Source organism: Castanea sativa, chromosome 11, assembly GCF_040712315.1.
Source record: "Castanea sativa cultivar Marrone di Chiusa Pesio chromosome 11, ASM4071231v1".
Taxonomy (NCBI): Eukaryota; Viridiplantae; Streptophyta; class Magnoliopsida; order Fagales; family Fagaceae; genus Castanea; species Castanea sativa.
Genome location: NC_134023.1, coordinates 35,230,988 through 35,303,076, shown reverse-complemented (window position 1 = coordinate 35,303,076; position 72,089 = coordinate 35,230,988). Strand labels below are relative to the sequence as shown.

Genomic DNA, 72,089 nt, shown 5'->3' with positions numbered 1-72,089 from the left:
TAAAATACTGCCAACAGTTACAATGAACAAACAAAAAAACTAAACTTACTTCATGTAGTTTTGGAAATATAGTTCCTCACGCAATTTCGCAGTCAGTTCCATTACAACCTCTGGGTGTTTAAGCTTCAAATGTTTATGCACAAATTCAGAAGCATGGAAAAGCTTTGTGCAGCCCTTAGCTCCACAGCCATACTTCCATCCATACTTTTCATCTCTTATTTTCCTAACGAATGGATCTAAGACTTCAACAGCTGCTGCATCTATCTTCTCCTTAGCAGTCATTACTTCCAAGCGATCCTGACCCCTCAACCTTTCTTGCCAAAATGAGTCAAGTTTCTTTTCCCAGTCTGCCCCAGATTTAGTAGTTTCTTCATAATTCTTTCCTTCTGGCCTTACATGCCTAAAACCCTTGGCTTCATTAGTTTCAACCACGCCATAGTAATCTAGACCATGGATCCGCCAAAGATACGTGATAAGTGTGTCCAGAAGCTCGACACCCTCTAGACCCTTAACAGATGTTAAGCCTCGTATAATTATAATTGGACCACCAGATCCACCACGAGACTTATTATCACCATCGGTTTTGTCATGATCAACACTGCATAAGATATTGTCTTCAATCCCTTTTTCAGAATCAAGCTTGCGTACAAGGGCCTGAGCTTGTTCAATATCTAGATGAATTCGTCTAGGCTCGCAACTGACAGGGTGGGCCTTTGGAGCAGCTGAAAAATCATTTTCTTTAACAGGTCCCCTACCGTGTCTTCTTCGTTTACCACCAGGCTCTGCCTCATCATCAGAATTTTGATCAACTGCAGGCCCTGATTTGTTTGATGACAAGGCATTAACACCAGGATTTCTGCACCACAAAATACAAAATATGCATCATAGCCAGGAGGGTGCAAACCTTCTGTTTTAAAACATTTTTCTTTTTCCTTTCACACGTACACACACACACACACATAGAGAAAGAGAGAGTACAGGTCAAGTGTTCCACTCTGCAAATCAAGAAAAAAATCCTTTGCTATCTGTCGAGCTTGTTCATTCCTCCTACAAGGCAAAGAAGTTAGGGAAGAGACTTTTAAATAACATTAAACCCACAAAAATCACGGTATGGTCAATCTGCATGTGTCTGCAAGTATGTGCACACAAATGTGACACACATAAACCTTCACATATACACACATACCTTCAACCATACGAAATCAATTGATGCCAAATGCATTTTGTGTTTCTCATTTTTTCAGATATATATTGTAGACTTGTAGTAGGTTTTCTTTATTATTAGGCTATTAGCAGATAAACTCACCTTTCAATGACAGAAATTAAATTCGTTGGATGATACTTGTCTTTCAACCTTTATCAACAGGAAAAAATCTTATTAGTGATAAAAATAAAAGAACTACACCTATATAAACAGTTGACATTAGAAAAATAGTACAGTGATGACCCATAGCATTCAAAAATGAACCAACTATAATCAACAACACAAAAAGAACCTACCATTCCTCATCTTTATGAGCCTCAAAGAAAGCTCGTTTCTGAGTAGAAATGTACTCTGATTTATATTCTTGGTACCTAAATAATCAAATACACATCATTTATAAATAAAAATAGATTCAATTAATTATCAAATTTTCGGACAAAGCTTTGTTTCAAACTTATTTACTTTCCAGAATATACCTACGCTCAGCTTCAGCAGGTAAGATATCATCTTCAAGCTCCTGAATGAATTGCTTATATGACATCAACCCCTCCCTGAAACAATTTGTGAATGGCATCATTTAATACATGAAGCTGAACAAATAACATCTTTGATAAAAGATAACTTTTTTATTTTTTATAAAAGATAACCTATACCATCAATCTTAGTTGTAAGATTTCTATCATCCATAAGAATCTGGTCACAGGAAATTTCTCAAAGATTCAAATTCTACAGCAAGATTTGGTACTCCTGATTTAATTCAATAAAAACAATTAACAATGGTCTCCAAAAGAGAAGCCATGATGCAGGTAACGAGAAGCCAAGCTCATTTTTATTTTAAAGTGTCAAGGAAGATTTTGCAATTTACTAGTTTCTGGACATAGGCTGTATTAATGGTCCATTGGGTCTTATTTTGGGTTGTATTTACATTTAGTTATGTAAATACAACCCAAGGACTCACTAGTCAAAGCCCAAGGACTCCAGCTCTTATTAGGATTTTAAGAAGTCCAATTTCTACTAGGAATAGGTATTAGCCTTCTATTTATAGGGATGTAATATTTTCTATTAAGAGAGAGAGAGAGGAGAAGGAGAAGAAGAAGAAGAAGTTTTCTAAAGATTTTAGAAACTATGAAGCTTCGTTTGAGGTTTGTGTGATAAAACCTTATCCTAAGTGTGATGCCTTAAATTTTATTGTTTTTATTTCCCCTTCTTAAATTCCCATTAATTTAAGAATAATGCCTAAATACATTATCCTAAATGTATTAGGAATAATGTGTGGTTGTACAATACCAATTAAGTTTAAGACAATTTTACAAGACTACTATAAGACCAACTGTGCTATATGGTATTGCCTATTAGGCTATTAAGAAACAACATATTCATAAAATGAGAGTAGTTAAAATGAGAACATTAAGATGAATAAGTGAAAATTTAAGAAAAGACAGGGTATGAAATGAAGAAAGTTGTTTATGTGACTTCTTTGGATTGAAAGGATTGCGGAAAGTCATATGCAAATGAGAGCAATTAATGCACCAATGAGGAAGAGGAATTTGATTCATGTTGAGGGAAAAAAAGAGGTAAAAAAAATTATTATTAAAAAAAAAAAAAAAAAAAACCTACAATAGCACTGGTAGAAGGTTGATATTGGATGTGATAGAATGGTGGAGAAGAATACATGTGGCAGACACTGATTTTTCTATTGAATATTTTTCCTTGACTCCGAAAAGGATTTCATCTATTTGGAGATCCTTGGTGCAAACCTATTGTGATAAATTCTGTAGTTTCCTTTCATTTTTGCTAAATTCTGTAGTTTCTGAATTTAAACTCCTACCATGCACTTGAACTAGTAGTAGGAGCCCATCTATACCCACTGAATTATTTCAATTCATTAAAAACTGGTATAGAGAAACTTTCAGTAGCTATGAACTTTTCTTTACAAATTATGTGAAACTACACATATGCCAAAGTAAATGCTCAAATGAGATATCAATTAGCATAATACTTTTTTTGCTGGTAAGTTAACATGCACACTGTGGGTCTTAAACCCACCACTTCACCTTCCACCTTACTCTTACATGGGAAGGAGGTGCCATTGAGCTAGTGCTCATTGGCCAATTAACAACGTATAATATTCAACTACATTTATACTTCTTTATTATAGTCTGACGCAGGAGCATCTTCTATAAGCTGTTTTAAGCTAATTTGATTGAGTTCAAACTGGCAGCCTTAGCTGTTAAGAACAGTTAGTTACAGCTATCTGTGTCCAAACAAGAACGTTAAGGCAGTTAGCTTATGCGGCAGCCATTCTTGTCTGAATTAGTTCGTCTTGTTAATAAATTAGTTAGGGTGTGTTTGAATACCGCTTATTTTGCTGAAAATTGAAAACACTGTAACAAAATAATTTTTAAATATGTGAATAGTGCCGTGAAACCCATTTTTAATGAGAGTTTTGTTGAAAAAAGAGGTTTGTAGGTCCCGTGAACAGTGCATAGGACCCACTGGAAAAACATAAATGCTCTTCTCAAAAAAAAAAAAAAAAAAGTAGGAAAAAGTGAAACGCAAAAACGCAGAAACATGGCCTCTATCCAAATGCATAGTTACTTGTATTAGATGTAACCAGTATTAGTTTTGACACTTGGCAAGAAACTAATGGTTGTTAGTTGTAGGACAGATTGTGTAAGTACTCTTGTACTCTCATTTAGTGCCCAACCACCTACTAAATGTTCTAAACAACTCTCATTGAGTTGGAAGTAATGCTTTTTTTTAGATTGCAAGGAACACGTGGAATTTTGAGGGGGTGTCATTGATGCCTCCTCTTCCCCTTCCCCCTCCCCCACCCCTCCCTCTCCCTATCCACCCTCCTCCACCTCACCCTCACCCCCTCCCATATCCATCACCTTCTTCTTTTCCTTTTTTGCCACCTTCCCATTTTCCTCATCCCCTTCCTTGCTTCCCTCCACAGTTTGGGATTTTCCCTTATCCCTTTCCCCCTCATCCATCCTTGCCTTCCCCATCCCCACCACCTCAGGGGTCTAACCATGTTTTGCCTAAACTACCTAAACTTGCACCTGCACCCTCAGCCACACCAGTTACCCCCACCAAAGAAAATTCACAAAATATCCCTCCTTTACCTCAATCCTTGAACCACAGAGGTAGTAAGAGGTTGTTTCGCATTGATGCCAAACTTTTCTCTTTTTCTTTTGATGGGGGGCGGTCTGATTCGTATGCTATACATAGACACACCAGGGTTTTAAGAGCTCAATTTGGGTTGGACGTAGGGGTTTGGAGTGGATCCTTACTTGTCTTGCTGATATACGGGATTGGGTGCCTGGTAAAGCTGTTCTATATAAAAGACCAAGGGAAAATGGGAAGCTTATAGAGTTCTGTGGGAGTTCCAATAAATCTGGTCTTTTTGTAGTTGTTACAGTTTATTTTGGAGGGTCTAGGAAAGGCTGTATTATGATACCAGCAAGTTTCAACCGTGCTGGTTGGTCTTTGTTTCAGAGAGAGTTGAGGAGTTTTTCCACTGGTGCAAAACTGGCTTCTATGGTGAAGCTTCCTCCAATACTGGTGGTGGTGGAGGTGGTCAGTCAGTTGGTGGTGACCAGAGTGGGAAATCTTTATCTACTTTTGGTAATCAGCAAAAGTCAAGGATTTTTGAAAAATTTGGAACAAATATGGGGCAGAACGGGATTCCTGGAGATCCTAAAGGAAATGGTTCAGTTAAATATGGCAATGTTTCAGTCATTAATGGCAGACCCACGCAGGCTTTTTATTTTAAACTGACCCCAGCTTCTCTGGCTTTGAGAGTGTGCAAGCCTGAGGGAGGGAAACGTAAGGTGACCTGTATGGATGCTAAGGAGCTCAGATGGCCCACGGTTTCAAGTGATGGGCCAGAAGTTTTAAAACATCGGGTGGGCTTGTTAAAGCCCAACCCGTGGCTACAGCACCTTCACTTTTAGTCAAGCCCATTTTGTCAAACGTTAGTTCTGATGCCAAGTTTTCGTGGGTCAAAGGCGAGAGCTCAAGAGGGAGTTCGTGGGATAACTCTGGGTCGCCGGTGACTGCAATGGTGCTGGAATCAGAGGAAGACCACCCCGATGAAGTGGCGAGGGCGACGGGGGCTCCCAAACCTGGGTTTTCCAGCGAGGTGGTGACTTATCGGAGAAGAGGGATGTGACCCATCCTCCGATAGCTGGTGTTTTGAGGATAGAGTTGACGGCGAGGCCAATGGGATCGGGGTCTCATGAGGACGAGGAAGGGGAGATCCCAAGCGGCACTCCTGTTGCTGATACGTAGTCCGAGGAGGAACCAGGGACTCACAAGGAAGAGGCAGGGGAGGTCCTGCGCTCCAGCGAGAGAATGAGCTGCTCTCTGGTCACTATCACGAAGCCCGATGATTGTGTTTCGGGTCCAGATGATCACGGTACCGTGGTGGAGGCAGTTTCAAGTGCCAATAGAGAACCGACCCACTCCGCTGTTGTCGCTGATCAAACCGTGGACCACGGGGCTGGGTTTTTGGGTGCCGACAGATCTTTTGGAGCTCGTTCGACAACTGCTGAGTATTCTGGGTGTCCAGTTCAGGTTCCGAGCCAATTGGTGGTGGGTTCGGACTTGAATTTTCCTAATTCTGAGGTGGGCTGTAGTTTGATTGAATCTGAGGTGCCTAGACTGGTTTAGGATGACTCTTTGCCTTCGAGTAAGGGTGTGGAGGCCGTTAATCCTGAGGTCATTACACCTTTGGCTCTATGGGACCCAAATGGTTTTACTGATCTCGTCTCTATGGAAGATGGTTCAAATGGGCTTTCAGTTGAAGAGGTTTTGGAACCATCAGAATGGGTGAGAAGGCTGATTAGAGGTTTTAGTACTTTTGTGGGCTTCCCAATTGATTGTTGTGAGAGACAATGTATTGATTTTTTTCAAAAACTTGAGAGGGTTTGGGAGCAGCAAGCGGCTGCTGTTTCTACTCGTCGGGTAAGCAATTCAAACCAAAAGGGGATGAGGGAGTTAAGAAATTTGTTTTCATCTATTAATTATGATGGGCACGCTGGCAGAAATTCTAGAGGCAGTTTGAAATCCTCTAGTTTGGGTTCGTCTGTCGGTCAATGAATTTAAAAATTTTGTCATGGAATGTGAGGGGTTTGAATAATCCTCATAAGAGAGATGTTGTGAAGAATCTCCTATGGGAATGGAAGTGTGATATCGTTTTTCTTCAAGAATCTAAGCTAGACAGCACCAGTTCCAGCTTGATTAAAAGTCTTTGGGGTAGTCCTTTTGTTGACTGGGGGACCTTAGATGCCATACATACAGCTGGGGGTGTCATTCTGATGTGGGATAGAAGGGTTTTTGAGAGAGTAGATTCAGTGGTTGGAAGTTTTTCAATTTCAGTTTTGTTGAAGGGAGTGTCAGATGGCTTTGAATGGATTTGTGGAGGGGTGTATGGACCGACTGACAGCAGTTTTAGGGATGCTTTGTGGGCAGAATTAGATTTAGTAAGATCACGGATGGATGGGGCTTGGTGCCTGTTTGGTGATTTCAATGTTATCCAGTACCCGGCTGAGAGACTTGGCTGTATTTCTTTTAGTCCAGCTATGTTTAAATTCTCGGATTTCATTGCTAAACATTCGTTGATTGATTTGCCTTTGGTAGGAGGCGAATATACTTGGTTTCGAGACTCTGATAGTCCTTCTATGTCCGGAATTGACAGAGTTTTGATGACAGCAGATTGGGAAGAGCATTTCTTTGATGTGACTCAAAGGACTCTCCCTAGGGTAGTGTCGGATCATTGTCCTCTTTTAGTGGAGGCAGGTGGTATGTCGAGGGGGAAGAGCCCTTTTAGATTTGAAAATATGTTGTTAAAGGTGGAGGGTTTTGTGGATAAGGTTCGTCATTGGTGGAATGGTTATCATTTCGTGGGACCTCCAAGTTACGTTCTAGCTTGTAAGTTGAAAGCCCTTAAAAGGGATTTGAAGCATTGGAACAAGCATGTTTTTGGAGATGTAGCTTTTAGAAAAAAGAGTCTATTAACTGAGCTCTTAGATATTGACAAGAGAGAAGAGATGCAGGTTTTGACTCAAGAGGACAAGGATAGAAGATTGGTGGTAAAATCAGATATAGATTTTCTGGCTTCTTTGGAAGAGATCTCTTGGAGGCAGAAGTCCAAGGCTCTTTTTATCAAAGAAGGTGATAACAACACACAATTCTTTCATAGAATTGCCAATTCCCATAGGCGAACCAATCAGATTAGGGGAGTGGAGGTGGATGGCGCCTTCTTTGAGGAGGAATCAGATGTTACGGATCAGGTGATGGATTTTTATAAGAAATTATATCAGGAACCGAAAGCATGGAGACCTACCATTGATGGGTTAAAGTTTGCTTGTTTAGCCGAAACTGAGAGGTCTATGTTGGAGAGAGAGTTTGAGAAGGAGGAGATTATTGAGGCTCTTAAGGAGGCGGAAGGCGATAAGGCTCCTGGGCCAGATGGGTTTACTATGGCTTTCTATTAGAAATGCTGGAGTGTTTTAGAAGGGGATGTATTGGCTTTTTTCAAAGATTTTCATAGTCAGTGTGTTTTTGAGAAATCTCTTAATGCCACGTTTCTATGTTTGATCCCCAAGAAGACTAATGCAGTAAATATTAAAGACTTTCGTCCTATTAATCTTGTGGGTAGCCTTTATAAACTTTTGGCTAAGGTGTTGGCTCATAGGCTCCGAGGGGTTTTGGATAAATTGATTTCTGACTCTCAAAATTCTTTTGTGGGAGGGAGACAAATTCTTGACTCAGTTCTAATTGCCAATGAATGCTTAGACAGCAGGTTAAAAAGTGGTACTCTTGGTGTTATAATTAAGCTAGACATTGAGAAGGCTTATGATCATGTGAATTGGAATGCTCTATTTTACCTTATGGTAAGGATGGGCTTCGGGGCAAGGTGGAGTAGGTGGATTAAGGCGTGCATCTCTACAGTTAAATTCTCAGTTTTGGTTAATGGATCTCCTGCGGGTTTTTTTGGTAGTTCTCGTGGTCTTCGCCAAGGGGATCCTTTGTCTCCGCTTTTATTTCTTATAATTATGGAAGTGCTAAGTAGATTGTTGAAGAGGACAGAAAATGGTGGTTTTCTTTGTGGATTTCAAGCGGGGTCCCATAGACAGGGGGGTATACATATCTCTCACCTTCTTTTTGCTGATGATACTATTTTGTTTTGTAATGCTTCTAGGGATCAGTTATTATACTTGCGGATGGTGCTGATCTTCTTTGAAGCTATTACAGGCTTGAAAGTTAATGTAGGCAAGAGTAAGATTGTTCCTGTTGGTGATGTTGGAAATTTGAATGATTTGGCTCGTATCCTTTGCTGCAAGGTGGGCACACTGCCTATGAGATATTTGGGCATGCCCCTCGGGCCACATTATAAGGATTCATCAATTTGGAATCCTATTATAGAAAAGATGGAGAAACGGCTGGCTGGATGGAAACAACTTTATTTGTCGAAAGGTGGTAGGCTTACTTTGTTAAAGAGTACCCTATCGAGTCTTCCCACCTACTTTTTATCGTTGTTTACTATCCCTCAAGCTGTGGCAGCAAGAATAGAAAGGATTCAAAGGAATTTCCTTTGGGGGGCCTCAGAGGATGTGTTTAAGTATCCTTTAGTTGCTTGGGACAAAGTATGCTTGCCAGTTGAATGTGGTGGTTTGGGAATCCGAAGGGTTGGGCTGTTTAACAAGGCTTTGCTTGGAAAGTGGTTGTGGCGTTTTGGGAAAGAAAAACATAAATTATGGTGTCAGGTTATAGTAGATAAATATGGGGAGGCAAGAGGAGGCTGGTGTACTAGAGGGGTAAGTGGTGCCCACGGGTGTGGGGTGTGGGATGTGGAGGAGTATTAAATTAGGAACAGAGAAGTTCTTTAGCCAGATTCTGTATAATGTGGGGGAGGGTAGCTGTGTTAGTTTTTGGCATGACCCATGGTGTGGGCCTACTCCTTTGAAGGAACTATTTCCTTCTATGTATGATTGCTCTATCTCTAAAGAAGCATGGGTCTCAGACTTGGTTGTATCAAATTCAAAAGGAGAGAGGAGCTGGAATTTATTGTTTCGGCATGGTCCTCAAGATTGGGAGGCAACCACTGTCTATTCATTCTTTAAGTTTATTTATTCCTCTATGCTAAGGGGTGAGGGAGATGATCAGCTGGTCTGGAGATTGACTACATCGGGTGTTTTTGATGTGCGCTCTTTTTATAAGCATCTAGTCCTACCACTGATGCCTTTCCTTGGGAGTGTATATGACATATTAAGGTGCCTAAACGAGTGTCTTTCTTCTTATGGACAGCAACTAATGATGGGATACTCACCATTGACAACCTTATTAAGAAAGGTCAGTTTTTGGTTAATAGGTGTTGCTTATGTTGCTGTGATGGGGAATCAATGAATCACCTTCTTCTTCATTGTAAGTTCTCTCATGCCTTATGGTGTGAAGCTTTTGCAGTGTTTGGGATTCAATGGGTAATGCCAAGGTCAGTGAACTCTTTTTTCTTTATTTGGAGAAACTGGTTTGGAAAGCATCGTTCAACCATTTGGAATATGGTCCCGGCATGTGTAATGTGGTTAGTCTGGCAGGAACGAAATGCCCGGATTTTTGAAGATAAGGCGAGAACGTTGGAACATCTAAAAAGTCTACTTTTTCGTACTTTGTTTCTTTGGGCTCATGTTTGGGGGTGTACGAATTGTACTGCTTTATCTGATTTTTTAGTTTCTATTTCCTTTAGTTCTTGATTTTCTTGTATTTGGTTCATTGTTCAAAGTGTTCACCATTGTGAACATGATGTTCAATTCTTTTCAATAAAAGTCTTATTACTAATCAAAAAACAAAAAAAAAAACTCCCATTGCTAAACAGATCGAAAACAATTCAGTCTACACACATTCCCCGCACCAGTTTATTGAGCTACCTTCCCATATGTCTATCTCCAATATTTTCAATGTGCAACACCTTACTCCTTACCATGATCCGACGGAGGCCAACAGGCCAAGTGCTTTCTAAGAAGGGTAGCCTGATGCAGGAGCATCTTCTTAGCTGTTTCAAGATGTTTTGAATCTTTTGATTGAGTTCAAGCTGGCAGTCTTCGCTGTTAAGAACAGTTAGTTACGGCTATACATGGCAGCCATTCTTATCTGAATTAGTTAGTCTTGTTAATGAATTAGTTAATTGTATTAGATGTAACCAGTGTTAGTTTGACCCTTGGCAAGATACTAATGGTTGTTAGGTGTAGGACAGATTGTATAAGTACTCTTGTACTCACATTTTGTAATCAGTTTTAAGAACTAGTGATTTTATGCCTTTGTGTGCTTTTCATTGGAACTTAGTGTTCTTGCAGAGGTGCCTAACCACGTACTAAATGTTCTAAGCAACTCTCATTGCTAAAAAAAATCCAAAACAGTTCAGTCTAGACACATTCCCTGCACCATATTCCCTAGTACTTAAGCCTTTCTATCTGTTCTGTTGAACAACAAAAATGGTAGAGTAGCATAGTCATACGTCCAATGTTTACAATTAGAATAACATATACAAAAAATACTACTACATACACGGGTATGAATATTTACACATAATATCCTTCCAAAATAATAAAGTTGTTCTAATTTCTTAATATATTCTTCTGTGTCTAATCAAGCAAAACAAAAACATTAGAACTAACATGTACATTCATTTACAATCAAGAGAGTTGACATACTAGAATCTAACCTTTGTGTGCTCCCTGTGTTTGATGAATCTGGAAAACCACCACGGTTTGATGCCATGTCTGTCCAAAAAAATCCCAAAAAGAAATATGCACAGTGAATGTTATGGACAGTAACAACAGTTAAAGAAATAGGGGCATATTGACACACAACACAAGGACAAACCAATTTACAGTTAATGTTAAGAAGCAATAAATATGGACCTTATCAATTACATAAACACAAGGAAACTTTAACATAGCTACATCATATAATTTAACTATGGATTTCTGTTGATTGAATAAAGCATTAAAACGAAGAAAATATTTATAGTATATAAGCATGCTTTCCAAGTTCCAGCAATCCTATTTTAAAGAACTTATATTTTTCTTTGGAACAGTCCCTAGTTTAAAGCACCAGCCAACATAGTCCAACAGTCAAAAGGTGTTTTGGTGGAGCCATTGGCTAGGGACATTTAATTCAGATATTTGAAATCTGGTTCCTAGTTGCTTGATGTGGATTGTTTGGACAAAAATAAATCGGCAATCTTTTGAGGCTACTGAGAAATCGCTGGATCAGTTACAAACTTTATGCCACTGAACTCTCTTTGAGTGGTCTAGGTGCTGGGGTTCTCCAAATTGTTCTTCTATCATAGAGTTTCTTTCTTCGATTAGAATTGTCCCTTAAGTTCTATTTTCTTTGATGTTATTTCTTGTTTTTTCTTGTGTCCACCATCATTAACACCTTGTATTTTCCTTCTATGCTTTTTTTACATCTTGATTAATATTATTCTTATTACCTATCAAAAAACAATAATAAAGTACAAAAGGCATCTAAGGGAGGGGCGAGTTCTTGAGTTTAAATCTCACTCTCAGCCCAAAAAAATCAACAAAACAAATAAAAAATAATAAACTGTCTTCAAACTATTTCGTAGGGGGCATAAACTCTTGCATTAATTTTTTTGGCTTTATTTCTCAGCCATTGAAAGGCTGGAAAGTAACAAAAATAATTCCATGGAATATTTTCACTAACTTTTCTTTCCAGCCCCAAGCATCTAAATATTTTTTGGATCTCCCAGTTTTTTTTTTTTTTCTTAATTTCTAAGTTACACAAGCATCCCGTGGGTCTTGAACCCACAATCTCAACCCCACCCACCTTTTTGCCCTTTGCTACTAATTATTAAAAACACAGTTGGGTTTTCCAATATTTCCTATTTTAGTTTTATCTTTAAACCTTTATTTGTAAAATCTATAAATCCTTTTCTTTTGCATTGTCTCATGCTGAATGGGAAGAAGAAATTCTTGTAGTATTGGTTCAGAATCCAATAATCACCCCCATACTGGTGGTACAAGGTAGGCTAGCTAAATTTCTAACGAAAAATAAAAAATTTACAGCAATGAGGAAAATTCAAATATGTACTGTTTCTACAATGTCACATTTATAACTATTTTTTAAGAAGCAATGAAAATCAAATCAGTGGCAAAGATAACAAATCCATTTTTATAGACATGAACTGTAATTTGTTCCCATTGTGTCCGGTAAACAAATATTATTTACTTCCTTGATTCTCCTTATGCTTTTTTTCCCCATTTACTGATAAGTTACACTCACCCAATGTGTCTTGAACCCACAATCTCCCCCTCCATCCCATTCTTTTAGTTAAGTGCTATTTAAAACAGGACTCATTAGCTTGTTTCTCATAATGTTAAAGGGGAAACGCAAAATGAAGCAGATCAAACAACAGGATAATAGAATTATCCATACACATGTGAACAAGGCAAGTATGAAATGGAATCCAATCATTGAAAAGATTGAGTGGAACTCATCTGGGTAAAAGAACCTACATCGGTGAAAGGGTGGGAGACTTACCCTTATAATGCTCACTATATCTAGCTAGCATAAATACTATTTATCAATCTTTATATTCCATCTTGTGGAGTTCTACTGTGAGCTTTCTTAACTTATCCACACACACACACGCATTGTGCTGTCCTTTCAAAAATAAAGGATTGAGGGTGAGAAGATTAAATTCATTCAATCAAGCATTGTTAAGTAAACAGCTATAGCCTTTTGGAGAGGAAGGTGATCATCTTTGGAGAAACTTTATTTTGTCTTTATTTCCTTTTCCTGCAACTGTGGCTAACCAAATTGAGAAACTTTAGAGGAATTTCTTATGGGGTGGCATTGGAGATGAACCAAAATTCCATTTGGTTAAATGGGCTACTATCTGCAGTCCCATTGATGCAGGTGGCTTGGGGATAAGGAAGGTAAGATTTTTTATTGAAGGTTTGCTTGGGAAGTGGCTATGGAGATTTGGGATGGAGAGGGCTGCCCTTTGGAGGCAAGTAATAGAGGTGAAATATGCCTGTGAATGGGGTGGCTGGTGTACTAGGCCTGTTAATGGTCCATATGGTGTTGGCTTGTGGAAAAATATTAGTCAGGGATGGCCTTCTTTTCTGGCCACATTCTATATGATATTAGGGATGGGTCTAGGGTGAAATTTTGGCAAGACCGTTGGTGTGGTGTGACATCGCTTGCAATTAGCTATCCTGAATTATTTAGATTTTGCCGAGACAAAGGGGTTAGTGTGGCTGAGCTTATGAAGCTTGATAATGGAGTCCTGTTTTGGGATGTAAGTTTCTTTAGGGGTATGCATGCTCAGGAATTAGAGGCATTGGCCGGTTTCATGGATACCATATATGATGCTTTGGTGAAAGGGTTTGGTGAAGATAAGATATGCTGGAAACCTGCTAGAGAGAAGGGCTTCATGGTTAAGGATTATTATAGTCTCTTAGTGGGCTCTAATGACTATTGCTTTCCTTGGAAAAGTATTTGGAAACAGAAGATTCCTTCTTGAGTAGCTTTCATTGTTTGGACTGCTGCTCTAGGGAAGTGCTTAACAATTGACAATTTACAATTTACGAAAAAGGAAGATTTGGATATTGGATTGGTGCTACACGTGCAAGTGTAATGGTGAATCGGTTGATCATCTTTTTCTTCATTGTCCGATTGCAATGGATCTGTGGGCTATCGCGTTCGGATTGTTTAGGGTGAGTTGGGTTATGCCGCAACCTGTAATGGGGCTTCTAGCATGTTGGCAAGGCAGATTTGGTCATCATCAAAATGAATATATATGGTTGATTGTTCCCCGTTGTTTATTGTGGTGTCTTTTGAGAGAGATAAATAGTAGGTGCTTTGAAGATAAGGAGAGCTCCATATCAGACTTAAAGCTATTTTTCCTTAGAACTTTTAATAGATTGGTTGGCTGCTTTGCAGAACCAATCATTTTTATCTTTTCTTGATTTCCTAGATTCTTGTTATTTTTGTTCTTGATTGTTTGCCTTGTACACTCCATGTGTACTAAGGTGTTCCCCCTTTTTGATATCAATAAAGCAATAACATTATTAGCATCAAGTATAGCAATGATCCCTGCAATGGACAATAAAACTAATAACAAGTACACCTAGAAGTAGTTTATGGAGAAGCATAAGGGTGGGCTGGAATAGATTCATGAAGCCACATTGGTTTCTTGGATGGGGAGGGCTAAGTACAGTTTTGGCATGATATATTGGCTGGGAACCTTGTGCTGAAAATGTTGTATTCAGGGCTGTTTTCCATTGCAACGGGTAAACAAGCTTTTTTGATAAATAACTAACTTCATTGAAATTTTTTTTTTTTTTTAAAAAGCACATGGACAGTGTGCTAAAGGAAAACAGGAAAACTCCAAAACTAAGACGCATGGAAGTACATCCATCAATCAAATCAGATAAAAAAAAATAAAAGTGAAAACACCCAATGCATTTTTCCATTCAAATAAAGTCTGGAAAAAGGAGAGCCTGAGGTCATGAATCGATCTTTCACTCCCTTCAAAAGTCTTGAGCATTTCTCTCCCACCAAATAGCCCACATAAGGCTCCAAATCAACACATCTCTATGTCTACTAAACTTGCCCAGCCAACAACACATCTTGGCATGATCCAATAAACCCCAAATAGTGAAACACCATATTCCACAGCTCTGTAGCAACAGCAATGTAAGAGTACATGATTACTAGACTCCCCAGCCCTTTAACACATGCAACACCAATACCTAACAACAATCCAGTGCCTCTGTAAATTATCAATATTTAAGATTCTTTACCATGCCTCTGTCCACAGGAAGAAAAGTGTCAGACCTAATAGTATGATCGAACTTCAAAAACCTCTCAGGAAGAAGGTTTCCAGCAGAGCTTATCTATTCCATCTCCTCTCCACACTCCAGAATAAATAAGATCCATAAAGGCAGCAACAGACTTTAACCACCCACTTTAAAGCTGATAAAACAATTAAAAGTATCCCACCCCTTCCTAATACTCTTCCAAAGGCAGACCCCCATATGGTCCCCATACAACATTAGAACACCATTTCCCCCCGGCATACTGCCATACTTCAAGTCCACTACCATTCTCCATAAAGCATCCCTCTCCATAGCATACTGCCACAAACTACTTACCCAACAAAGACGCTTATGTGAATTATTAATTGGGGTCGCTAAATGCTGGGGGAAATCATTAATTGAATCTTAGGTTTGCAAGAGTTTTCCATATTTGGGAATTAGGTCACTTGATTCTAAGTTTGATATTCTATATTCTAATATCCCTAGAAGAGATGAAGACTATGATAGTTTTAGGTGAAGGCTTAATTACAATGGTAAGTTTGAAGTTCGTTCACTCTATATGAGGTGTCAAGAGGATATAGGTGCCTGTTTGACATCTCGTTTTGAAATAAACTTATTCAAATGGACACTTGATCATAGCCATTTCCCAGGAAAAGTATCGAACAACAAGACTCCTAAGAAAGTTGCTTTCTTTGTATGATAGCAACCAAAACAAGGTATTGACTTGGACTAGTGTTGTACTTGTGAATGTAGTGGTGAGATGTGGATCATTTGCGACTTCCTAAAAAAAGTTGCTTTCACTGTGTGATAGTAGCCAAAAGAGATATTAACTTGGACTGGTGTTGTATTTGTACATGTAGTAGTGACTGTGCAACATTTGTTACTTGTGTGGTGGCTCCCCAGTTGTCGCCTTTTGCTTTCTCTATATTTGGAGTCCAATGGGTCATGCCAAGAGGTGATTGATATGCTTTTCTGGTGGAGGAATCTGTTTGGTAATCATAGGAGTTCTCTTATTAGGGATGCAGCCCCTCTTTGCTTGATGAGGACAATCTTGCATGAGAAAAACGTGTACTTTTAATGATGTGGACCTATCTATTTTCGAGATAAAATCATTGTTTTTGAGGTTGGTGCTTGAGTGGCCCTACACATCTGGTGGCACCAACGCACGTTATATTGTAGAGTTCATTCACTCCCTTTCTTTTCAAATGTGATTGTTGAAAATTGTGATTTCCTAAGCAAGCTTTGTGTACATGAGGTTTCCTCATTTGGATAAAATTTATTATTATGTATCCAAAAAAGAGCATAGGAGTTCTCTTATTAGGAATATGACCCCTCTTTGCCTGATGAGGGCAATCTTGCATGAGAAAAACAATTGTACTTTTAATGTGGAGCTATCTCTTTTTGAGATAAACCATTGTTTTCCTCATTTGGATAAAATTTATTATTATTTATCCAAGATAAAAAAAAAAAAAGGGGGCGGGGGGAACAAAAACATGCATACACATAAAACTTAATACATGGAATTATGGACATGTTATTGTCTTGACAACCTCTCTAATTGATTTTCTTCTCTTATTGAAACTTACAACACAATGTACATACTGCATATCAATATTTTTCTTGGTGAATAACGTAGAGATATTTTTTTTTTCAAAGAAGACACATAAACCCCATTAGCATACAATGACCATATACGAAGCAGTATCTTTAGGAATTCGGCACTAAACTAAGGTTCTTGAATAGGATTTGATGTCTACAGGTTTAACTGTTTAAGCAGATTAAGTAACAAAAAAAATTGGATTTGAAAATGTTTCAATGGTTATTTGATGTTAAAACAGTGAGTAGAACAAGAAACAATGAAATAAACACTCGGCAGTCACACCTAGATTTCCTAAGGAAATACCCTTAGGAGGGAGAAGGCAATAAAAAATGTCGTACCCAATGCACAAAACTCCCACTTTTTTTTAATAAGTAATAAAAGGCACAAAACTCTCAATTTTGGGGGGTCTAGGAGAGGTCATAGTAGGAAGCCTTACCCCCTCCCTCCCCCAACAAAAAATTACATCCTCAAAACTTAATTTAAGCTACTGGAATTTCATTATATTCATTCTCTTTATTTCTATCTTTTATTGAATATAAAGATTCTTTTATTGGCTATTGTCAAGTAAAATTTTCCTAGAAAGACTAGTACTCCTAATAATAAAATGAAAACTGAAAAGTAATTAAGAATTTCTAGTGCCCATTTGGCATACCATTTTGAAACTGCACTTATTCAAAGTAAAACCTTTTTAAACCTCTTTTTTTTTTTCCTATGTACAGTGTTTTCAAAGAGCAGAAAAATAATTTGTGCCAAGAGGGCAGTTAAACCAAATAGGACTCAAAGCGTAAGCTAATACTCATGGTCCTCTAGAATAGCCACTACAGCATACTATAATAGAAAATCTAGAAATAACCAAACTACCCTATTTTAATAAAACCTTTATTAAAACTGAACCACTAACATTCTAGTGCTTGAAGAGATCTAGACACGACATTAGGGGGAAAATAAAAACCAAGTTTCTAACTTAAAGAAACTTATTATTGTATTCAGACTTAATAATAACTACAGTAGCCTATGAAATGTGCCAAGAAGGCCCCACATAAAAACTAGGCAACAATTCAAAGTCCATTTGGTACTTTTTTTTTCTCTTTTTTTTTTAGCTTTTTGAAAATGGATTGTTCAAAAAAGTTGGACTTAAATAAAAAGTGATGTTTTAAAAACCTATACGTTGAACAAGTGCAGTTGCAAACTGCTGAAACAAACGAGCTCTTAATCTTGTTTTTCCTCAAACTTTAAAGTTTATATAACATAACTTATATAAGAGCTTCCATATATGCAAAATTACATGATGAAATAAAAGTATGTCAAGTCAACAACCCAAACCTTACATACCAGAAGGTCCATTTTGATGAGGGCCTGTTGAACGATTCATAAACCGACCATGAGATTTTTCATCAGCATACCCAGGTCTTCCTCCCATCCCACGTTCATATCCACCAAGATAATCATGACCAAACCTGAACCATCATCGACATTATGTGAAAGTAGCCAAAACAATTTTGTAAGACGTTAAACCACTTATAAAAAATGAATTATTAAGATAACATATAAAAACTAATTAAAACAAGAAGTTCTTCAAATCAGCACCAAAGAATAATTTCTTAGCTCCAATAAGAAGAGAGAACGTGTCCATGGAAATAAGAATTCAAATCAAAATATGAAGACAATCAGGTAGAGAGAAGAGGAGGGAAAGCCCTCACATGAAATAAATCCAGCACACAAAACATAGGGGAGAATATCTTTGCTACCCTATAATTTATTTGGATTCACCTGGCCCTCCTAAGTTTGTTCTATAAGCTAATTGGCATGTTTTGTCTATCTAGAAGGTAAAAACTAACAGTCTATCCATAGCTGGCACCATGTATAGTTCAGAGGGTTCAAAAACCCCCTGAGCTAGCAATTTTATATATATATATATATATATATATATATATATATATATATGTACTTTGTTTTTTTATTTGACCCTCTTAAATAAAAAACACTCTAACTCTAAATTTTTTTTAAAACCCACTTGAAATAAGTTTAATTATGATCATCTTAACAATATTTTGATCTTTTTAAATACAAAAAAATGCCTAACAACAATCCAATTTTATCTAAAATCTGGGAGAAAAAGTAAGCTTAACAACAAAGTAAATATTTTTTTCATCTAAAATTGTTTTAAAAAGTCCATTTAGATCTTAATAAATTTGAAATAAACTAATGGAAAATTCATAGTTTACATTGTACTATCATTGTAATATTTACATTGTTTCTAAACAAATGTGTACAATATTGTATAGTTTTTGCAAATGTGTATAGTATAATTATCTATAATATAAATCTTACATTGATAGTACAATGTAAACATATAATCGTCATAAACTAATAAATAAAAGTATTTTAAGCAGTAATAATTAAGATTCACTTAACAGCAACAATTAACATGTTCATTATATTAAGAAAAAAAATGTCAAATGAACCTATAGTCTATTTTTTATTCTATTACCAGTACGTACTATAGACAAATTTGTAGTAAGAAAGCCATTTAGACCATAAGATTCATATTTTACCTAAGATGTATCTTCTTACTGACTCCCCTAGGAAAAAATCCTAGAGCCACCACTGAGTTTATCATGAATATAATACAAGGTGAAACTGGAAAATGAAAACAAGCCATGCCACAAGAAGATGAATAAAATTTACCCCTTCTTTATCTTTATCTTTGAGTAGAGGGGTTGTTTTTGGGTGGGGGGGGAGGACAAAGGATCAGTTTTAGAAAAAGACATGCTCACTTGTCATGTTGACATCTTACTACCAACATAATCTTTTGTAAAAAATAATTCAAGGCTAGTACAGTAAAACCCATCAACTTTCTCAATAGCCTCAAAACAAATCCCTAAAGCTAGGATTGCACACAGTCTGGGTTCGGTCAGGTTGGAAGTAAACCCATCACCTGACCAGATCATGTCATGTTCAGAAAAATTGCACCTGATGCCGACCGGCAATGTTCAGATAATCGAGTTAACTAACATTTTATGTAATTGTTCAGGTTAAGTCAATTTCATCATTTTGAAGTTGCTAATGTAAAATTATAGAGCAGCTGAGTTGGTAGAAGTTTTGTTTGCCAAAATTGAAAACAACCAAAATTCTAACCAAAATAAGAAAGAAAAAACATAATCCAACTTCAAGTACTTTGATTCCCCCTCTTCCCATGACAAATAGAGAGAGAGAGAGAGAGAGAGAGCGCGAAGGAGAAGGAAATCCTACATATGGATCGTAGGTCTGGCAATATAGATTTTATCACAGAATGTCAAAAAAACCCCTCATTAAAATACGAATTAAAGGGTTTTACACAATGTATTTCTGTTTTTGATTTTGTGCAATCTGTTTCTGTTGCTGTTTCTATTTGATTTGTTTGTATTTGTTTCAAGTACAATCTATTCATCAACAAGATGTACTTTTTTTAATGAAAATATCTATTACCTATCCAAAAAAAATATATGAATTAAAATCAAGAAAAACACGAAGAAAAATATGTTGAACATTGCAAACTTAAATGCACAGTAACTTGGAGTATGTAACCATAGTTTGTAGCAATATTTCCATAACTCTCATCACTGCAGCAGGTTATATGCTCACTCTCTTCCTTTTTTCTCTCATTCTCATCTCACTTATTCAGACTTTGAGGGGTCAAGGGGTCTACCAAGGACTCTCACTTAGTTGTTTCCAGCAAAGCTCAATGCTAGGATTGATGCCAGCACATGTATGGCCAACTCAATTTTACAAATTGAGCAAAGGTTTGAGACTGAAAATGTAAATAAAGGATGAGGGATAGGGGATACATGTAAATAAAGGATGAGAAAGAAGTCTCAATGTGTCAAGGCAGAGGAATTCTGAGAGACTAATAAAATAAAACTACATGTATGTTTCTGACAGTTGTTTGTTCAACACCCAAACTGAAACTGTTGGTCTATCATTTTAATAGCTTATTTAGACCAAAACAAGGGATGAAACCAACCAAAATTAGTTTTGTCACTTGGGTTGGGCCTTGCACACCCCTAAAACAAAGGGTATGAAATAAGGGAAGATGCCAAAAAATTACCCATGTTTGCTATTCTGTTCGGAGTCACAACAAATCTATATTAGCAACAGCTCCTTATGCAAGTTTTGATATTCTCACCATGCAAAATAACCTATTTTCCATACCGTTCCATCACACAAGTACTTGTTTACTATAACAAACATAGACGTAGAAATACCCAATGCACAAAGCTCCCATTTTGGAAGATCTGGGAGAGGTAGACGATAGGCAGCCTTACTCCCTTTTTTTTTTTTGTAAGTGCTGATTCTCAGTACAACCAACACAGACATTCCCAAAAAAAATAATAATAATGGAAATTAATGAGTGACCTAGACAACCCAAAATAATCTGTTGAAGATCCATAGCCCGCCCCAAATTTTGGGACTAAGGCTTTGTTGTTGCTACTGTTGTTGTTCTCAAAATCTATGAGCGCATGATGATTGGTCCTAACTTCTTCCCCTTCCCCCACAACCAAAGATAAAGATAGGCACAAACCATAAAACAAGACTGTTCAACTAATGTAAAAATTATCACCATTACTAACCAACTTTTGCACTTAAAATGTCATGATCGTGAACTACAAATTCTAATCACGAACATAATAAAAGCATATTAGGGTAAAATTTAGGTATAATAAATTAGGTTCTCCAATTTAATTCAGACAGTTGTATTTTTTTTTTTTTTTTGAGGAATTAGATGTATTGAATTTAATTGTTCAATGTGACACTGTTTGTACTTTATTGGACGATGCAACCATATGTTTGAATTTAATTGAGGATCTTAATGTGCAGCACCACCTAAGAACTATACCTTAGTTTTCCCTGAATATTACACCAAAAAAATCCTCAATCACAAGCCATAAACATATGCATTCAAATTTCAACAACACAAAGACCTAGGATTGCAGTCTGTTTCTGGGTTCAGTCTGGATGGAAGTAAACCCATCACCTAACCCAATCATGTCATGTTCAGAGAAATTGCACCTGATGCCTACCAAAAATATTCAGATAATCAAGTTAACAAGCATTTAAGGCAATTTTTCAGGTATGGTCAATTTCATTGATTTGAAGTTGCTGCTGAAAAATTGTAGAGCGGCTGAATTGGCAGAATTTGTGTCTGCCAGAATTGGGAACAACTAAAGTTCTAATAAAAAAACACAACCCATCTTCAAGCACTTTGATTCCCTCTTCCCATTACACACACTCACAGAGATGGAAACCCTAAATATGGGTCATAGGTCTCGCAAAATACTTCAATCACAAAAATAAAAATTAAATTCAAGACAAACATTCCCATAAATAAACCAAAATTCAGCTTGTGTTTTTTTTTTTTTTTTTACTTTTTCAATTATACAAATATCTAAGCACCTAAAAACATGAGAAAAATGTTTGAACAGTACATAAAACCACATGTAAAGTTCTGACAGTTGTTTGTTTAACAACCAAACTGGAAAACTGTTGGTTCTGCCATTTTAATAGCTAATTGAGACCGAAAAAAGGAATGAGACCAACTTTTGTTACATGCGTTGGGTATTTGCACACCCAAACCTAAAACCAAGGGGAGGAGACAAGGGAAGATGCCAAGATATACCCATGTTTTCTGTTCTGTTCGGAAGTCTATATCTGCAACAGCCCCTTACGCATGTGCCAATATTCCTACCATACAAAACAACCAAATTTCCATACTATTCAACCCCATGAACACTTCTTCGTTATAACCAACACAGACATACCCACTACACAAAACTCCCATTTTTACATGGTCTGAGAGAGGTGATTGGTCGTCAACCTCACCCACATTTTTTTTTGGGGAGAGGTTGATTCCCTGTGTAACCAACACAGACATTCCCAAACAGTAGTCAAAGTGGAAATTAATGAGTTGTTCTCAAAATCCATTAGCACATCATGATAGGTCCCACTCCCCCCCCCCCCAACAACCAAAGATAAAGAGAGTCACAAGCCATAAAACAAGAAATATTCTACTACTACTACCCTGCACAAGACTGTTCAACAAATGTAAAAATTACCGCCATCAGTGACCAACCTTTTGCACTTCAAACATCATGAAAATGAACTCCAAATATTATAAAACATAGTTACAGTTTCTTAGCTATAGTACATTAGATTCCCCCAATTAAATTCAAACACAGTCGTAGTGAATTTAATTTTCTCTACTTGATCGGGGTTCATTGTGTTTGAATATAATTAAGAAACCCATATCTAAGTTTCTCCCTAAACATTACACCAAAAAACCTCAATCACAAGCCAATAAATTTTGTACCAACTAATAATGATAATGTTCAATATTTTTGCACTGTTTTCACTTTACTATTCAACCCAACAATGTATTTGAATTTAATTGAAGAACCTAATGTACAGTACAAACTAAGAAACAGTACCAAAGTTTTGCCCTAAATATTCCTCAATTTGTAGCAAATAATAATCAAAGCATATGAATTTTAATTGAGAAACCTAATGTTGTACAGCACATAAAAGGAACTGTACCTATCGTCGGGACCATAACCGCCACGAGGGCTCCCACGGCGAGAGCGCTTGAAAGGCGGAGGCGAGCGGCGAGGAGGAGGAGGAGGAGGATGAGGCGAGTAGCGGCGGTCGCGGTCGCGATAAGGGGGAGGAATAGGGCTAGGGCTACGGCGGCGCTTGTAGTCCCTATCCCTATCCCTGGGCGACATGTTCCGGTCATAGTAATCGCGGCGGTGGTTCGGAGGCCGATCGAAGTCCCTGTCGTCTCTCCTATCCCTAGAGTCTCTCTCCCTCCTACCGCGAGTTGGGGGATGAGGGAGAGGCGGAGGAGGCGGCGGCGGTGGTGCCGATGCGTCGTCCTCCGTTGCGGCGCCGGCGGTGACGCCGGCGGAGGTCGAAGGCTTCGAGGATCGGTCAACAGAGTCGTGAGGCATGTTCATGACTTCTGCCATAGATGAAAGAATTTTGGAAGGGGTGAGAATAGCCCTAGAAAAACAAAATTATAAGTAATTTTAATGGATATGAAGGGGTAGAAGTGGAATTAAAAAAAAAAAAAAAGAGTTGGAGAGAGAGAGAATTGAGGACCTGAAGAGAAGAGAAGTGAAGTGTGGAGAGTGAAAGAGGTGAGAGTTGAGATGAGAGGAAGTAATGGAGAGATTTTTTTGGGGTTTTTTTTTTATTTTTTTATTTTATAAAGTTTGTTTAAAAACGAGAGAGCGAGAAAGCGTCCTTTCAAGCTCGCCTTCTTTTCTTCCAATCCGTCTCTGGTGGTGATAAAATGGCGTTTCCGATAGGGGGAACGTGTGCTAAAATAATAATAATAATAATAATAATTTTTCATAATTTTTTGTAAAAATATTATATACTGTTTTTTTTTTACAAAATTTGACAAAAAATAACTTTTCAAATTTCAAAAAATAAAAATAAAAAAATATTATGCAATATGTTTTTTTTTGGGACAAAATTGGACAAAATGTTATAATTTGTTAGGACTAAAAAAATACCTTTTCAAATTTAAAATAAAATAAATGAAAAATTAACTAAATTTTAAGGACCAATCTTTTATTTTCACTACTATAGAAAAAATTATATTATATTTTTCACTTTTTTTCCATACAAATGCTATATGTTATTTCGTTCTTTCTAATTTTAATTTTCTATTAAATATGTTTGAGTAGAAACTAACTTTTAATTATCTTTTTCCAAAAAGTAGTCCAATTAAGGGTTAGAGTTAAGCTTCCTTATAAATCAATGGATTATGTTGTAGGTAGGTACTTCGAAATATGGTAAGATTCTTTGTGCTTGTTGTTGATACCATATTTTATCTACCCTCGATTTTCATGCCAAACATCAGAAATTCCAAAAAAATCACTTTATCATCGGAGGACTGCAGGAACACCTAGATTATCATGATTTAACCCATTTGGGCATCGAAGCACTCAAAGTGCAGTTTCAAGTCAAAATAACCAAAATGCCCCTCGTCAATCGAGAGCTGATTGAAGGTCAAAATTGGTTAAAACTCCAGAAAATGTATTTTTCATGTTTTTACATCAAACCTGAGGTTATTAGAGATTTTTATCAAGTTTGACTAAGAATTGACTTCTAGTGGCAATTGAAAACCAACTTTGGATCCGACCGTCCAATCGGAGTAAAACCAAAGCCATTGCAAAGAATATTGAATTTCCTTTTGTTGATGACCATTTTGAGACCCAATAGTAGAAAAAAGCACAACAATATGGGCAGGGAAGAGTTAGTGGATAGTTAAAAAAACCATTAAGCCTGGATGGCAGGAGTAGTGGTTCGTAAGCCCATAAAATACATAAATAGGCCTTGAGGAAAGCAAATGGGCCTAAAGGAGCCCAAAAAGAGAAGTAGAAAACCCATGAGCATTATGTGACGTAGCAAAGTAAGAATGGGTCACGGCAGGCCCGAAGTAATGAAGTAAGAAAGTAGGGGGCTGATGAGAAGCACATGAGCCCCAAGGATGAGGAATAAGGTAATTGGGCCATAGAGGCCCAAAGGAGTTGCTAAGAGCCCATGGGTATGTAGAATTAGAAGATGGGCCAAGATGCCCAAAGAAAGCAAATGAGTCAAGGATCCTCAAGAAGAGAGAAATGGGACAAGAGAGCCCACAAGCAATGAAACAGGTTAAGAAAAGCCCAAAGTAGCGTGAGTATAAAACCAATAATAGTATTGAGTCATTGGGAGAAGAATAGGTAGCAGGCCTAAAGAGGCCTAGCAAGCACGAGTCAAATAACACCACGGCAAGGACAGCAAAGTGGTATGGTAGAAAATGGTAGCAAGACTACGAAAAGAGCAAAAGAGTAGGCCAAGGGAGGAAAAGCCCACCATCAAGCAAGGCCCAGTCCTTGAGGGGAGCAGGTCATAAAGAATGGGAAGTCAGAAAATAGTTCACGCCATAAGAGGTCAAGGATGAGCAGCAGAATGCATAGATGAGCCTCCAGACCATGGTAAACGCATGAGTAGTAGACAAATTTTGGACAGAAGTAGAGCACACGCAAAGCTCAAACACCACCAGCTTGTACCCAGCCAATACAGGAGTGGTAGGTCATGGGTCAGAGGTAAGAGAGAATATGGTCTGGCGGTGGGGATAGGGGAAAGCCTATTCTAGGGTTCCTGCTCAGGTTTTTTTGGGGGAAATATCCTACTGGGATGACATACCACCCAAAAGAAGCAAGAGTGAGTTGGAACCTCTAGGTGCATGCCAAGAGAGATAGGAAGAGAGAACACCCACGCCGTGGCAGATAAGAATGTCAGGTAAGCAAGCAAACAAAATAATCTTCTTTGTCTGGTGGTGGGGAGTGACGCAGCCAGCACAAGTAAACGGTGGTGGCTAGACAGCTGACAAACCAGTGGTGGTTAGCAAGGACACCCAGACTAGACAAAAGTAGTTAAAGACTAAAATGGTAAACGCTAGTCATGGCAGGTAGTATATAAAGGCCCTTTTCGTGCACAGTAGGCAGGACGGCAATAGCAACCACTAGAAGAGAATCACAACATTGTTAGATGAGTAAACACTGAGAAAAGGAAAAGATGAGAAAAAGAAATTAGAAATAAAGAAAAACAGAGAAAACAGAAAGAACAAAATGGCAGACATGCACCAATAGGCTAATCCCTTCTCTCCCTCTAAAAGCCTACCCTCTGTAAGGAGAAAAGAGAATTCATTTTGAGCACAAGCCATTCAAGTCCATTTCCTCAGAGTGGGTAATTTACACGGCATGATCATCCTATGAAGTTACCCATGTTGAGGAAGTGGTTTCTCTCCTTGACCTCACCCCGGAGCACAATTAAACGTGGCAAATTGATCTTTCATTCTTCAATATTTCTCACTTATTGTCGTTACTCTTCATCTCGTCTCTGTAACCTCACTAAAAAATGTGTTCTTTCTCTGTTTTGACTAAGGATTTTTTTTTTTGCTTGTCTTGCCTTAACAGTAACTCATTTCTTCCCTTATTATTTTATCATATTTGTCTGTCGTGACTCCTCTATAGCAACTGCGTCTGCCGTGGGCACGTGATTGAGCAAACGAGGCATAGTGTTTGCGCACAAGCCGGTTCAGGGTGGGTCAAAACTGAACCGGTCACAACTCTCCTATCTAGAACACTCAGGCCACTATACGGCAAGAGATAGTCCAGCCCAAAATCACAAAAAAAGGCCCACCACACCTTTCAAATGATTTCTCAAAGGGTTGAAATTGGAGTTAAAAAAGTTGAGATATATTGAAAATTGTACTAAACATATCAGCTCAGTTCTTAAGGCCATAACTTTTGATCTAATGGTTCGATTTTGAAAGTGTCAAATGATCTGGAAACTAGACATCCATATCTTTTCAGTGCCACAATAATCAAGTTAAGTGGAGTCCAGGAAGGCTTTTAAATGAGCAATCGAAGTTGAAATCAGAAAAAAGTTGGAAGAAAATAAAATTGCTAATGTCAGCAGGACCACCCGGCGCACACTTAGTGTATGCTGGAAGGCAAAACGTCACAAAAATTAATATAAATACCCCATCTCCCAAATTGCAAAAAAAACAAAAATTTGGGGTCCTAGAGCATTTTCTAAAGCAATTCTCTCACTCTTTTTACCTAATTTTTTCTCCCAAACACACACACAAATCTTTGATTCTCTCGTCCTTCATACACAAAGAGGTAGTTTTTTTGCTTACAGCTCCTCCTCCCTGGTCCATCTTCCTTGGTTTTCAGGTTTCAAGGGTGTAGATGTAGCTTTTAACTACAATCTACACCCATTTTATTTCTAGCACTTTATTTCAATTTCCTAGCATGTCCGTTGCTTTCCTAGTCTCTCTAGCATGTTTTTATTACTTTGATGATGTTGGCCTAGTCTTCTTGGGCTAGGAGATGCCTAAATTTCTTGATTGTGCTCTTTATGCCATATTTGCATGTTTCGATGCCATGCTTAAGTGCCTATAGCTTTAATTAATTTGCCTATGCCTTAGTTTCTTGCTTTGTGTCATGGGTACGGTATAAATCTTGATCCATTGGTCAAGGTTCACATCCAAACGTCCAAGTTTCAATAAAGAGTTTGGATTAGAGTCTTAATTGCCTGTTCATGCTTTTACTTGCTTTTATTCCTAGATCCATCATCTTGTGATGCCATATTTGGATGTTCCATGCTTAGATCCATGTTCATCTTTAGATCCATGCTCGCACATTTAGATCTAGCTTCTTGCATTATTACCATGCTTCACATGTTTTACTCATATTACACATTTCTTGCTTCATATTAGAAAATTTCATGGTTTTAAAAACGGAACCGAGCATCAAACCGTTTTTAAAAAAAATTTCGGTTCAACCCCGGTTTTTGACCGATTTTTTCTTGGTTTTGGGGGTTTTTACCGGACTGGACTGGCTCTTGATTTTCGGTTGAAACGGTCGGACTGGCCAGTTTTTAAAATAGTGGAAAATTCTTCTTGTGTATTGGACAATTTTTGCATCATATTTGACAAATCTTCCTTTTAGATTTCTAACTCCTTATTGGCCCTTGTCTCGTACTGCACATGAGAAAAAGAGGGTGTGGTAGGTATGACAAATTCCCTCATCCCTCTAACAAAACCCCAACTTGTCTGTAGCACTTATGTAAAAAAAATTTCTTCAATGCTCTAAACCACTTCATCAACTAATTTTTCTTTCATTAGAATATGCACAAGTAAAATAAATTTCAATTAAATAATTTATACAAGTCATTTACATATTTAAAGTCTCTATTTAAATTCACTATTTAAATTATTCATATAAAATAAAAATTGAAATTTAGTTATGTATATTTCTTTATGGATTGTAGTCACAAAAGAGCCATTTTTCTTTCTGTGGATTATTTAATAAAATTCCACGTTTTTGATCTCTTGCCCACTTTGATTTTGCTACAGACAATAGAGTTATAATCAACATGTATACGCAATATAATATTAAATTGTTGCAACCTACTCCAAATAAAGAATAAATGAGGTTTTGGCTTTTTGATCATCTATTTTGGTTTTATTCCATCTAATTGGCCTAAATTGTTCCCATCAAGTTTATTTTATTTATTTTTTATTTAAAAATGCCATTTAGAATAGCTTTAGCTACTCTCTCAACAAAAAAAAAAAAAAAAGAAAGAATAGCTTTAGCTAATATTAGGAGATTTTACAAAAATTAAGCGTAGACAAAATATGGTGTTGGCATTACCCATTTACCCATTTATTACCCATTTAAATATATATTAAATACATACTATTCACCAAACCCATTTAATTTGGGCAAGACCTAACCCACTGATTTGTATGGGAAAAAAATCACAGTCATCTATTCGCTCATAATACTTAATGGTTACTAATTATTGTTGTTGTTGTTGTTGTTACTATCATGTTTATATTGATGTTTATGTTTTATATGTACAATTTCTTTTATTTTGATATTTCTATTTTTATTTATACTTTTTACAATTATATTATTTGGTACCCTTATGTGTGTGTGTGTGTGTGTGTGTAGACAAACACACAATGATTAAATCATATTCATAAGGTTTCAAAAGCTCATGAACATCTCTTTGTTTGAAACATGGCTATATGCGACATCTCTATCCAAAAACATTTTATGCATAATAATCTTTGATGATACCAAGAAAATCAGTAGGCTGGATGCTTCGGACTTGGAAGGACTACTGGTTCTTTCTACGGCCTGAAAAAGAAAGAAAAGCGTATCAAAGGCGACCGGGGCTGCCGGCCAAAAATCCTCCGATGGCCAAGTTAGTTTTTTCCTCTAAGTTATTTAAGTTCCAACTTTTTTGGAGTGAAAACTGAACATACCTTGGCCTTGTCTGAAGCAGCCTTTATATAGTGTTCTTATAGACGGTTATTGAGATGGGAACCTCTCCTGGATTCGAGGCTGAAACGTAACTGCTATAACCGTCCGGGAGTTACATTTCTATTTCATAACGGATACATGACCGTTATGCGTGGGATAAGGGATTGTCACATTTTATTCGGAGATTCTCCCAAGTATGGTACCCTCGTCCTGAATTTCCTTCGTCGTGTGAACTCCGCTCGATTCCAAATGTAAAATCCTAGTCCATGGATCTTCATGTGGACGAGTCTTCTCAGGGTAGGCTGTGCGCACCCCACGGACGAGGGATGTAACTTCGCTCACCCTATGGACGTCCTTGTTCGTTTCCCTCGTCCTGAGGATAACTTTTGGACGACTGCCGAGGTGATATCCGACCATGGACGGGTTGGGTGGTTTGAGTGTTTTCATCCCACATCAGTTGCCCCTCGTCCAGGAGTTATGCGATTGTATCAATAGATTTTAAAACGCACCACGTGTCACACATCCATAGGAGGTTAGTCAACCGGTTTACTCCTCCGAGGCATGCGCCACGTGTCACCTTATGATTAGGTCCGTCGTCACGGTTACGAGACTTTTCCGCTTATAAATAGTGGTTTCTCCCTCATGCCCCTCTCACTTTTTCAAATTTTCCGCTTTGACACTCTCGTCCGTCGCTTCGTCTAAGAGTACCCTCACGTCCTTAGTGTCTCTCGTCTGTGAGCCGTGTAATCTTTCTATACTCACTTTAGTTTTCCTTGTTAAGTGTTAGGACGCTTTCAATGGCCTCCCGCTCGTCTAGCGACGTTCGTGGTCAGGGCCATAGACGAGCATCAGCGACGGCTCTAGTTATGACACCTCTAGTAACGTCGCAGTAGTAGTGGTCATACAACCGAGGAATATACATCCGGTGTTCCCGGAGTCCCCATAGAAACTCTTCAAGAGAGTATTAGGACGAGGACAAACCCTCCTCGGGGCCGACACCTCGACGAGCTCCCCACCGTCCTCTCCTTTAGACGAACAAGAAACCGTATATAGTCGTGCTCTGAGGTTCCTTCGAGGACTCGACGAGAGAAGGTTAGATTCCCTTAGGACTTGGTTTCCCGATTCCCGATGATCTAAACCCTAGGCTAGCTGTCCGAGGTGAGTGGTGTTGCCACTTCGTTTTGGAATAGGTGTTTATGAAGCCTATTTGTTAGGGGCTTAGACTTCCTTTAAATGCCTTTGCTAGGGAATTACTAACTAGGTCGGGCTTCGAGTGTGCCGCCTTGTTTCAACGCATGGAGACTAGTTGTCTCCATGCAAGTCTTATGGACGGAGGTGTTTGACGGGACCGTCCTATCACCGTGGACGAGTTCTTGTATCTATAAACCCTCCGAGATAAATCAATCTCGAGGCTTCCATCGCCCGCGCCGGGGGCAATGACCGTAGACCGATTAAGTCTTTGCCCTCGTCCGACGTAAACCGGAAGACGGAGTTTTTCTTCGTCTCTCGGTTTCGGCTGGCATCCCGTTGAGATTGGTAGAGACTCATTTGCTCCTTATACTGGAGACATAGGGAACCTTCGTCCAGAAGGTATGTCACGTTCCTCCTTTTTGTTTCTTTTATATTATACTTTTTGTTTGGACGATGGTCTGACCTTATTTTCTTTCTTCCCTTTCCAGCCGTTGGACGACCCTCTTTGAGCAAGTTCCATCGTGACCGCGTCCACAGGGCCCGTCTACATCCTGAACGAGACTTCCACTCGTTAGTGACCCTTAAGCGTCTACACAAGTGGGGACTCGGCCCTGAACCGTCCGTCGACGCCTTAGCACACGAGCTAACCACCCGTAGACGTGAGTGTTGCACTTACATGTCTTTTCTTTTTTGTTTTTTTTATTATTTTTTTGTATTTTCTAAAATTTTTTTTTTTTTTTTTTTTTTTTTTTTTTTTTTAGGAATGGCAACCATGAAGGGAAACAAGGGGAAGGAAGTTGTCGACGAGGTAGCTAGACCTCGAGCCTCGTCCCGCTCGGAGAAAAAGGAAAAGCCTCTAGCATGTGGACTTGGCTAGCTTGCCAAGTCGTCGAGGCAAGAAAGCAAAGTCCGGGCCGTCTAGGACTGAAAACGTTAGGACTGAACTTCCTCCTCAGCCACCCGTCCTGGTCGTCGACGTAGATTCGTCCACGCCTCTCAGTGCCACTCCGTCCAAGTCTCCGCTCCCGACTCGTCCCACCTCCTCGAAGGACTTCTACTAATTTATCGGAGAACGAGGACCCGGCTCGGGAACGATTCCAAGAGGCCGCGAAGGGCGAGGACGTAGCCGCGTGCTACGACATGTCCTTGAAAGAGTTCGAACATTCTGGCGTCCACGATCTCTTCAAGGTAACCATCTTTGCCTCGTCCTGATTTGTCCTTGTTTTCCCAATATTACTTCTATCATCTAAACTTCCTATTCTTCTATGTAGGCAATGTCCAAGTTCATAGCCGCGTCCAGTGCAGCCAGAGATGGACAGGACGAGGGTCCTCCCGGGAGAAAAGAATAGAAGAGGTCAAAACGACCGCAGACGTGGGCGAGGTGGCGAACAAGGCCAAGGACGAGGCCGAGGAGTTCAAGGCTTTGGTGGGGAGCCGAAGTCCGACGCCGCCAGAAAGACGAGCGTCTTGAACTTCTTCAAAAGGAGAACGACGAGCCGAATCTACTTTTGAAGAAGGCTAAAGACGAGGCAAAGGAAGAATTCAAAGCGTCCAAAGAGTTCACCGACCCGATGGATACAAACTACGCAAGCAGGTATTCGAGGACTTTAGAATGGATGCTATGGACAACTTCCCTGAAGTTGACTTTAGCATCATTAAACTCAACCTTGCTGCTGCTACAAGTTCCCTCGTCCATACAGGCTCAGACGATGTCAACATCGAGGACGACGCTTCCACCAAACCGGCTCAGGACGACCCCAATGTTGATGCCCCTTCTTCTTGAAGAAGTTGTTATCGTTGTTTTGCTTTCTTCTTTTCTCTTTCTCTTTTTTATTTAAAATGTATTTGAGAACTTGAAATGTTATTTAAGTACAATTTACTCGTCTAGAGTGTTCTAGACGAGCTTATGAACAATGTTTTTGTCGTTTATTTTGTAAGGGTTTTTGGACGGTGGCCGTCTACCCTTTTCAAGTTAAAGAATATCTTCTTTGTTTGTTTATCATTTATGTCATTGTCCTTTAAATTATGCTCTAAGTGTTGAATGACCGTCTACAATCTTTTTATGGACGACCCACCTAGGACTGATGATGACTGCATTACTTTAGCCTGTCCTTTAGGCAATTATTATTATTCGCCTTCTCGAAAGCAGTTTATAATGTTTATGCTTTCTCGTCTTGACGAATGCTCGTCTCTGGAATGCTATATCTTAAGGCTTACTTTTCTTCCTTAGACGAGTGGGCCTTGGCCTTCCTTTTACTTTATTCTTTTTTGAAGGAAAGATTTGGACGAGAAGTCCTTAGCATCTTTCTCTTGCATTTTTTGAAGGAAAGCTTTGGACGAGCAGTCCTTGCCTTCTTTCTCTTGCTTTTTCCTTTCTTTTGAAGGAAAGTTTTGGACGGGAAAGCCTTGGCTTCTTTCTCTTGCTTTTTCCTTTCTTTTGAAGGAAAGCTTTGGACGAGAAAGCCTTGGCATTTTTCCCTTTGTTTTGTTCCCATCATCATTTTTTCTTTTTCTTTTTTTAAAAAGAATCTTGGACGAGCATGCCTTAGCATTTTTTCTTTGTTTTATCCTCATTTAAAGGAAATCTTAGACGAGTTTGCCTTCGTCCCGAGATTTTATTTGTTCAAGGCTTTTGTCTCGTCCGTGGATATTATCAAGGAAACTGGAATTCAAGTACATAAGAAATCCAAACCATATCATTACATGAACATTGTTCGCAAACTTGGCACACGCTTACAAGCTAGTGCCTTATTAAGATATCAAGTACATAGCATCGTCTGTCATAAGCTAGTCTGTAAGTAGTGCAGAAGTTTAAGAGCTAGTGCACTTTTATTCATAACACACCATAATAGTAGTAAAAGCACAAGTAAATATAAGCAAACAAGCAAATCACAACTGAAATTTTGCCACTGACTTCCTTCGTCCCCGCTCATCACTGATAGTACCTTCGCGCATGTTCCACGTTCCACGGATGCCCTAACTTCCGCCCGTCCAGTGGCTTCCAGTAGTAGGACCCCGCCTTTGCGCTGATTACCCCGTAGGGTCCTTCCCACCGTGGGTCCCGCTTTTCCATGAGTGGGTTCCCGGTCGCCAAGGAGACCCTTTTCGAGGACAAGGTCCCCCATACCGAACCGTCTGGGCTTCACCATGGCGTCATGCTGTCTGACACTGAGATTTTTTTACCTTGCCGTCCTTTGTTCCGCATTCATTCTTACATCATCAATAAGATCGAGTTCGAGGCGAAGTTGTTCCCCGTTGTCTTTCTCCTGGTACTCCATCACTCGTTGACTTGCCATGTGGACCTCCGATGGTATGACGAGCTTCACTCCCATAGGCTAGTTTGAACGGGGTCTCTCCCTGTCGGAGTTCGTGCGGTCGTCTATAGGCCCAAAGAACACCCGGTGCTTCCGTCCGGCCATATCCCTTTTGCCCCCTCAAGCCGAGTCTTGATGATTTTCGCCAGGATCGGTTTGCTGCATTTCGCTTGCCCATTTGCACTGTGGATGGGAGGGTGAAGAGTAGTGATTCTTGATGCCAAAATGATTGCAGAAGTCCCTGAAGGGTGCGTTGTCAAATTGACGCCCGTTGTCAGATACTAATACCCTGGGTACTCCGAACCTGCATAGGATGTTCTTCCATACGAAATTTTTCACGTTCTGTTGAGTGATTGCTGCAAGAGGCTCGGCTTCTACCCACTTGGTAAAGTAATCTATTCCTACCACCAAAAACTTCATTTGCCGGACTCCTATGGGAAAAGGACCTAGGATATCCGATCCCCGCGTGCGAAAGGCCATGGGGCATCATTGGGGTCGATACTCGGACGGCTGCCCGGGCACATTGCTATAACGCTGGCATTGATCACATACCTTGACATAGGCTTTAGCGTCTGCCTGCATTGTTGGCCAATAGTAGCCGGCACGGACGATCTTATGGACAAGGGATCTTGCCCCTGAATGATTTCCACACGATCCTTCATGAACTTCCCTCAGAACATAGTTTTGACTCGTCAGGAGCCAGGCATCTTAAATAGGGTTGAGAAAAGCCTCGCTTGTATAACACCTCATTTATGATGACATACTTAGCCGACCCGACCACTTAACTTTCTCGCTTTATCCTTGTCTTCGGAAGCCTCCCCTCTTTGAGATAGATTATTATTGGACTCATCCAATTTTCTCCTCCTCCTATCTGGCCGTATGTCGGGGATGTCTATGCTCGGCATGTACGGACGTCGTCGAGCTCGTCTATGACTCCTGCCGAGGGGCGGCTTTGCCAAGGCGTCTGCTTCAGCGTTCTCCTCCCTGGGAAGTTGAATAAAACTTATAGTTGAAAATTTCCGGGCAAGGCGTTTCACTTTGTTAAGGTACTTCTTCATTCGATCTTCTTTGACATCACACATCCCATTTACTTGGTTAATGATCGGTTGAGAGTCTCCTCGATTGTTAACGACTTCGCCCTAAGGACTTGGCCAATTCCAACCCCTTGAGTAGTGCCTCGTACTCGGCTTCGTTGTTGGTAGTTGGATACCGGAGACGGACCGCATACTCCGGCTTGTCACCCTCGGGGGACTTCGGACAATTCCAACCCCTCCTGCATACAAGGTGTGGACGATCCGTCTACATTTACCACCCACATTTCATTTCCTTCGTCCTTGCTCGGGTCGTCCGGCGGGGGTGAATTCGCAATGAAATGCGCGCCAATGCTTGCGCTTTTATTGTGCTCCTCGGGAGGTACCGACATCGAACTCGGCGAGCTCAACCGCCCACCTGTACTAACCGTCCGGCGGCTTCCAACCCGCTCATCGCCTTTTTTATGGGATGGTCTCGAGGGACGTTGATGACGTGTGCACGAAAATAATGTCTCGGCTTCCCTGGAAGCCGTGACTAATGCGAAGGCTAGTTTCTCCATCATCGGGTATCGTCCTTCGCCCCTCTCATCGCGTGGCTTGTGTAATAGACCGGCCTCTGACTCTCCCCTCTTCTCGGACCAACGGCGAGCTAGCGCGTGTGGGGACACCTTTGCCAAGTACAAGTACAACTCTTCCCCAGGTACAGACGGACTCAACAACGGGGTCGTCATTAGATACGTCTTCAAATCTTGGAAGGCCTTCTGACACTCGTCCGTCCATTCAAAAGCCTTCCTAAGGATTTTAAAGAAAGGTAAACATTTGTCAGTGGCATTCGATACACACCCGTTGAGAGCGTCGACTCGTCCGATGGAAGAGACGGACTTCCTTGATATTTCTTGGTGGCTCCATGTTCGGTATCGCCCGGATTTTATCTGGGTTCGCCTCAATTCCTCGTGCGACACCATAAACCCCAAGAATTTACCCGATGAAACCCCGAAGGCACACTTGCTCGGATTTAACTTCATGTGGTACCGTCGCAACGTATCAAAAGTCTCTCGAAGGTCGTCAAGATGTTTATCCTCGTCCTGGCTCTTCACCAGCATGTCGTCCACATAAACTTCCACATTTCGCCCGATTCGAGGACGGAACATATGGTTAACCGGCCTTTGGTAAGTCGCCCCTGCGTTCTTCAAACCGAAGGGCATAACCTTGTAGCAATACAACCCTTGGCTCGTGACGAATGAGGTCTTCTCTCTGATCCGCTTCATTCATCGAATACGGTTATACCCGAGAAAGCATCCATGAAGCTAAGTATCCTGTGACCCGCCGTCGAGTCCACTAACTGGTCAATGCGCGGCAATGGATAGCTATCCTTGGGGCAAGCTTTGTTGAGATCGAGTGAAGTCCACGCACGTATCCGCCACTTGCCATTGGCTTTCTTGACCATGACTACGTTCGCCAACCAGTGCGGGTAATGAACTTCTCGGATAAACTTCGCGGCGACCAACCCTGCACTTCTTCCTTGATGGCACTTGTCTCGCTCCGGAGCAAAAACTCTTCTCTTCGACGCAATGGTTTCGAATAGGGACACACGTTCAGGTGGGTAATGACGCTCGGATCAATGCCGGGCATGTCCTCACCACTCCATGCAAAGACATCGAGGTTTTTCTTCGAAATCGAACCAAAGCGTGCTTTGCCCCTCTTCCATGCTTGCCCCAACTCTGGTAGACTTCTCGGGATGGTCATCGTCCAAAGGGACGTCCTCTAATGCTTCAGTGGGCTCAACCACGCCCCTTCTTCCTTCTATATTCATCGCTTGCATGTGCTCGTCCATGGCCAGCATGGCTAGGGAGCAGGCCCTGGCAGCTAGCTGGTCTCCTTGTACCTCGGCCTACTCGTGCTCGGTCGGGAATTTGACGGACGGGTGGTAGGTGGAGGTTACCGCCTTCCGGTGTTCAAAGTTGGCCTTCCAATGATTGCATTGTATGACGATGCACAATCAACAACAAGGAAATTCACCTCCTTGGTTATCCGTGGATACGTCCCGACTGCCACCGGCAACGTGATGGTGCCCACAGGTTGCACCTTCATTCCTCCGAATCCCACCAACGGCGAGTTCACTGGTCGAAGCCGATCTCGTCCTAGCTTCATTTGTTGGAACGCGGGGTAGTAGAGAATGTCTGCAGAGCTGCCATTGTCAATCAATACCCTCCTGGTCGTGTAGTCAGAGATGAGTAGTGTAATGACTATCGCGTCATCGTGTGGGTGGTGAATTCGTCCTGCCTCCTCGTCCGTGAAAGTAACAGCCTGTTGGTCTACTTCCGTCGTCCTAGGAGGTCGTCCAGGACTGCCCGTTGGATGTTACTGCACCACCCTCAGGTATGTCTTCCTTGATTTGGACGATTGTACCGCCGAGCTTCCTCCCATAATTACCCTTATTTCTCCTAGTGGGGGGCGTGATGATTCTTCCACCTTGGCCTTCATTTTCTCATCTCTCTGGTCTCGTCCAAGGAAGTTCCTCAATTTTCCCTGTCTAATGAGATTTTCTATCCGCCTGCTTCAAGTCAAAGCACTCGTCCGTATCATGCCCATGGTCCCTATGAAAGCGGCGATGCCTCCTATTACGCTTGTTGGGGTCTCCCTTCAATTTGTCCGGCCACTTCAAGGACGGATCATCCTTGACCCTGCATAAGAACTTGCCTCTAATGGCATAGTCGGGGGCGTGTATTGCCATTCCTTGCGAGAGGAACCGGCCTTCTTACCATCCTTATCTTTTCTCTCGTCTACCGAACTTTCTTCGGACGAGGTCCTTGGTCCCTGGTAGCGATGGTGGCCCCCTTCCGAGCGCTCGCCCTTTTTCTTTTCTTGGCTATGATGGCGTCTTCGGCATTCATAAAATTCTGGGCCGAATGGACAAGCTCGGCCATAGTACGCTGGTTCCCTGCTCGTAGAGCTTATGAATAAACAAGTCGAGAATTGACCCCATTGTGGAAAGCGGCCGGCAATAGCTTATCATCCATCTCGTCCACCGTCAAGGCTTCTTCCGTTAAACCGGGTGATAAAAGATCGCAAACTCTCATTGTCCCTTGCTCTATGGTCGGTAGGCTAGAGGAGGATCGCTCGTGACGCCGTCCTCCAATGAAGTTGTTGACAAACGCCTTACTCGGTTCTTCAAATGATCCCACCGAGTTTGGGGGAATCTTGCTGAACCACACTCGCGCCGGTCCCTTGAGTGTGGTGGGAAAAGCTCACATGATCTCGTGCGGGACCCCCCGGGTGCACGTGCGTCTTGAAAGTTGCAATGTGATCGCAGGGGTGCGATTTCCATCGTACGAGTCTAGAAAAGGCATTTTGAACTTCGGGGGTAGAGGGGTGACTGCGATGGAGGCTGTAAAAGGGGAGTCCGTTCGATGGACCATATCATCTGCGGGTTTGCTCGCCTCATGTTTTCCCTCATCTCATCCATGGCTTTCCTCATCTGGTCCATTTCTTTTTCCAAGTGCGGCACCCTTCTTGAAGCGGTACCCCTTGTTTGATCCTCGGACTCTACATTCTCCCCTCCTCCTTCCTGACTTGGGGCCCTTCCCTCAATGTGTCCTTGACGCTGCCTCCTAAAGTTGATCTCCTTATTCAATTCCTGGTTCTGACGCGTCAGTTCGCCATAGCAGGCCGCCATGGATTGTATGTCTTCCCGCATAGAAGGCGGTTGCATTACGAGGTGCGTGCGATCACGAAGGGGATTGCTGGAAGCATCCCTACTCTCCTGGTGGCCTGGGCTGGTAGCCCTTGATCTTGTTCGAACCATTCAACCTTTTGTCTGGGATAGAATAACAAGTTTACTTCAGTTCCCACAGACGGCGCCAACTGATGATACCAAGAAAATCAGTAGGCTGGATGCTTCGGACTTGGAAGGACTACTGGTTCTTTCTACGGCCTGAAAAAGAAAGAAAAGCGTATCAAAGGCGACCGGGGCTGCCGGCCAAAAATCCTCGATGGCCAAGTTAGTTTTTTCCTCTAAGTTATTTAAGTTCCAACTTTTTTGGAGTGAAAAGCGAACATACCTTGGCCTTGTACGACGACCTTTATATAGTGTTCTTATAGACGGTTATTGAGATGGGAACCTCTCCTGATTCGAGGGAAACGTAACTGCTATAACCGTCCGGGAGTTACATTTCTATTTCATAACGGATACATGACCGTTATGCGTGGGATAAGGGATTGTCACATTTTATTCGGAGATTCTCCCTAGTATGGTACCCTCGTCCTGAATTTCCTTCGTCGTGTGAACCTGCTGATTCCAAATGTAAAATCCTAGTCCATGGATCTTCATGTGGACGAGTCTTCTCAGGGTAGGCTGTGCGCACCCCACGGACGAGGGATGTAACTTCGCTCACCCTATGGACGTCCTTGTTCGTTTCCCTCGTCCTGAGGATAACTTCTGGACGACTGCCGAGGTGATATCCGTCCATGGACGGGTTGGGTGGTTTGAGTGTTTTCATCCCACATCAATCTTCATAAAAATAACCCCATGACTTACCAAATACTCATATCACTTATCCATTACATGAAAGTAGAGGCATTGAGAGCCTAAAGTCAAAGGAGCTCAGACTTGGGTGCTCACAGCTAAACCAAATATCAAAGTTTATTGTTATTCACTTCACTTTAGAATAGCCAAAAAGAATCAAGGAAACCTTGTACATTATTGATTAAATTTTTTTCTTTATCACGATGCTTAGACGAGCTTGTATTGCAGTCAATGTAGATTCCTTGGCTGATATCATTAATCTCATCCCTATCTATGACCATGAAGTTCAAACTTTATTTCAATATGACGAATCAATAATTATAACAACAATGTTGTACAAGTATATTGGTGTGAGCTTTATAATATTTTTGAAATTTCTATTGCATGTAAGTAAACCCGGGATGTACACTAGCGATTGGAATTTTCGAACACTTTATATAATAATATAGCATTACCAATTATTATGAGATTTCACAAAAATCAGAGGTAGACAAATTGCAATGTCAACATTACAAATTTACCCATTTATTATGTTTAAATATATTTTAAAAACACATTATCCACACAACCCATTTATGTTAGGAGAAACCTAACCTATTGATTTCTAAGTAAAAAAATCTCAATTATCTATAATACCTAAAGGTTCCTATCGAAAGAAAAAAAAAACATTAATGGTTACTTTTCTTTTTTATTATTTTATTTATATATGTAGTTATGTTTGTTGTTATGTTCATTTTGATGTTAATGTTGTTTATTTACATTTACTTTTTTTTTTTATGTTTACATTTGTATACTTTTTACAATTATATTGTTTTGTACCCTTATATATACATATAAACAATGATACATACATGGTTATAAACATAAATATTGTACTTTCTTTGTTCATTCAAAGAAATTGTTAACTAGGTTTATATATAATATGGGAATTTTCATCATTTTGGACTAAAATGGGGTTATCTTGGTAATTTAAGAGATTTTCAAGTATTTTGGTATTTTTAGTCATCTTAGACAATTCAGGGGGCATTTGGGATATTATGACTTTTAGGGGTAGTTTTATCATCTTGATTTGTTTTGGGAGTTATTTAGACATTTATTTTTTACATGATATTTTGGTCAGTTTAAATGTATTGAAAGAATTGGGATCATTTACATATCTCTACCGACATTATGGTGAAATCGTTCATGATGAATATGGCTAGGGTGTCAGGTGTCTCTCAGGTTTGGAAAGGTGTCTCTCCAAACTTTGTAGAGCATATTATTTGTGAGGAATGTGGTTTGTAACTGCTCTTGCAGCTCCTCTCTCTATTGTAATTCTGTTTCAGTTGAATGATATGCATTTTCCCATAAAAAAAAAGTTTTGAGGATATTCCTACTTACTTCAACTATTACAACTTTTAATAAAGTATTTTTTATTTCTAAAATTTTTGTAAGACTTTAAGAAGCTTTAAATAAATCTATATTTTATCTTCAAATGATGGGTGCAAGTCACAAAATTGCATGTCATCTATTTCTATATATATCTAAAAGCTTGTTATGCTTTAGTTGAGCCACGTCAATAGCAATGTCATATTCCTTTTTCTTTCCAATTTTTTAAAATAAATTTTTAACATGTAAGGTGCATTAAAAAATTCATTATTTAATAATAAAAACATCAACATTTAAATTAAGCCACATCCTTCATATCATTAAATTATTTATATTTTCTCTTTTTTCTTATAAAAAAATTAAACATATAACATTTTCTTAAATTCAAATAAATAAATAAATTTCTCATGAAACGATGCAATGCATCAAAGGAAAGATATAATACGAAACACATGCTAATTTAGAAGCACTAATTAAAAAAAAAAAAGGATATCAAACCAAACATAACATAAACAAACTAATAGTTATGGATATACTAACTTAATGAGAGCAAAATGGAAAAAAAATAAATAAATAAAGGTTACAATGCAAATTTAGTACTTTAAAATTATCATCAAATTTGGGAAACAATGGGATGCTGTGAGAGAGAGAGAGAGAGAGAGATTTATGGTAAAGAAAAAAAAAACAAAGTAATAAAGAGTAAATGAAAAAAAGAAAATCAAACGTCAATTAGTAATCGTTAATTGGAATCAAAGAGGCTGTTAGGAGGAGTAAAAAATAAATAGAGATAATCATATAGAGGACATTAAAAACATTACAATGCAATAAAATCAACCATTACATTCACTTAATTAAATCCAATAATTAACAATTAAATACAATCATATGTATGTTGAATGTTGAAAATTGTGTACATTATTTGAAAGTTTGGATATTGAATGTATAAACAATATACCCTCATTAATTTATAAAGAAAGATGTCCATACATCAAAATGTAGATTTTCATTGTACTTTTCTTTTTTGATGACATCTTGCTTTTACCAATTGGACGTCATTTGATCATAATTTGATCACAATGAGACAATGATCAACAATTATTAAAAATGATCAACTTAATAAGGCAATAATAAAAAAATTGCTACATGTTGGGCAACTTTTTGATATTTTTAAGATATCTCACTTGTTTTAGTTCTGATTTGGGCCCATAAGTTTAAAGGTAATTTCATGACCTTCCATATGGACATCAATTTATTACAATTAGACGGTCAAATTTTCTATAAGATTCAGTTAAACTTTGATCAATCGTGGTCAAACCAGGTCAACCTTTGTCAAAGTTCTTGGGACATACATTTTATCATGAAAATATGAAATTTTATATTTCTTTGGAACTTTTGAGATTAATTTACCTACAATCAAGCACAGTTGAGGGGTTGAACAAGTACCCAAGTTGAGGTTTTGGCATTTGACTATCGATTTTGGTTTTGTTCTGTCAAATTGGCCTAAATTGATCACATTGGCTCAATTTTAATATTTTTTTAGAAAAATACCATTTAGACCTTTTTTTTTGTTAAGAATATTAAGTATTTTAACACACACACACACGGGGAGAGGAGAGAAGGTTTTAAAGAAGCTAACAGTGGTGCATACTAAAAGAATCTTACTCTCGGATACACAACATAGGTTTTAAATCTTTTTAACTTACACTCATTATTATTATTATTATTATTATTATTATTATTATTATTATTATTATTTATACTGTCATGTTTATATACATACATATATATATATATATATGTTTATATTGATGTTTATGTTTATATGTACAATTTATTTTATTTTTATATTTTCATTTGTATTTATACTTTTTGCAATTAAATTACTTTGTACCCTTTTATATATATATATATATATATATATATATATATATATATATATATTTATATTTGGCAAAAAACTCATTTTCGTCCTTACATTTTCATGCGATTCCCATTTTGGTCCATATCTTTTTTTTTTCACCGCTTTTAGTCCCTATTTAGAAAAACTCCTTTCATTTTAGTCCTTCCATTAGTGCCCTAACAGCAAAGTCCACGTGGCAGACAGAACTATTAAAATAATAATAAATTTTTTTATTTTAACATTATAAAATGCCATGTCAACATTTAAATTAAAAAAAATTAATTTATTAATTTTAACTAAATAAAAAAATTTAAAAACATAAATAAAAAGCAAAAATCAAGTTAATTTAGATCTAAGTGTTTCTTGAAAAAGAACAATAAGAATACAAACCCAGATCTAAGAACACAAAATTAAAATTCAAAAATCACAAACCTAGAAAATAAGAACAGAAAATTAAACTATAGATCCACATAAGAACACATGCTCAGATTTTCTAGCATTTTCTTGCCCTTTCTTTTCAACCAAACACAAACATAAACTGATTTCCAGCAAGAACAAAAACACAAACACAAACACAAACCCAGCAACTGATCTTCCTTGTCAACCAAACACAAAAGCAACAAACACAAACCCAATTAGAAGCAAACAATTAAAAACAGTCTCTGACTCTCTCTCTCTCTCACTTACCGGCCACTACTCTCCCTCTCTCACACTTTGCTATCTCTCTCTCTCTCTCTCTCTCTCTCTCTCTCTCTCTCACTGCTTGAACCTCTATGGACAAGCTCAAGCTGTGCTACTCCTTCCTCAAACCATCGTTCACCATCTCTGGAGTTCACCGTTGTGCATCACTGGCTTTATCTCTCTCTCTCTCCTCTTTTTTTTTCACCATGAGGCATCCAAGGCCAATACCACAATCTTAGTCCATCGTCGTTGACCACCACCACTACGAACGACGTCGAATCTTGGTTTCTCCATTGTTGATTTCGAGTTTGAGAAAGAAACTGAGGTTTGTTATGGGTTTGTTTTATGGTGGGTTTGTTGTGAAATTTCTTTGTATTTTTGGGTCTTGACTTTGTGGGTTTGGCCAGTGATTGGTGAGTTCAGTGGTGCAAGTGGGTTTGGTCGATGATTGGTTGGTTCGGTGGTGTGAGTGGGTTTCACCGGTGGGGTTGGTGGTGCAAATGGGTTTGGTGGTTGAAGGGTTAGGCTTTGGTGGTGCCAATAGGTTTCGCCTATGGTGGTGATATTTGGTGGTGACTGGTGGGGTTGGTTGTTTGCTTTTAACCTGGTTTGTGTTTGTTGCTTTTGTGTTTGGTTGACAAGGAAGATCTGTTGCTGGGTTTGTGTTTGTGTTTTTGTTCTTGCTGGAAATTAGTTTGTGTTTGGGTTTGGTTAACAAGAAAGGGCAAGAAAATGCTAGAAAATCTGGGCATGTGTTCTTACATGAATCTATAGATTAATTTTCTGTTCTCATTTTCTGGGTTTGTGATTTTTGAATTTTAATTTTGTATTCTTAGATCTGGGTTTGTGTTCTTATTGTTCTTGTTCAAGACACACATAGATCTAAATTAATTTGATTTTTACTTTTTATTTTTGTTTTTAATTTTTTTATTTAGTTAAACTTAATAGATTAATTTTTTAATTTAAATGCTGACATGGCATTTTTAATGTTAAAATAAAAATTATTATTATTATTATTTTAATAGTTCCGCCTGCCACGTGGACTTTGCCATTAGGGCATTGACATAAAGGACTAAAATGAAAGGCGTTTTTCTAAATAGGGACTAAAAGTGATGAAAAAAAGATTGGGACCAAAGTGGAAATTGTGTGAAAATGTAGGGAAAAAATTAGTTTTTCGCCTATATATATATTATATACGTATATATTTTATATATATATATATATATAGACACACACACACACACACACAATGACATACATGGTTAAATCATATTCATAAGATTTCAAAAGCTCATGAACATCTCTTTGTTTGAAACATGGCTTTATGCAACATCTCTATCCAAAAACATTTTATGCATAATAATCTTTATAAAAATAGCCTCATGACTTACCAAATGCCCATATCATTTATCCATTACCTGAGCAAGGGCATTGAGAGCCTAAAGTCGAAGGAGGTCAAACTCGGGTGCTCACAGCACCTAATCCAAATATCAAAGTATTGTTATTCATTTCACTTTAGTATAGCCAAAAAGAATCAAGGAAACCTTGTACATTATCAGTTACAATTTTTTTGTTTATCACGATACTTAGACGGTCCTATACTGTAGTTGTTGTAGGGTACTAAGCTGAAATTAATAATCTTTATAAAAATAACCTTGTGATTTACCAAATGCCTATATCACTTATCCATTACCTAAAAGCAAGGGCATTGAGAGCCTAAAGTCGAAGGAGCTCAAACTTGGGTGCTCATAGCACCTAAACCAAATATCAAAGTATTGTTATTCATTTCACTTTAGTATAGCCAAAAAGAATCAAGGAAACCTTGTACATTATTAATTACAATTTTTTTGTTTATCATGATACTTAGACGATCCTATACTACAGTCGTTGTAGGATACTTAGCTGAAATTACTAATCTGTTGCCATTCTGTGACCACAAAGTTAAAAATTTAATTGAGCATGATGAATCAAGGGTTATCACAACAATGTTGTAAAAGTATTTTGGTGTGAGATTTATAATATCTTTGAAATTTCTATTGCATATGGGTAAACCCGAAATGTATGATGGTGATTGGAATCCTCAAATGCTTTATATAATAATATAACATTAAGTTGTTGCAACCTCCTCCAAATAAGGCGTAAATGAGGTTTAGCCATTGATCATCGATTTTGGTTTCTATATATTCGATCGGCCAAAATTGATCCCAATGACTCAATTTTAATATTTTTTTTTACGAAAAATGTCATTTAGTCATCAAAGCTAAAATTAGGAGATTTCACAAAAATCAGAGTTGGACAAAATGCAATGTCAACATTACCAATTTACCCATTTATTACCTATTTAAATATATTTGAAAAACACATTATCCACACAACCCATTTATTTTGGGTGAGACCTAACCTTTTGATTTCTAGGGCCTATTTGGATAAACTGTTTCAAAAGGTGCGTTTTAAAAATTAGCGTTTTTAAAACGTGAGTTTTTAAAACTCCATTTTAAAAACCATAGATAAGTGTTTGGTTAAAATGTGAAAATATGCGTTTTCTATTTTTAAAGCCATATTAAGCGTTTGGATAAGCTGGTTTAAAAATAGCTGTTTTGAGTGTAAATTCCTAAAAAGGACTTAACTATTTTTTGAAAGTTATATTGTCATTTTTCCTGTGATCAATGTTCTTTTATTATTGAAAATATGTAATTAAGCTTAACAATTAAATTAATAATAACAACAATAATGATGTTTTTGTTGTTGAAATTCATGGAGAGAAGTTTATCAAATTTAAAATATTAAAAATAACTCATCAAGAAAAAGATATTAAAATGATTAGGAAAATAAGTATATTGAAATGTTAATTGCCAACAATATCAATACTAGACAATCCATTATAATAATAAAAAAGTTCTTATCCGAAAAATTAAAAACCAAAACACCAAAACAGAAATAATAAAAATATTGTTTACAACCCACAAATGGATCGAGTTATTTTGTCACGAACAAATTTCATCTCCTCATCTTGTATATTTTCAACGTTTGCCTGTCTGCTACTACCTTCTCCACTACTATTGCTTCTTGGTCTGTCCAAGTCATGTTCATCCCAATTGAATCCCTCATCTTCCCTATCATGTTTTCTAATAAAATTATGCAAAACACAAGTAGCAACTATAATGTTTCTTTGGTGCTTAATGTCATAAGGTGGCATTTGCTTCAAAATTTTCCATTTATTCTTCCACACTTCAAAAGTTCGCTCAATTGCACTTCTAAGTGATGAGTGAACATAATTAAATCTCTCTTCTATGTGATTCCCTCGACCAGCTCGTCGAAAATCTGAAAGATGATACCTCTGTCCCTTATAAGGTGGCAAATATCCTTTCCTTAAAGGGTATCCAGCATCAACTAAATAATATTTTCTTAGTAAAAGAAAAAAAAAATGTAAGATGTACATAAATAATGTCCTTCATACGTATTTAATATATAAAAATTTTATATACCTAGTGGTGGTTTTGGAAAGTTGACAGATTGTCGACGGATAGCATTTAAGAAAATACGTGTATCATGTGCTGCACCCTCCCATCCAGCCATAACAAATGTGAAAAATAAATCAACTGCGCGATGCTGAAAAAGCAGTAGAAAATTTCATTTTCGGAATCGCGAAAATCTGCGGAATTGAAAACGCAATCCCACAGATATCGCCTAGCCAAACACAATCCCAGAATCGTGATCTACGAAACTGCCGTTTTGTACAATGTAAACGCCTAAACAAACGGGCCCCTAAGTAAAACAAACCTCAATTATCTATTTACTCATAATACCTAAAGGTTCCTATCAAAAGAAAAAGAAAAAAAAAATCTTAATGGTTACGTTTCTTTTTTATTATTTGATTTATATATTCAGTTAGGTTTATTGTTATGTTCATACCAATGTTTATGTTGTTTATTTACATTTACTTTTATTTTTATATTTACATTTGTATTTATATTTTTTACAATTATATTGTTTTGTACCCTTATATATACGTATAAACAATGATATATACATGGTCATAAACATAAACGTTGTACTGTCTTTGTTCATTTAAAGAAATTGTTAACTAGGTTTATAGATAATATGAGAATTTTCATCAAGTATTTATATTTTGGTAATTTCAGATACTTCAATTATTTTGGTATTTTTTTCATTTAAATGCTCTAATTGTCACTGTTTACCCTCTTCTGTTTCATCTTACGCACTAAATATGACCGTCATTATTGTCTTGACTTTTTAGAAGACTTAATAACTTAAAGTCTGCCTAAATTCATATTAACTACATGGTACTTTGATTGAGTTATCCAACTGGTCTCAACCCTCATATCTTTTGTATACCTTCAAAGTAAGAATATGAAGATCGCGTTATGTCTATGACATAGTACTAAGATTTGTTTGGATACCGCATATTTTGCTGAAATTGAAAAATTATTGTTGAAAATATTGTAGATAAAGGTAAAAGTTAATTGAAATAGTACAATGGGGCCTATGAATAGTACCAAAAAGTGCAGTAGGGCCTATAAATAGTAGTAAAAATAAGCTAAATAGTAAAATAATTTTCATTTATAATCCTAATCCAAACGCACGCTAAGGAAAAAGGACAGATGGGTGTAAGATTTGTGGGATTAAGAATTTTTCCAATCTTTGACAAGAAGGGGAAAAGATGTACTAAATTTCAGCAATCTAGCTTCAGACATGAATTAAAATATAATAAACATGACCGATATTGTTTGGATAGCTGCATTTATTTGACTGTTTCAACTATCGTCCATTAAAGTATATGGACATTATAGTTGAGACTCATCTCATACATGTTTAGTGTAAAACAGAGAATGTAATAGCTGCAATATTTGTCACTCCTGCATGTTTTATGACATTTGTTCGGTATAGAACATCATATGCAGATATGCTTATACAAATTCTCTTATTAATTTGGTAATTGTTGCTGTTGAACTGTGATGGATCCCATGAGTCTGCCAAAGAAGTTACCAACCTGAGGAGTTACCGTCAGAATTACATGAAAAAGCCAATGGTAAACAAATAAGGGACGTGCTATCATAAAAGGCAAAATGATAAAAGGAAGCCACCCAGGTGAACGTGGGACAACAATTGACACTAGTGAGAATGAAGAAGGCTCACGAGACGAGAAGTACATGGCCAAGGATGTGAGAGTAACTTGCCCAACGAGAATTGATATTCCTCTTCAATCCAAGGGCCAAGAAGTACAAGAGTCGTCTTGGACAATTCAGAGGGCATTTGGGAATCTGTGATATTAGGACTTTTAGGGGTAGTTTTATCATTTTGAGCTGTTTTGGGAATCATTTAGACATTTATTTTTTACATGGTATTTTGGTCATTTTAAATGTATCAAAAGAATTGGGATGATTCACATATCTCTACCGACATTATGATGAAATCGTCCATGATGATTATAGCCAAATGAGCTACTAATTTATAATTGAGGATGTTCCTACTTAATTCAACTATTACAACTTTTAATAAAGTCTTTTTTATTTCTAAAATTTTTTTACGACTTTAAGAAGCTAGAAATAAATCTACATTTTATCTTCAATTGATGGATGCAAGTCACAAAATTGTATGTCATCTATATTTTATATATATATCTAAAAACTTGCCATGCTTTAGTTGAGCCACATCAACAGCAATGTCATATTCCTTTTTCTTTCCAATTTTTTTAAAATAAATTTTTAACATTTAAGGTGCATTAAAAAATTTATTATTTGATAATAAAAATATCAACATTTAAATTAAGCCGCATTCTCCATATCATTAAAATTATTTATATTTTCTCTTCTTTTTTTTTTTAATAAAAAAAATTAAACATATAACATTTTATTAAATTCAAATAAATAAATAAAATTCTCATAAAATGTTACAATGCATCAAAGGAAAAATGTAATACAAAACACATGCTAATTTAGAAACACTAATTTTTTTAAAAAGAATTAATAGCATATCAAACCAAACATAACATAAACAAACTAATAGTTATGGATATACTAACTTAATGATAGCAAAATGGAAAAATAAATAAAAAATAAAGGTTACAATGCAAAGTTAGTACTTTAAAATTATCATCAAATTTGGGAAACAATGGGATGCCGAGAGAGAGAGAGAGAGAGAGAGAGAGAGAGAGAGAGAGAGAGAGAGAGAGAGAGAGAGAGAGAGAGAGAGAGAGAGAGATTTATGGTAAGGAAAAAAATAATACAAAGTAATAAAGAATAAATGAAAAGAGGAAAAAAAAAATCGAACGTCAATTAGTAACTGTTAATTACCACCGCACACCCTTGGTGCAATGATCACTCCACAAGTATAAATGTTTGTGGAGGGTGGGGGGTAAGGGTCGGGGTTCAAGTCTCCAGGAGGGAGCTTCACACACATTTACACTTAGATTAAGCTAGAGTAGAAATTCTATATTGTATAAAAAAAAAATTAGTAACTGTTAATTGGAAACAAAGTGGCCGTTAGGAGGAGTAAAAAATAAATAGAGATAAATATACAAAGGACATTAAAAACATTACAGTGCAATAAAATCAACCATTACATTCACTTAATTAAATCCAATAATTATCAATTAAATACAACCATATGTATGTTTTTTTTAATAGAAATAACCATATGTATGTTGAATGTAGAAAATTGTGTGCATGATTTGAAGGTTTGGATATTGAATGTATAGACCTTATACCCTCATTAATGTATAAAGAAAAATGTCCATACATCAAAATGTAAATTTTCATTGTACTTTTCTTTTTCGATGACATCTCGCTTTTACCAATTAGACGTTGTTTGATCATAATTTGATCACAATGAGACAATGATAAAAGATTATTAAAAATAATCACCATGATGAGGTGATAATATAAAATTGTTAAGTGTTGGGCAACTTTTTGATATTTTTGAGATATCTCACTTGTTTTAGTTCAGATTTGGGTTTGTGATTTTAAAGGTAATTTCATAACCTTCCATATGGACATCAATGTATTACAATTAGATGGTCAGATTTTCGATAAGATCTAGTCAAACTCTGATCAATAGTGGTCAAACCGACTCAACCTTTGTCAAAGTTCTTGGGACATACATTTTATCATGAAAACATGGAATCTTATATTTCATTAAAACTTTTGAGATTAATTGACCTACAATCAAGCATAGTTGAGGTTGGCTGAACAAGTACCCAAGTTGAGGTTTTGGCATTTGACCATGGATTTTGGTTTTGTTCCGTCAAATTGGCCCAAATTGATCACATTGGCTCAATTTTAATAATTTATTAGAAAAAAAAAACCATTTAGAGCTGTTTGGGCTAAAATTAGGATATTTCACAAAATTGCAAATGGACAAAATATGGTGTCTATGAGTCCGTTTGGATAGAACTTATTTTGCTGAAACTGAAAACTGAAAACACTGTAGCAAAATAATTTTTAAATGTGTGAATAGTACCGTGGGACCCATTTTTAATGAAAAAGTTGTTAAAAAGTGAAATTTGTGGGACCCATGAACAGTGCATTTGTGCACTGTTCATGGCTGAATAGTCAAACCTTGCGGCTGGGTTTGAAAAAAAGAAAAAAAAGAAAAAAGGGAAGCAAAACGCAAACGCAGCCATAAAAGCTGTATCCAAACGGGCAATATATTTAATATTTCCTTTTATATATATATATATATATATATATATATATATATATAGACACACAGCCAACCCATTTAATTTGGGCGGGATTGAACTTGCTAACTTCAATGGAGAACAGGAAAAAAAAATTTCAATTATTTATTCACTTCAATGGAGAATAAAAAAAAAATGATAAATTTTAGTTACAAAATTGGTTGTAGCCTTAGGCTAAAACCTTACTTAGTATCTTTTTTTTGGAGGTGAATTTTGACAAATTTACCACTGGATTACATCTTTTTCTTACATCCTCCAATCTTGCAAAATTTCTAGAAAATTAAAGATAAATAGTTATATCATCAGTAAATTATTTAAATTGCAACTTTTTGTACTTTAAAATCATGCATAAAATGACAGCATAAAGATTATATGGTAAATAATATCTGATTGACACAAAATTTGACATGTGTATTAAGAATGTAAAGAATATGCAATTCAACGATTAGATTTTCAAAATATATAGTAATATTTATTTTATTGAAAAGATTGTAGCCTAAAGCTACAACCAGTTTTGTAACTAAGCTTAGTCCAAAAAAGAAAATCCAAATTATCTATTCACTCATAATACTTGATGGTTAGTTTTTTTTTTTATTGTTTTTATTCATTTATGTTTAAGTTTATTTTCATGTTTTTGTTTTATATTTACAGTTACTTTATTTTTATTTTTACATTTATATTTATAATTTTTACAGTTACGTCATTTTGTACCTTTATATACATATACACAATGACATACATGGTTATAAATATTAAAAAGTTGTGATTTCTGTGTTCATACAAAAAAATGGTAGGTTTAGGGATAAGTTTGGGTCATTTTGTACTATTCACGGGTATTTTAATTGTTTTGGTCTAAACTGGGGTTATTTGAAAGATTTTTGATGTATTTTGATAATTTTAGAGGTTTGAAAAGTATTTTGATTTTTTTTAGTGATTTTTCGGGTAATTTTAGTGATTTTGGAAATTTCAAGGGTATTTGGGTCATTAGGACTTTAGAGGGGTTTTTTGTGTGTGTCATTTTTAGTTGTTTTGAGGGCCATTTTAAACATTTTATTGTTTACGGAGTATCTTGGTAATCTTAGAGGTATTGAAGGTACATCTACTAAGATGAAATAGCCAATCACCAATGAATATAATGAAATTATTAACTTATAGTCTAGGATGTCCTTACTTAATTCAGCAAATGAGTGTCGATTTGAGTGGAAAACATAAAAATCTCAATTATTTATTCACTAAGCACCTCAAGTAAATTTGAGTGCCGATTTCAATGGAAAACATAAAAATCTCAATTATTTATTCACTAAGCACCTCAAGTAAGTTTGAGTGTCGATTTCAATGGAAAACATAAAAATCTCAATTATCTATTCACTTATAATTCTTAATGATTAGTTTTTATTATTATTTTATCCATAAATTTGTGTAGGTTGAACCTACAAAATTGCGTACATTTTTTTGAATAATTATATAAGTTATATGTACAAAATTGTGTACGTTCATTGAAAAATAATTTACATTTTTTTTTTTTTGCAAAATTGTTAATGTGGGATGTAGAAATTTAATAAAGTAACAGTGCCACGTGTCATATTTGATGCCGAGGAGGCTAAGGTAATTCCGAGAAGACCATACCCTCGGATGGCAAGGCCAGGGAGGCGAGCCTTGGCCACATCGATGACACATTACTAGAGGAGGTCGCACTACAGATGAAGGGTTTCAGAAAGAGGGTTAGTTTTGGCATGTCTAAAGGGATGGTAGCTGCCATCACATTTATTGCACCCCACCAAACTCTCTGGCCGCATTTATGTGGAGAAGACCCCTGAATAGTGCTATCTTGGTTGCCGCAACTCACAAAAGATTTGGGGAAGCATCTGATGGGACAAGCACTCGAGTAGTGGCTTACATGATCAACAAATGGAGGGCCAAGACCGAGGGAAAGAGACTATATAATGTAAGAAATCCTCTAGGAGTTGGGAGATCATTTGAAAATCTGTGGAGAAAACACTGTAACAACAATAATTGAAATTGTAACCAAGTCTAAAAGGAATATATTCAAGAAATACTCTCCTCGAACTTTGCCGAGGAAGGATTTCTTTGCATAAAACTTGTTTTTTCTTTACTTTCTTACCATCTTTAAACTGTTGTGAGCGTTGTACAATTCATTGAAGCCTAGTTTTTAGCCCACTCTCTACAAATTCATTATTTTGAGCTCTTTGGGCCTTAATCCTATTGCTTCCTGGGCCTAGGATCCAAATCTCGCCCTTACAGTTAAGTTCAATAAATAGAATTGTGTGCTTTCTATGAAAAATTGTGTAGAATAAATATACAAGATTATGTAATTTTTTTGAAAAATTGTGTATATTCAATATACAAAATTTTATACATTCTTTACAACATTGTGTAGGTTGAACGTTCAGAATTGTTTATATTCTTTAAAAAATTGTTTTAAAAAATTGTGAATATTGAATACACATAATCATGTAAATTGTTTGAAAAGTTGTTTATGTTTAATGTGCAAAATTGTTTATATCTTTGAGAAATTGTGTACGTTGAATCTATGGAAATTTGTACATTCTTTGAGAAAATTTGTACATTGTATATAACAAATGTGCACATTATTTGAGAAATTGTGTACGTTCAATGTATTGAACTATGTACATTTTCTGAGAAACTGTGTACGTTCAATATACAGAATTGTGAATATTCTTTGCAAAATTTTGTATGTTGAATATATAGAATAATTTATATTTTAAAAAAATCATGTACATTTAATGTAAAAAATTGTGTACATTCTTTGAAAAATGGTGTACCCTGAATATATAGAATTGTGTCAATTCTTTGAAAGTTTGTGTACATTGAATATAAACAATTGTTTATGTTGAATATACAAAGTTGTTTACATTCTTTACAACCTTACACTTTCAGTAATTTGTGAAGAAAAATGTTCACGTATTAAAAAATTGTGTACGTAAAATATATAAAACAGAGTTTATTTTTTGAAAAATTATGTACATTAAATAATTAGAATTGTGTGCATTCTTTGAAAAATTATGTACACTAAATATATTGAATTGTGTATATTCTTTGAAAAATTATGTACGTTGAATATACATAATTGTGTGCTTTTTTTGATGGTTTGGATATTGAATATGTTAGGATTTGTGCCCTTAAATCCTATTGTATGATACTATGTATGACATTATGTTTTGATTAATAAAGTTGTTTTATTATTATCTAAAATAATGGTAACATGAATATTTGGACATTATCATATAGTCCATGAGATGTATAGTATATGATTTATGTGATTTAGTAACAAAAGATATTAATCACAATTTCTTTGTAAACTTAGAATTGTAGTTCGTAGTTGATGATGAAATTGGGTATTTCATCTGCGAAGACTATAACATATCAACTAAAATGATTTGTCTTGATCATGGAAGTGGAGATTTCTAGTTGATATGTGTGGGAGCCCGAGGACCAGGGTGAAAGCCCGAGGATCATAGATGGAAGCCCAGGGAACAAGGACAAAGATCTGAATACCAAAGATGAAGTTCAAGGATTCGGGAACCCGAAGACGGGAGAGTGTGATGGCCGGAAAAAGTACAAGGCATAAAGTGATGGTATATGACAAAGACATTGAAAACATCATGTTTAAGGGTAGGTTGCTGTGGACGCCGCATTGAATGCTCTGTACCAAGCTTTTTGGCCGCATTAAATGGGGAACACCAGCTTTATCAGTAGCATTGATGTGGAGGTGACCTGAATAGTGCAAATTACAGCTAAGGAACTTCTTTCCATTACTGACTACAAGCAAGTGTACAAATGTCAGCAAAGGAAGATAGTTAGGTGAAAGATGAAGGGCTGAGATCACGAAGACAGGGAGTATAAATAGGGACAAAGGTGGCTAAGAGAGGGGGGAGGAAAAAGCAAAAGAAGAGAGCATGGAAATAGGATATTGATAATTGAACGAACCAGGATTTTCTGGAGTGACTATGTTAAAGAGTGATTGTCAAACTAGGATCCTCAAGAGGACACTGTCCTTTATTATAACGTTCCTTCTCTACAAATTCATTGTTATGGGCCTGGGTTTTCGATCAGTGTTTGATTCTCGATCCTCACAATTGGCGCCGTCTGTGGGAACAACAAAGCAGGAGTTCTGTCTTGAGGATAAATGGCGGATGCAAGCTAAGAAAGGGAAGAGTCGGTTGGTTCACAGAGGGAGAACCAATCCATAAGCATGCAATGAAGAAACAGAAGGCAACGCACCCCAAGTGTGGTGGTGGAATCGAATCATAGTGATCGTGCGGGACGAGGAAGGTCACATACTAGGGATCAAGTTTCTTATGATGATGAGTTGCAGAAGATGCAGTCAAAGATAGATTATTTACGTGAAAGGCTTAAACGACAAAGGAATGATCGGCGAAGTCCCTCATTCTCGTCCAGTGATAGTTCTGAGGAGGGACAAGGTAGGGATGATCATGAGGTGTCTAGGTCCTCTCCTGGTGAATCCTATCTTACTTCCTCTCTATGGGAAAATCTAAGAAAGGGGAAGGAAAACCAGTCAGGGGATGGTCATATCAAGGCACGGGAAATGATGCTATGAGTAAGGTTTTGAGGCAAATTTCTAAATCTCCTTTCGTAAATGGATAAACAAGGCAAAAATCCCTTATAGGTTCTCTCAACCCATGTTTACTATCTATAATGGTAGACTGATCCGGTGGAACATGTTAGTCATTTTAATCAAAAAATGGCAGTACGTTCGAATAATGAAGTTTTGATGTGCAAGATGTTTCCTTCCAGCCTTGGGCCGGTAGCCATGAAGTGGTTTGACGCATTGGAAGAGGGGTCCATAAGGTCATTTGAAGAGTTGACGAGGGCGTTTGGGGCTAGATTCATAACGTGCAGTAGGGTCCCTAAACCTTCAGATGCATTATTATCCATGGCAATGAGGGAAGGAGAGACTCTTAAAGCTTATTCAGATCGGTACTGGGAAACCTATAATGAAATGGATGGAGATGTTGAGGATGTGGCTGTAAGGACGTTTAAGGTGGGGCTCCTTACTGAACACTGTCTACGGAAGTCCTTGATAATGAAAGCTACTGTAAACATGCGTCAACTTATGGATCGCATAGATAAGTATAAACGAGTTGAGGAGGATCAGATTCAAGGCAAGGGTAAAGCAAAAGTTTTTCCGGAGAGAAAAGATCCTCGGGGTATGGGGTATTAAGGTAATCGTCCTAGGCGAGATTTCCCAGTTTCTTCATCGCCAGTAGGGGCTCATTTGGTTAATTCATTGTTTAAAGAACCAGTACATCAAATACTGGAGAAGATACGGGGTGAGCCTTATTTCAGATGGCCTAATAAAATGAGTGGAGATGCATCCCAAAGAAACCAGAGTTTGCATTGTCATTATCACCAGGATAAGGGACATACCACAGAAGAATGTAGGACGTTGCGTGATCATTTGAATCAGTTGGCCAGGGCGGGGAAGCTTAATCATTTCTTATCTCAGCCGGAAGGGAAATTCGAGCGTCAAGGGGTGGGACAACACCATGGAAATTCGCCCCGACCAGCATTGGGTACCATTAATGTAATTTTGGCAAAGCCGGGGAGAGAGCTTGGGATGTCTTCCAGGATCCTATCTATGTGGGGTGGTCTGAGGGATGAGGCTGCGAGAAGGGGCAATCATATGGATAAAAGGGTGAAGTTATTAGTAACCCCCGTCTTGGGTTTTTCTAAAAAGGATAAGGAGGGAACAAGCCAACCGCATGATGATGCTTTAGTGGTAACTATTCGGATTGGGGGGTATGATGTGAAACGGGTATTGGTTGATGATGGAAGTGGAGCAGAGATTATGTATCCCGATTTATTTAATGGGTTGAATTTGAAAACTGAGGACCTAGAAAAGTATGACTCACCATTAGTAGGCTTTGATGGGAAGCCGGTGATGCCGCAGGGAATGATTAGATTGCCCGTGCAGATTGAGGACGAGGAGGTCCAGGTCAACTTCATAGTGGTAAAGCCTATTCACCCTACACGGCCATATTGGTTAGGCCATGGCTACATGCCATGGGTGCGGTTTCATCCACTTTACATGTAAAAGTTAAGTATCCCATTCGGGGAAAGGTGAGAGTGTTGCATGGTAGTCAGTTAGTGGCCAGACAGTGTGTGATGTCCGCGGTTATTAGAATAACTGAGAATTCAGAGGTAGGGGCAACTCAAGAAACTTTATAGCAATTAAAGAAACCTACCTTGGGAAAGGACGCTGACTTGGATGGAGAGTCGATTGAAGAGCTTGACAGGGTATTTATAGGAGGGGATAAGGAGAGGTACTTCCAGGTGGGATCCCAGTTGCCAATATTGGAAAAAACGGAGCTGATTAAGTTCCTAGAGGCTAATATTGATGTTTTTGCATGGACGACGTATGATGTCCCGGGGGTTGACCCCGAGTTTATTTGTCACCAACTGAACGTTAGTCCTGAGGCAATGCCCCGCAAACAACCTCCTCGGCGTGCGTCTCAGGATCATGCCGAGGCTGTAAAGGAAGAGGTCAATAAATTAAAGCAAGCTGGGGCCATTAAAGAGATTTTTTTATCCTAAATGGCTTGCCAACACTGTGGCGGTCAAAAAGAAGAACGGAAAGTGGAGAGTTTGTGTGGATTTCACCGATCTGAACAAGGTATGTCCAAAGGATCCTTTTCCTATTCCGAGGATTGATCAACTAGTGGATGCTACCGTTGGGCATCCTAGGATGAGCTTCCTGGACACTTTTCAAGGTTATCATCAGATACCTTTGTCATTAGCTGACCAGGAGAAGATAGCCTTTCGTACTCCTAATGGCAATTATCATTACCGAGTAATGCCTTTTGGTCTCAAGAATGCAGGATCTACTTATCAGAGAATGGTAACCAGAATGTTTGAGTTGCACTTGGGGCGTAATATGGAAGCTTATATTGATGACATGGTGATTAAGACCAAAAGGGTAGAAGACCATTTAATAGATTTGGAAGAAACCTTCTCGGTCTTAAGGAGGCACAAGCTACGTCTAAATGCTTCTAAGTGTTCTTTTGGGGTGAGTTCAGGAAAGTTTCTTAGTTATATGATAACCCATCGTGGAATTGAGGTTAATCCCGATCAAATTAAGGCTATCATGAGCTTACATCCTTCTCGGAATCCCAAGGAAGTACAGAAGCTGACAGGTATGGCGGCAGCATTGAATCGGTTCATTTCTCGATTTGCGGACAGGTGTCGGCCTTTCTATTAACTCTTACATAAGTGGAAAGATTTTCAATGGACTGATGAATGTGATCTCGCCTTTGAAGATTTAAAGCACTATTTGGCAAGACCGCCGATATTATCTAGACCTGAGAAGGAGGAAGTGTTGTACGCTTATTTGGCAATCACAGATTATGTTGTTAGTCTGGTCCTCGTACGGAATGATGACGGAACTCAAAAGCCCGTATACTATATTAGTAAATCTTTGCAGGAGGCAGAAAAACGTTATTTACCTTTAGAAAAGGCCGTGCTTGCCTTAGTGCATGCAACAAGAAAACTTCCACATTATTTTCAGGCCCACACAGTGATAGTACTAACTCAATTGCCTTTACAAGCTCTCATGAGAAAATCTGATTACACTGGCCGAGTGGCAAAATGGGGAACGAGGCTTGGAGCCTATGATGTTAAGTATATGCCCCGGACAGCTATCAAAGGACAGGTTCTCGCCGATTTTGTAGTAGAGTTTACAGAGGGTAGCGTTAAGAAAGAAGAAGTAATGTTGACAGTGATGTCTACTGAGCCCGTTAAGGTTCTTCATTGGGAAGTTTATACAGATGGGGCAGCTAACCGAAAAGGAGCAGGAGTTGGGATTGTGTTGATTACTCCTGAGAAGTTGATTATGGAGAAATCTCTAAGGCTGGGATTTATAGCTACTAACAATGAAGCCGAGTATGAAGCTCTTTTGGCAGGAGCTCAGATGGTCAAGCAATTGGGGGGAGAGGTGGTAGACTTCTATTGTGATTTTCGACTAATTGTGGGACAAGTTAATGGGGAATTTGAAGCTAGAAATGAAAGAATGCAAAAGTATCTCCACAGGGTGAAATGTGCTTTAAACATGTTTAAGAGTGTTAAGGTGAGACAAATCCCTAGAGGACAAAATGCCCATGCTGACTCATTAGCCATGTTGGCTACGTCCTTAGGGTCGAAGCTTCCACGTGTCGTGATGGTAGAAGATTTGATGATTTCTAGTCTCGCCAACGTCCCGGCAATTGGAGTTCATAGCATTCATGTGGGGCCGAGTTGGATGGACCCGATTGTTAACTTTTTAAAACATGGTATCTTGCCCGAAGACAAAGTGGAAGCAGAAAAAGTACGAAGAAGTGTTTCCCGTTATTGGCTCTCAGAAGAGCAGAGGTTATACAAACGTTCTTATTCAGGACCCTATCTATTATGCTTACATCCTGATGTCGTGGAGCCTATGCTGGAAGAGTTGCATGAAGGCATATGTGGAAGTCATACTGGAGGGAGGTCCTTAGCTCACAGGGCCATAACCCAGGGATATTGGTGGCCAAATATGCAGAAAACTTCCCAAGAATATGTAAAAAAATGAGACCAGTGTCAAAGGTTTGCGCCAAACATTCATTAACTAGGAGGAGTCTTAAATCCGTTATCCAGTCCATGGCCGTTTGCTCAATGGGGCTTAAACATTGTCGGACATTTTCCTCGGGCGGTTGGTAATAGAAGATGGCTCCTTGTCGGCACAGATTATTTTACTAAATGGGTAGAGGCTGAACCATTAGCTAATATTAGGGATGCGGATGCTAAAAGGTTCATCTGGAAGAATATTGTGACTCGTTTTGGAATCCCACATACTTTGATCTCAGATAATGGACTGCAATTTGATAGCAAAGCTTTCCGACAGTATTGCGGGGATCTAGGAATAAGAAATGGGTATTCAACGCCGGCATATCCTCAAGGAAATGGCCAAGCCGAGGCCACTAATAAGGTCATTCTGTCTGATTTGAAGAAGAGGTTAGATGATGCTAAAGGGAGATGGGTAGAGGAGTTGCCTTATGTGTTATGGACTTATCGTACTACTCCCCGTAGGTCAATTGGAGAGACACCCTTCTCAATGACATACGGGATGGAGGCAATAATCCCTTTGGAGTCCGGCTTCCCCACCTTGAAATCTGAACAGTACAGTGTTAAGGGAAACTGTCACCTGTTGCTTAATAATCTTGATACCATAGAGGAAAGAAGGGAAGTAGCCAGCGTGAGGATGGCCAATTACCAACAGAAGCTCAAACAAACCTATGATAAGGGGGTGAAGCTGAGGCCCTTCATGCCAGGAGATTTGGTTTTGAGAAAAGTAGTAAGCACAACAAGGAATCCTGCCTGGGGCAAGTTGGGACCTAACTGGGAAGTTCCATATAGAATCACGTCTGTAGCAGGTATTGGGGCTTATCGCTTGGAGGACTTAGATGAAAAAGCAGTCCTTCGCCCCTGGAATGTAAATAATTTACGACGTTATTATTATTGAATATAAGGTCCCTTTTTGTGTAAATTGTAACCTTGTCTTATTTTCTTAAGTTCATATTACTTTCTTGACATATCATGGCAATAAAATCTTCTAAGTGTTAAGCTGAACTTAGCCTTTGTTCGGCTCCTCGGGCCATAAGTCTAAGGAAAGTTAACACGGTGGAAAAGTCTTCTCAATGTTAAGCTGAACTTAGCCTTTGTTCGGCTCCTCGGGCCACAAGTCTAAGGAAAATTAACACGGTGGAAAAATCTTCTAAGTGTTAAGCTGAACTTAGCCTTTGTTCGGCTTCCCAGGCTACAAGTTTAAGGAAAATTAACATGGTGGAAAAATCTTCTAAGTGTTAAGTTGAACTTAGCCTTTGTTCGGCTCCTCGGGCCACAAGTTTAAGGAAAATTAACACGGTGGAAAAGTCTTCTAAGTGTTAAGCTGAACTTAGCTTTTGTTTGGCTCCTTGGGCCACAAGTGTAAGGAAAATTAATACAGTGGAAAAATCTTCTAAGTGTTAAGCTAAACTTAGCCTTTGTTCGGCTCTTCGGGCCACAAGTCTAAGGAAAATTAACACAGTGAGAAAATCTTCTAAGTGTTAAGCTGAACTTAGCTTTTGGTCGGCTTCCCAGGCCACAAGTCTAAGGAAAATTAACACTAAAATCTGGCTCCTCGGGCCACAAGTCTAAGGAGAATTCACGTAGGGGCAAACAGTTTCTTAGGCCATAAGCCTACGACAAATGAACATAGTGGCGAAAGTTTCTAAGTAATATATAAAAAGCTATGGCTGGTTGCGTTATAATGTTATGAGATAATACAGTAAAAAAAAAAAAAAACAGAAACAAGTTTGCGCTGATATGACGAACCATCTGGGTTAATAACATACAATTCATTAATAGTTTAGAACGAACATGTCACAAAATGAATTAAAAAAAAAAACCATCAACATCCATAGGTGTCAACATTACGGGATCATTCTAGATGGGAACAAAATTTTTTTGCCTTAAGCTAAAAACTTAAGCTGCGGGTTGTTTTTTTGTGGGGTCACTTTTCTCGGGGTCTTTGTCCTTCTTCTTTCTTTTGGAGGGCACTACCTCAACCACGTCTTCGTCAGTCCCCACGGCTACGATGTCAGTTGTAGGTGGCGAGGTTCCCTTTTTTCCTTTGCCTTTGGCAGGAGTGGAGGAAGGATCAGGGTGTGGGCTGATTGTTGAAGCAGGAGGGACAGTGCTAGAGTCAACTGGAGGTTTGGGAGGAGTGGGGGCCAATTGTAAGGCGGAGGGGTAATATACTCTGTCTGGGGTTCAAAGCTCAGATTCAACAGATATTCTCACGGCATCCAAGGCCTGGCCCCACACTTCAAGGCAAAAGGCACGGGTAACATCTTTGAGTTGAGCGGTAACACTCTCAGCTGTTTTCTTCATGTCGGCGTCATAGGCTGCTTGCTCGGCCACAGTTTTTTCCTTCTCTTTTTCCTCTAGTTGTTTTTGTGTCTGTTTTAATTCCACCACGGCAAGCACCAATCTGTTTTGGGCTTTTTTCTGAGCCTTCAGGGCACTAGTCGCTTGGGTTTCATAGCTTTGAAGGGCAGACTCAGCATTCTTATAAGCTTTCTCAGCCTCGAATAGTTGGAAGAGGGCATCTTTTAGTTTCTGCTCAGCTTCAGCTTGGGCTTGTGCTGCTGCTTCCTGCGCATTCTCTGCCTTCCTTGCTAGGTCTAAGGAATGGTCCACCCATTCTTCGGCCATAAAGGCAGTCTGAACAGCCTGTGAAGCATAGAGATAGTAAGAGCAATGATAATGCAAAGGATGTATGTGTAAAACAAAGTCACTGGTGTTAACCTATTAATTGGTACCTTGGCTAAGTCTTGTTTTAAAGATAGAAAGACCTCTTTTTTTTTTAAGGTTCGCAGTTCAACCATGTCAGCAGGTAAACATAATGCCTGTTCCAAACATCCTGCTACTAAGCTTGAGCTGCCTTTTGTGGGGTCCCTTAAGTTAGCATCGTCAAGTACTGGACTACCTGAGCTTAGAGTGAAGATAGGTCTCCATATTGACGCTCTTTTAACCTGGTCCTCGCTCGTATCTTTGGAAGTCCTCGTGTGGGTGGATTTTTTTTGCTGCCCTTTTCCTGCCCGAGGCTCTTTGGTGGGTGGCTCAACAGTTTCCCCCTCTTTGGTCTCCTCGGAGTGTTTTCCTTCTTGGACGCGTTTCCTCTTCTTGTCTACAACTTCAATAGGCGAGGTACGAGGTACTGATGAAGTAGCCGGCCGATGAGGTACTACTATGGCTGGGGAGGAATCTCCAGCGTGGGCTTTCAGTAAAGCAAGAATATCAGGCTCTTTCTTTTGGAAACCCATAATGGAGGAATTGGGAGCGTCCGAGCGGTAGAAGACTTCAAAGTCTTTTTCTGTTACCTCGGGATAAAGGGGCTCGGGTGTAGTCTCCTTATCCTCGTCTTCGGGGGGAATAGGAGGTTCTTGTGAGGAGATAAGTCTGGCTACTAGGGGTGCGGGAAGTTGGGCGTCTTGAGTTCTTGTTAGAGGAGGCTCGGTTAACAAGAACCCTGGTATGGCCACGTCAATCCTTGCTAAACGCAAATCTTTAGCTCGGATAACGTTTTTCGGGCTTTGAAAACGCTTAGTGGAGGGTTTGTAGCCGATAATGACGTGTGCTGCTCTAAGCTGACCGTCTTTGTGTAGGAATATTTCCGATCTGAGGATCCTGTTCAAATCTGTAAAATTTACCAAGTGTTTGTCAGGGGCTGTATGATATTCGTCTGTAAAATATATATATATATATATATATATATATATATCTTTAAGAAAATTTAATAAAGAAAAAACTATAAGATAAAGGAAAGTGAATAAAAATCCCAAGAAACGCTTTGGTCATTGGGAACCCTACCTGGCTCCCCTTCTTGGGTGGGGCAATGTAACCCATCGTACCAATTCCCTGAGACAATAAGAAAGTCCTCGTCCATGCCCTTGCTTGAGTCAGGCAGGCAGGAGATTAATCTAAATATGGGAACTCTACACTTCATATAGTATTTGGTTTTTTCCCCTTTTTGGCAATTGTACACCCAATTTACATCATGCCAAGAAAGGTTAGTACCCATTTTACGGTTTATGGCATCTACACACCCTAAGATCCTAAGGACATTGGGTGAGCATTGAGTTGGGGTCAATCTATAATTTAAAAGAAAATCCCGAGTTACCCTCCCTATAGGAATTTCCATTCCACCTTCAATGAAGGCAATCATCGGAATTATCACTGACTCGGGAGGTCGTGGTAGGACTAACCACTCTCCCTCCTCACAATGTTGAATATCAACATCGGCGGGAATTCTATATTGGGCTTTAAAATTCACCCTTGCCTCATTAGTTTTCCCTAATTTAGCGTATCGACCCATTAAGGTTTGCAAGATGAATAAAGAAAAAATAATTAGCGAAGAAAGGTTAATGAGAAAACTAACACACCTCTAAGTGAATGCTAAAGTGCTCCTCAGGAGGTTCTTTTCCTTCAAAATAGTCAAAATGAACTCTAGCCAGCTTTAGGTCCTGTTTATATAGAGGTAAAAGCACGCGGTAACTTTCCCGCTCATAATTAAGAGGAAGATCTAGACCGTACATAGTTGATCGAGCCGCAGAACATGAGGAGACAGGGAGCCGCCTGACACCATAAATGGCTGAACGTGGATTCCGAAGCATCAGGAGCACGTCATGGGAAGTGAAAAGACGTTAGCACGTGGGAAAGCAAGGGGCACGTGGATAATCATTTTATGAAATTAAAACTCGACTGTTAATTCGGAATTACCAGCCTAATTTTTAAGGGGCTATTGTGGGAGCTCGAGGACTAGGGTGAAAGCCCGAGGATCATAGATGGAAGCCCAGGGAACAAGGATAAAGATCTGAATACCAAAGATGAAGTTCAAGGATTCGGGAACCCGAAGACGGGAGAGTGTGATGGCCGGGAAAAGTACAAGGCATAAAGTGATGGTATATGACAAAGACATTGAAAACATCGTGTTTAAGGGTAGGCTGCCGTGGACGCCGCATTGAATGCTTTGCACCAAGCTTTTTAGCCGCACTAAATGGGGAACACCGGCTTTATCAGTAGCATTGATGTGGAGGTGACCTGAATAGTGCAAATTACAGCTAAGGAACTTCTTTCCATTACCGACTACAAGCAAGTGTACAAATGTCAGCAAATGAAGATAGTTAGGTGAGAGATGAAGGGCTGAGATCACGAAGACAGGAAGTATAAATAGGGACAAAGGTGGCTAAGAGAGGGGGGAGGAAAAAGCAAAAGAAGAGAGCATGGAAAGAGGATATTGATAATTGAACGAACCAAGATTTTCTGGAGTGACTATATAGGTTAAAGAGTGATTGTCAAACTAGGATCCACAAGAGGACACTGTCCTTTATTGTAACATTCCTTTTCTACAAATTCATTGTTGTGGGCTTGGGTTTTTGATTAGTGTTTGATTCTCGGTCCTCACAATATGTTTTACGAGTTAAGACATATTGAACTAGACTGCTATGAGATTTATTATTCTCTTAACGATTGTCAAATGAATAATAAATCTCATGACTTCTATTTACATGAACTCTTAATCCTGAGAGAATAATAAACCTGATCATGAGGTGTAGGTTGCTTTGATATATCAGGAGTGAGATCTAAAGTTACGATCAAAACCTCATGTTGGACAGCCACATTTAGTGTTGATGGAACATATATTCTTAAGATGGAATTCATAATCTCTTAACGGAGGTATAAAATATTCTCTTGAGATAAGTTTAATGGGTTTGGTTATTTAGAGTGTTAGGCCTAACCACTTTAGTAAGGAATTACTAAAGTATATATTTATGAAATTGGATTTCATAAATATATGATGAATAACTTAAAGGATTAAACTGAGTACTCAAGGTTTAAGATGTAGTAATCTTCAAAGTGATAGTCTACATTCATGACTTTGTATTACTACGAATATTTTATGAAGGAGTTGCATGTACAATAAAGTCTTGGGATATAATTTATTAATAAGGCTTAGAGTGAAATTATATTTATATAGTGGTATTAAATATAATTAATGGTAATTTTAGAGTTGTCAAAAGTTGACAGAAAAGCTCAAGGGGGACCAAGCCACATACTAGAGCCCAATTATAATAGTCTAAAAGACTAACCTAATTAGATAATCAGTTAAATATTAAGGAAGAAACGTACAAAACTTTATTAAAGACACTATTGTGAAATGGTGAGTATGTGAGTGTAAGCCACTCTCTTATTCTCTATTGAATTGATTTAGAAACCACAATTCTTGGGTGTTATTGGAATTAGAGTGAAGATTAAAAGTGTTCCTAAGTACTTCTAATCATTGTTTTTGAATTTCACTGCACCAAGATACGCTCTCTTGTTCTTATATTATGAAATTTACATAGTACATGTTATCAATTGCGAATGATTTGCATATGTTTTGTATGAGATACAAACCATGTTTTTCCAACAGAATATATAGATCTTATACTCTCAATAATTAATAAATAAAAATGGCCGCACATAAAAATTTTTTGTGTATGTTAAATATATTGAATTGTGTGCATTCTTTGAAAGTCTAGACAATTAATATACAAAGTTGTGTATATTCGTTGGAGTTTTGGATATTAAATGTACAAACCTTACACTCTCAATAATTTGTGAAGAAAAATATTCATACATCAAAAAATTGTGTATGTTGAATATACAAAATTTTATACATTCTTTGAAAAATTGTTTATATCAAAATAGAGAATTGTGTACATTCGTTGAAAAATTGTGTACACAGAATATACTTTTTTTTTTGATTCCTTGAAAGTTTAGATATTGAATGTATAGACTTTACACTCTCAATAATTTGTGAAGAAATTTTTTCCATACTTAAAAAGATCATGTACGTTAAATATACAAAATTGTATATATATATATATATATATATATATATATATATATATATTTAAATTGAGTAATTGAATTTGCAGAATTGTGTACATTCTTTGAAAATTTGTGTACATTTTTCAAAAAAGAAATTGTGCTATGAATATACTAAATCATGGCGATTCTTTGAAAAATTGTGTACCTTGAATATATTGAATTGTGTACATTCTTTGAAGGATTGTGTATGTGGAGAATACAAAATTGAGTATATTCTTTGAAAAATTGTGTACATTAAATATACAGAATTCTGTGTATTCTTTGAAAGTTTGGATATTGAGTGTACATACCTTAGAGTCTTAGTAATTTGTGAAGAAAATTGTCCACACATCAAAAAAATGTGTATGTTGAATATACGAAATCATGTACATTCTTTGAAGGTTTGGACATTAAATAAACAAATTTGTGTATATTTTTTGAAAGCTTGGATTTTGAATGTACAAATCTTACACTATTAGTAATTTGTGATGAAAATATCTACACATCAAAAAATTGTGTTAATTGTATATACAAAATTGTGTACGTTTTTTGAAAATTTTTTGTTTATTAAATATATAGAATTGTGTACATTCATTGAAATATTATGTTTTTTTTTTTTTTTTGAGGAAGAACATAACTTATTTTATTAAGTAAAACCAGCTATGTCAGCCAAAACAACAGGAAATAAAAGTGGTGGAACATCCTCCATCCACACTACACATCCGAAACACAAATAGCATGACGAGCTAACTTGTGAGCAACAATATTACCCTCTCTCTTTACGTGAGAGTAGTGTAATTCATTAAAAAAATTAACCTTATTTCTAATCTCATCCAACACCAAGCCCACGGTTGATAGGAAATCTGTATCATCACGCAAAGCCTTCACTAGCACAAGCGAATCTGTCTCAAGGATGGCATGTTGAAATCCCAAGTTTGAAGCAAATTGCATTGCTGTTTCGACAACCATCACCTCAATTTCCAGAGGGCTGTATGCCTGGGGAATTTGTTTGGACAGTGATCCCAAAACCATTCCTTCGCTGTCACGAATGACCACCCTGATCCTTACTTTGTTCTCCTTTGTGAACTTGGCCCCATCACAATTAATCTTCACCATCCCATGTTCTGGCGGTTTCCACTTCTGCGTCGAGAGAGGAGCAGTCCGAGGAGATGGAGGGTGCAGATTAACTGCTTGGAATTCTTGAAGTCGTTCCTTTGCCAATGGGGTGATTAAGTGTGGATTGCAGTTGGGTTTTTTTAGTCGAACTTGGTTTTGTTGAGTCCAGATAGACCATGTTATGACTGAGAAGAGCTCCAGGTGGTATTGGTGTTTGATCAGCCATGACAGCAGCTCTTTGAAGGTGATGAAGCTGACTGTATTTCGACAACTCCATAAGGTCAAGTCCTCCTAAACTACATCCAATTCACCACACGACCACAAAACATGGAGTGCTAATTCGTTAGCACAAGAACAACGATCACAGAGAGGATTCTCAATAATGGTTTGACACACCAAATTTTCCTTCGTGGGCAGAGAGTTTCGGCAAGCCCTCCATATGAAATTTTTTATTTTGTTTGGTACCTGCAATGACCAAATACCTCGCCATAACTCCCTATCCTCCATTAACCAAGCTGAAACTTCAGTATTTTCTTCCTCTAACTTCAAAAATTGGTACCCCGACTTGCTTGTATATGTGCCGGTTTGAGTGAAGGGCCAAAAAAGTCTGTCCTCCACCCTTTGTTATGGCAGCGGGATGGACTTGATCAATTTTGCCTCCTTAGGAATGAAAATATCATCAATGACTGAATGGTTCCAGCGATGTCTCGCTTCATCTATCAATATTTCGACCTTTGCATCTGCCATGGAATCAATGATGGGAGAGATTACCTTGGTTGGGTGTTTCCATGGCAGCCATGTACTCTGCCAAATGTGCAAAGACCTTCCATTTCCCACCCTCCACCTACATCCTCTAAGTAGCACATCTCGCCCATGTAAAATACTCCTCCAAGCATAGGACCCTGTTTTGCCTCCATTATAGAACAATTTGGGAAGAAACAGGCTTTGAAAATTTTATAGAAGAGAGAATCTGAATTTTTCAAGAGCCTCCAAGCATGTTTTGCCAACAAAGAGTCATTGAACATTGCTAGGTCCCTAAAACCCATACCCCCCCTCCATCTTTGACTTCGTCATTTCCTCCCATTTCAGCCAATGAATTTTTCTTTTATCTCCTCTTTGACCCCACCAAAATTTTTTGACCATTGATTCAATCTCATGGCAAAGTCCCAACGGGATTTTAAAGCACCCCATAGCATATGTTGGAATTGCCTGAATGACCGCCTTTATCAAAATCTCCCACCTTGCTTGAGATAAAAGCTTTACTTCCCATCCTTGTAATTTCCACCAAACTTTTTCCTTGATAAAATTGAAACTCTCCTTCTTTTTCCTTCCCACTAGAGATGGCAGCCCAAGGTATTTATCATAATGTACAATCTCTTGTAAGCCCAAAGCCTCCTTGATTTCAGCCTTAGTACCTACTAGGGTGGATTTACTAAAGAAGATGACTGTTTTGTTTTTGTTCACCTTTTGGCCTGACCCCTCCTCGTAAATCTCCAAAATCTCCATAATTTTTCTGCACTCCTTAATGGTTGCCCTGCAAAAAAGGAAACTATCATCTGCAAACAATAAGTGTATCAGTTGAGGGCCATTCCAGCAAATGGATAGCCCTTTTAACTCCCTCACTATTACAGATTGTTGTATAAGTCTGTGTAAGCCTTCCGTGCACAGCAAAAAGAGAAAGGGAGAGAGAGGATCTTCTTGTCTAATCCCTCTAGTAGATTGGATGAGACCTTGGGGTTCACTATTGACTAGGATAGAATATGTCACTGTTTTTTTGCACGCCACAATTAAACCAATCCACTTCTCACTGAACCCCATTTTTCTCATAACATTCTCCAAATACACCCACTCTACCCGGTCATAGGCTTTGCTCATATCAAGCTTTACTGCCATGTGGCCTGTTTTTCCTGTTCTCATATTATTCATATAGTGAAGTGACTCATAAGCAACAAGGATATTATCCGTTATTAACCTATTTTTTGTAAAAACTGATTGGTGTTTAGATATGGCACTTGGTAAAATTTTCTTTAACCTATTGGCCAACACTTTAGAGAAAAGTTTATACAAGACGTTACATAAACTGATGGGGCGATAATCATTGACACATTCAGGGTTTTTAATTTAGGGGATAAGGGTGATAAAAGTGTGGTTTAACGGATGTGGGATGGTACCTGAATTGAGCCAAGATAAAACTGAATTTGTGACATCGGCATCTACCACTCCCCAAAAATGCTGAAAGAACAAAGGTGGCATGCCATCAGGTGCTGGGGCTTTGAGAGGTGTCATTTGTTTTAAAGCTTCTTTTACTTCGAAAGCCATAAAGGTGTCAGTTAGAGCTGAATTCATTTCTTTGGTAATCATCAAAGGAATGTGCTCTAATTGAGGCCATTAGGGATCCAACCTTGAGGTAGAAAAGAGCTCCCTATAATAGTAAACCAACACTAATGATATCTCCACCAATTCTACTCTCCATATGTTGTTCGAATCCATAACTCCCTGGATTTTATTTTTCCTATGTCTCTTAGTAGCCCGACAATGGAAGAACTTAGTGTTGTTATCCCCATTTTTCAGCCAAAAAGCACATGATCTTTGGCTCCACATTCTTGCCTCTCTATCCAGCAGAATATTGATCTCCTCCTTTAATTCTCTAACCTGACCATTCTGCCCACTTACAATAGCAGCAGATTCAGCCTCCACCAAGAGAGCTTTTTTGTTTTTTTAACTCTTTCCTCACATTGCCGAAATTGTTATAGTTCCACCATGCTAGGTCCCTACCATAAATCTCCACCCTCCTTAGTATATCACTGTCATGATGCCCCACGAAATAGGAAGACCAAGACGCTTCCACCATTTCTGCACAGCGTTCATCTAATAGCCACATTTCCTCAAACTTGAAAATTCTTTTTTTGGGGGGAGGATCCAAACCCAAAAGGTTGATCAAAAGCGGTCAATGGTCAGAGGAGGTACTTTGTAGGTGTTAAACAATCGAACCCACGAATTTCAAAAATCAAGAGTCATTAGCCAAACCTCGGTCAAGTTGTTCCCAAATTGAATGTCCATCCTCAAAGCGTTTGCTCCATGTGAAATGGTTATCCACAAATCCAAGGTCCAAAAACCCACATTCATGAATAACATCTCTAAAGAGTTGTATTTGCCTATGTTGTCTGATTGCCCCACCTAGTTTCTCCTCCTGCCGAGTGAGTTCATTGAAGTCACCTGCACATAGCCATGGGGTTTATGGGTGGTGGTTTAAAGCTCTCAAACTGTCCCATGCTTCATTTTTCTTTTTGATGTATCTGGTTCCTCATAAAAACAAGTGAACCTCTACTCATGTTCAGAACCCTTATCAATCTAAGTGTCAATGTAGTATTATGATGAATCGATTACCTCCAAGTTCACTATTGATTTCCAAAAAAGAACAAGACCACCTCCACGGCCTTCCTTAGGTACTACCCATTTGTGTTCACATGGTGGGTTTAGGAATCACGTGGTGGGGTTAAATTTAGGATAGGGTCCAGAATCAAGGGTGGTGGGATGTTTCCATTTTGGTTGAGGTTTTTTGAATGAGATGCACGTGTTTCTTGGCTGTCATTTAGGGGAGTGAGTAATGGATTTGAAACCAAGGGTGAAGGTGGTAAGGAATTTCCTTTTTGGCTAGGGTGAGCTGGATTGATATCAACGGTTGGGGTTGACAAAGGTAATGAAGTTGTGTTTAAAGGCTGTGGGGCGTTACCTGTTTGGATAGGAAATTGTTGAAGTTTATTGTCATTAAAAGCCTTGTTTGATTCGGTTTCTTTCCATTCAAAGCTACGTGTGGCTGGAGAAGAGTTACAGCTGGCAAGAGTTTGGCTATGATCCATTAGAATCATTTTATTCTTGCTTTTAATGCTCGTAATTAATACCTCTAGTGGCATGGAATCCTTCCTTCCATCTCCGACTGTATCATCACTCGTGTGCTCCAGAGTAATTGAACCGCCCATTCTCTGCTTTTTCAATTCAGCCATGGACGGTGAGACTGATTTCGGGATTGAGGATTGCCTAGATTTGTAAAAACCTGGGACTGAGACAACCTACTTCCTTGAAGGGAAAAAAGGTGATGCTCTAAGACTTAGACCAAACTGCCTTTGCTCTGGTGTGAGTGTGCCTTCACTGTTCAACCATACCTCACAATCTTTGTCATCGTGATCAAAACAACTGCACCAATAACAAATGTTCAACAACTGTTTGTATTTGAAGCTGACCCATACTTCCTTCTCTCTTCCTATAGAAA

General features: G+C 38.2%; 3 protein-coding genes across 4 annotated transcripts in view; 1 reads left to right on the top strand and 2 right to left on the bottom strand.

Annotated features, from left to right (window-relative positions):
- Positions 1 to 23,936, bottom strand: part of LOC142615736 (serrate RNA effector molecule-like) — a 25,653-nt gene extending 1,717 nt beyond the window's left edge. Inside the window, exons 1-9 of one of the 2 annotated variants that reach the window (XM_075788553.1) lie at positions 23,795 to 23,936; positions 23,231 to 23,654; positions 17,993 to 18,117; positions 10,932 to 10,989; positions 1,681 to 1,755; positions 1,501 to 1,575; positions 1,307 to 1,354; positions 979 to 1,047; positions 50 to 856 (exon numbers count right to left, since the gene is read on the bottom strand). In XM_075788553.1, the coding sequence (XP_075644668.1) occupies positions 50 to 856; positions 979 to 1,047; positions 1,307 to 1,354; positions 1,501 to 1,575; positions 1,681 to 1,755; positions 10,932 to 10,989; positions 17,993 to 18,117; positions 23,231 to 23,649 (1,676 nt within the window). In that variant the 5' untranslated portion in view covers positions 23,650 to 23,654; positions 23,795 to 23,936. The other variant, XM_075788552.1, reaches the window with a different exon arrangement.
- Positions 23,937 to 55,982: 32,046 nt separating this feature from the next.
- On the top strand, positions 55,983 to 56,462 carry LOC142616408 (uncharacterized). Its single transcript, XM_075789269.1, has one exon. The coding sequence runs from the start codon at positions 55,983 to 55,985 to the stop codon at positions 56,460 to 56,462; it is 480 nt and encodes a 159-aa protein (XP_075645384.1).
- Positions 56,463 to 70,207: 13,745 nt separating this feature from the next.
- LOC142616407 (uncharacterized) lies at positions 70,208 to 70,700 on the bottom strand. The gene is made up of 2 exons (XM_075789268.1): positions 70,554 to 70,700; positions 70,208 to 70,471 (listed from the first exon to the last, which is right to left on the bottom strand). Exons 1-2 carry the CDS (start codon positions 70,698 to 70,700, stop codon positions 70,208 to 70,210), a joined length of 411 nt encoding a protein of 136 aa, XP_075645383.1.
- Positions 70,701 to 72,089: the final 1,389 nt, after the last annotated feature.

Excerpts from the sequence above, each read along its gene's own strand:
- LOC142616408 (XM_075789269.1), top strand. The coding sequence starts at position 55,983 with ATGGCAGTACGTTCGAATAATGAAGTTTTGATGTGCAAGATGTTTCCT.
- LOC142616407 (XM_075789268.1), bottom strand. The coding sequence starts at position 70,700 with ATGTGGCTATTAGATGAACGCTGTGCAGAAATGGTGGAAGCGTCTTGG. Across the intron at positions 70,472-70,553 it reads ACTATAACAATTTCGGCAAT|GTTAGAGAATTAAAGGAGGA; the intron begins GTGAGGAAAGAG and ends CAGAATGGTCAG.